Source organism: Eleutherodactylus coqui, chromosome 4 (assembly GCF_035609145.1).
Source record: "Eleutherodactylus coqui strain aEleCoq1 chromosome 4, aEleCoq1.hap1, whole genome shotgun sequence".
Taxonomy (NCBI): Eukaryota; Metazoa; Chordata; class Amphibia; order Anura; family Eleutherodactylidae; genus Eleutherodactylus; species Eleutherodactylus coqui.
In genome coordinates, this window is record NC_089840.1 from 274,970,367 (window position 1) to 275,042,455 (window position 72,089).

General features: G+C 45.5%; 1 protein-coding gene across 1 annotated transcript; it reads left to right on the forward strand.

Annotated features, from left to right (window-relative positions):
• Positions 1-41,056: 41,056 nt before the first annotated feature.
• On the forward strand, positions 41,057-48,844 carry LOC136624402 (zinc finger protein 271-like). Its single transcript, XM_066598378.1, has 5 exons — positions 41,057-41,223; positions 41,312-41,435; positions 41,518-41,582; positions 43,316-43,418; positions 47,028-48,844. The coding sequence occupies exons 1-5, from the start codon at positions 41,200-41,202 to the stop codon at positions 48,614-48,616; spliced, it is 1,905 nt and encodes a 634-aa protein (XP_066454475.1). The 5' UTR covers positions 41,057-41,199; the 3' UTR covers positions 48,617-48,844.
• The last annotated feature ends 23,245 nt before the right edge of the window (positions 48,845-72,089 follow it).

Genomic DNA, 72,089 nt, shown 5'->3' on the forward strand with positions numbered 1-72,089 from the left:
GAGGGCGGAGAAGCGGCATGGAGTGAGGGCGAGAAGCGGCATGGAGTGAGGGCGGAGAACCGGCATGGAGTGGGGGGCGGAGAAGCGGCATGGAGTGGGGGCGGAGAAGCGGCATGGAGTGGGGACGGGAAGCGGCATGGAGTGGGGTGGGGGAGCGGCATGGAGTGGGGGGGAGGAGATGGCATGGAGTGGAGGGGGGGAGAAGCGAAAGGGAGGAGGAAAAGAGGGGGAAGAGAAGTGGCATGTGGAGGGGGGAAAGAGAAGCAGCATAGAAAGAGGGGGGAAGAGAAGCGTCATGGAAAGACAGGGGAGAGAAGAGGCATGGAGAGACGGGACGGAGAGGAAGAGAGGGAGGAGAACAGAAGTGGCATGGAGAGAGAGAGGGGGGAGATTCACAATAACCACTTTTCCATAGATTTTATGTTTGCGTAGTGAACATCGGGTCAATCTAGTAACATAAAAATGGCTACATTTTTATATATATCCCAAAAGTAAAAAGTACATATATATGTAAATAAATTACATTATAGGTTTTTCATTTTAAATTAACTTGGTTTCCATGTCTATTATGACAGATTATTCTGAAAAAAAACCACAATAATAAAATAAAGTGGTAAGGGGGTTGATATGGAGGGGGAAAAAGTCAATGATGTTTGTGACCTGAGAGAGACAGTGTGTCTCCAAAACAAACAAAAAAGCAACAAAGGATGCCCAATTTCTATCTACACAACTGGAGACAGCAGAGATGATTCAACAGAAAGTGATACTTATTTACACTTCAAAAAAGGAAAACCAGTTTGAACCAAATGTATGATGTAACTGTTAGGTACACTGTTCAGACACAATCTTCTGCTTCAGTGTCTGGCAGAGATGGGCATCATCCAATTTTCCCTGTGCTTATATTTATTCTCGTTCAGCACTCCTAAGGTTAATGGTTTATGGGTCTTCTGTTCAGCTGATGCACCTTTTCTAATCATTGCTCTAAATAGCCACTTTGGGCCTTTCAGATCTTGCTGTAGTTTTCCTAGGAGACTTAAACATCCCCACTAATGACTTTATCTCCCCATCTGCCTCTCAGCTTCTTTCGCTCACCTCCTCCCTTGGTCTCTCTCAACTCACGGCCTCTCCCACTCACAGGGATGGAAACACTCTTGATCTGGTCTTCCTCAGTCTCTGCCCTGCTTCCAACTTCACTAACTCCCCTCTCCCGTTCTCAGATCTCCTTTCTTTCTGTCACGCTCCCTAACATCTCTCCAGATCCACCTACCTACTGTACCTACAGGAACCTTAAGGCCATTCACACCCAGGACTTTGCTGAATCCCTACAGTTCTCTCTGTCCCCTATCTCTCTCCTCTTCTGCCCCAACCTGGCTGCCGCTCACTACAACACCGCTCTCAAACATGCCCTGGATGAAGCGGCGCCCCCCCAAGACCCGAGCCATCCGATGTAGAACATGGCAACCGAGGCTCACGCCTCAAACATGCTTCCTCCACTACAAATTCATGCTCAGAACCTACAACCTCACCCTCCACCACGCCAAGCAAGTCTACTTCACCCCTCTTGTCTCCTCACTATCGCACAACCCTAAACGGCTCTTTGATACTTTTCACTCCCTTCTCGCCTCTAAACCGCAGTCCCCTGTGACGGATCTCAGTGCTGTAGAGTTGGCTGCTTACTTCAAAGAGAAAATTGATGACATCCGTCAGGAAATAACTTCCCAATCCCAGACTAGCCCTGACCCTAGTCTTGTCAGCACTGCATCTAGCTCCTGCTCACTGTCTGTACTCAAACCAACGACAGAGGAAGTCTCCAAATTGCTCTTCTCTGCTTGCCCCACCACCTGCGCTAGCAACCCTCTCCCCTCACATCTCCTCCACCTCCCCCCAGTGGTCATCTCCCATCTCACCACTATATTCAACCTCTCTCTGACCTCTGGCATCTTTCCCTCTTCTTTCAAACACGCCATCATATCCCCACTGCTAAAGAAGCTGACTCTTGATGTGACTGATGCTGCCAACTACCAACCCATCTCTAATCTCCCCTTCATCTCCAAACTACCAGAACGCCTAGTTTCCTCCCGTCTTGTAAGCTATCTATCAGAGAACTCTCTCCTAGACCCCCTACAGTCTAGCTTCCGACCCCAACACTCGACAGAAACTCCAATGACCTACTGATAGCCAAATCGAGGGGTGATTACTCCCTACTGATCCTCCTCGACCTCTCCACAGCATTTGACACTGTTGACCGTAAACTCCTCCTCAGTATGCTTCGCTCCATCGGCCTAAAGGACACTGCTCTCTCCTGTTTCTCCTCCTACCTATCTGACTGCTCTTTGTCTCCTTTGGTGGCTCTCCCTCCCCTTCTCTTCCCCTTGCTGTTGGGGGTCCCCCAGGGCTCCGTCCTCGGCCCCCTCCTTTTCTCTATTTACACAGCCCCTATTGGACAAATCATCAGGAGATTTGGCCTCCAATACCACCTGTATGCTGACGACAGCCAGCTATACCTCCTTCCCGTGACATCTGTACACCTTTCCTCCAAAACATCACCAACTGTCTGTCCGCTGTCTCTAACACTATGTCCTCTCTCTACCTAAAACTAAACCTCTCTAAAACTGACTTACTGGTATTTCCACCCTCCACTAACTGACCTCATCCTGACATCACAATCTCAGTGTGTGGCGCCACCAAAACTCCTAGACAACATGCTGCCTTGGGGTCATCATCGATTCTGATCTATCACTTACCCCCTACATCCAATGTCTCGCCCGAACATGTCAGCTGCACCTTAAGAACATCACAAGAATCCGCTCTTTTCTCACTGTAGACATGCTAAAAACGCTTATTGTTGCCTCATCCACTCTCAGCTCGATTATTGCAACTCATTGCTGATCGGCCTCCCCTGCACCAGACTCTACCCTCTCCAATCCATCCTGAATGCGGCAGCCAGGCTCATCTTCCTGTCCAGATGCTATATCGACGCCTCTGGCCTGTGCCGGTCACTGCACTGGCTGCCCATTAAATACAGAATTCAATTTAAACTCACTACCTTCATCCACAAAGCCCTCCACAGTGCAGCGCCCCCCTATATTGCCTTCCTCATCTCAATCCATCACCCAGTCTGGGCTCTCCGCTCTGCTAACAAAACCAGACTGAGCGCCCCTTTAATTTCAACTTCTCATTCCCGCCTCCAAGACTTCTCCAGAGCAGCACCAGTCCTCTGGAACGCACTACCAAAGGCTACCCGAGCAATCCAGGACTCGCAGAACTTCAGGTGTGCTCTAAAAACGCACCTCTTCAGGGAGGCATACCGCATACCCTAAACAAACCCCTCTGTACTCTGCCTGATAACATGCAGCCATCATAAACCGCTCCTGTAGTCATACCGATTCTGCAATCACACGGCCAAATGTCTGACCATTCTCTATGTGTATAGCATCCCTCACTCTCCAGCTCGCCATACCGTGCACATCTTCAGCCCTTCACCCTCTGTATCACCCCATTACTTGTAGTATGTAAGCTCGTTGGAGCAGGACCCGCACCCCTATTGTTTCCATCAACTGATTATGTAACTGTGGTTCCGTAATTTTTGTATTTTTTTGTCTTTCAGTATTCCCCCTGTCTATGTAAGCGCTGCTGAATATGTATTATTATTATATGTGACTTTAGTTTCCTTCACTTCATGTTCAGCTGCTGCTTTTGCAGTTACCTTGTTTCCTTGCTACCTGCTCGTGTTTTCCGTTTGTGTATCCATCTGTCTGTCACTCTCGTGAGTCTGCCTCTCTGTTCATCCCTGGCAGTTTGTACCTCCTTTGTTCCTTTATGTCCCGGTATTGTTCTGTCGTTTATTTTTATAAGGTTCTCTGTCCTGCCAGGGTCAGTCAGCAACTAAAAGAAGACCATGGGGTCGTTCTTATCGGGACGAGTGCTCCACTTATAGGCAGGGGTCTCCCCTCCTGGTTATTAGTTCAGGGCAAGATACCTTCCCTAGTTTCCATCTGCATGAGGGGTTCGTAAAACAGGTATCTTACCTTCCACGCTGGTGTCGGCTGTGAACAGTGCTGGACTGGATCATCACTTACCCGGTAGGTTGACACAGTGGTTCCACATCCATAGTCCTTACAGTAACTGTGTTTGGCTTTGTTAGCCCCCCTTTTCTGTTTTATCTGGAGACCTATTTGTTGTATAGAAAATTGTGTGAAATTACAATAAAGCAGAGTCAGCATTTGGAACACCTTGTCATGTGTGTAGCTTTTGTTGTTTTCTTAGAGGTCATACCAACTACACTTAATATGGCATCCACAGTATATTGAACAGCACTAATTGCACTAATAAAAATAACAATCTTTATGTGTATAGCACCAACTTGTTCCGTAGCACTTTCAAGCAAGGAAGAACATAGACAATACAACAATTACATGTGATATACAATCAGTTTGAAGTCAACGAGGTGGGGGTGATGCAGGAGGATGTAAGGCATGGGGAACACAGGAGGTATGGGAATTACATGTGTAAATCGCTTATTAGGAGGTAAACGGGGTAGGGCAATAAGGGGGTGTAGGGGTAGAGATTATATGCAATAAGCAGGGTGGAAGGTGTGCGGAGCCGTGGGGAGGGGCAGGGGGACTAGGTCAGGTTTGGTTTGCCTCCCTGAAGCGGTGTGTTTTTAAGGCGTGTCTAAAATTTGATGCATCGGGAATTATCCGGATGTCTTGAGATAGAGCAATTGAGGGGATGGGTGCTGTTCTGGTGAAGTCCTTTAGGTGAGCATGTGAGGTTTGTATTAGAGGAGTGCTTAGTTTGAGTGTGTTTGCGGTCAGGGTGTGCGGGCTGGGTGATGCATGGACAAGAGGAAAGCAATGTACAGTGTGGCACCATGGAGAGCTTTGTGGGTGATGGAGAGGAGTTTAAATTTAGTTCTGCAGTGGATGGTCAGCCAATCAGTGACTGGCATAGTGCAGAGGTGTCTGAAAAACGTCTGGACAGTAAAATCAGCCTAGCTGCCGTGTTTAGTATGAATTGGAGGGGGAAGAGTTTGGTACAGAGAAGGCCAATGAATAGCGAGTCGCAGTAGTCAAGTTGGAAGTGGATTTGGGCGACAACTTTAGAGTGTCTGTGGTCAGGAACGATCGAATTTTAGCAATATTTCTGAAGTGCATGTGGCATGTTTGGGCCAGAGATTGGATGTGGGGGGTAAAGGAGAGGTCATAGCCCAGTGTGACCGCAAAGCAGTGGGCATACTGTCTGGGGGTTATGATGGTGCCAGACACTGGAATGGAGATGTTGAGGGGAGGTCAGTTGGAAGGCAGAAAGATGAGAAGGTTAGTTTTAGAGAGGTTAAGTTTGAGAAAAAGGGAGGACATAGTGTAAGAGAAAGCAGACACACAGTTGGTGATATTTTGGAATGGTTCAGAGATCTCACGGGAGAAGGTGTATAGTTGGGTGTCGTCAGAGTTTAGATGGTATTGGCGGCCAAATTTTCAGATGGTTTGTCCAATTGGGGCTGTGTAGATAGAGAAGAGAAGGGGACCAAGGACTGAGCCCTGAGTACCCCGACAGTGAGAGGAAGCGGAGAGGAAATGGAGCCAGCAAAGGAGATACTGAAAGAGCTGTCAGAGAAGTAGGAGGAGAACCAGGAGAGCGCAGTGTCCTTTAGACCAATAGAGCCGAGAATAGTGAGAAGGTGGTCATGGTCGACAGTGTCAAATGCAGCAGAGAGGTCAAGGAGGATTAGTAGGGAGTAGTCGCCTCTAAACTTTGCTGTCATCAGGTCATTTGATACTTTTGTGAGGGCGATTTCAGTTGAGTGTAGAGGGTGGAAATTGGACTGGAGGAGGTCTAGGAGAGCTATCGAGGAGAAAGCATGTGAGGCGGGAGTAAGCAAGGTATTCTAGTAATCTGGAGATGAAGGGGAGGTTTAAGACAGGTCGGTAGTTGGCAGCGTCAGTCAGGTCAAGGGCTTGTTTTTTTAGCAGAGGGGATATGATAGAGTGTTTGAATGAGGAGGGAAAAGTGCCAGAGGTTAGGGAGAGGTTATAAATGGTGGTGAAGTGGGTAATGACAGCTGGGTAAAGGAACCGGAGGAGGTGAAAGGGTCACTAGCACAGGTGTTGGGGCAACTGGCAGAGAGCAGCCTGGACACTTCTTCCTGTGTCGTTGGTTCTAACATTGAGAGTGGATGGCTGATGGATGCAATGCAGAGGGGACTGGGATTGGGGCTAGCAGTACCGTTTTCTGAGATTTCTGTTGATTTTTTCTTTGAAATAGGTGGCTAGTTCTCTAGCACTAAGATCCGTCATGGGGTCCTGTTCTTTGGGGCTGAAGAGGGAGAGGAAGGTGCCGAAGAGTCGTTTAGAGTTGTGGGATAGTGAGGGGACAAGGGAGGTAAAATAAACTTGTTTGGCGTGGTGAAGGGCTGTGTTATAAGTTTTAAACATGACTTTGAAATGGAGGAAGTCTGTGGGCAGCTTTGATTTTCTTCACAGCCGTTCGGCGCACCTAGAGCACCGCCAGATGAAGCGCATTTGGCACGTGATTCAAGGTTGCCATGGTCTGTGGTTGACAGCACATCTGAGGGTGGTGTTGTAGCGTTCAGCTGCCAGGTTAGGGCAGGAGAAGAGAGAGAGCGGACAGGGAGGACTGGATGGTCTCGGAGAAATGATGGGCGTGGATGGTCTGATGGTTCGTAGAGGTGCAATAGATGGGAGGGTCATTGGTAATGCAAGGGTGCCTGATGGAGAAAGATAGGAGGTTGGGAGTAAAGTGGGAGGCAAAGCAGAGGCGAAGGAAGATTAAATCAAGAGTGTTGTCATCTCTGTGAGTGGTGGAGTCTGAGAGTCATGTTAGGCCAAGGGAGGAGGTGAGCGTTAAAAGTCAGGAGGCAGATGAGGAGCTAGGCATGAGGAGCTGGCCCTTAACAGGGCAGTGTTTCTCAACTCCTGTCCTTAGGATCCCAAACAGGTCAAGTTTTCTAGATATCCTCAGTATTGCACAGGTGATGTAATTATTGTTAGTGCCTCTGACATTGCCACAGGTGTTTTTACTATAGGAATAGCAGAGGGTAGGAATAACAGAGAAAGAAAGGTGCAGTACAGAGAATATACAGCCGTCCGTACCTGCTGATGGACCAGAGGAGAAACCATCTAATAAACCTCTCAGGGGAGGAGGGGACTGAGGGAAATACCAACATGTATCTATATGGGTGCCGACAGCAGCAGGAAACCCCGCACAGAGTGTTACCAGCAACCTGCATAGGAGCCGAGCAACCAGTCAGCCTCCACATCGTGGCTAACGTAGCGAAACACCGTCATGGCCAACAAGATGCAGTATATACATTATACACACATATACAGTCCCCCACATGTACATTACACACGCGCGGCTCCGCTCCTCCGTCTTGCACTCTCTCGGCTCCGCTCCCCTGTTACACACTCTCTCGGCTCCGCTCCCCTGTTACACACTCACTCGGCTCCGCTCCCCCGTCTCCCACACGCTCGGCTCTGCTCCCCCGTCTCACACATGCTCAGCTCTGCTCCATTCACTCTCTGAATACACCCTCACACAGCAGAGTCCTGCATCCACTGAGCGGAGAGACCTGGTCATGTGACCCCTTGTCTCCTCCCACACACTGATCACATGACGGTGACATCATCACAGGTCCTGTAAGCACAGCACAACCCCACGGCTCCTGTCCGGCTGCAGGTAATAATAATAATCTTTATATAACTCCAACTTAGTCTGAAAACAGAGCAGTACAGATACCAAAGACAAGGATACTAAAACCACGGTTACATAGTAATCAGCTGATGGAGACAGTGGGGGTGCGGGGCTCCAAGGAGCTTACATACTACAGATAATGGGGGGATACAGAAGGTAGAGGGGCTTTAGATCTGCACGGTGTGGCGAGGTGGAGAGTGAGGGATACTATACACACAGACAATGGTCAGACATAAGCCGTATAGTCGCCGAATCGGTGTGACTGCAGGGGCGGTTGGTTACAGCTAGTAGGGATTGCAGTCAGTAGGTCAGGGAGCATGTTATCAGGGGGGTACAGAGGGGTTTGTTTAGGGTATGCGGTATGCCCCCCTGAAGAGGTGCGTTTTTAGAGCACGCCTGACGTTTTGTGTGTCAGGGATTGCCCAGATAGCTTTTGGTAGTGCGATCCAGAGGACTGGTGCTGCTCTGGAGAAGTCTTGGAGGCGGGAGAGAGAGGTTTGGGTTAAAGGTGCACTCAGTCTGATTTCATTAGCGGAGCGGATGGCATGGACTGGATGGTGGATTGAGGTGAGCAATGCCATATAGGGTGGCGTGGTGCTGTGGAGGGCTTTGTGGATGTGGGTGGTGAGTTTGAATTGAATTCTATATTTGACGGGCAGCCAGTCCAGTGACTGTCACAGGGCAGAGGTGTCAGTTTAGCGGTTGGACAGGAAGATGAGCCTGGCTGTCGTATTCAGGATGGATTGGAGAGGGTAGAGTCTGGTGCAGGGGAGGCCGATCAGCAGCGAGTTGCAATAATCGAGCCGAGAGTGGATGAGGGCAACAGTGAGTGTTTTTAGCATGTGCATGGTGAGAAGAGAGCTGATTCTTGTGATGTTCTTGAGGTGCAGCTGACATGTTCGGACCCCAGATTAGATATAGGGGGTAAAGCAGAGATCAAGTCGAATATAACCCCAAGACAGCAGGCGTGTGGGGAGTTATGGTGCCACACACTGAGATGGAGACGTCAGGATGAGGTTGGTTAGCAGAAGGCGAAAACACCAGTAGGTCAGTTTTTTGAGAGGTTCAGTTTTAGGCTTCTTTCACATGAGCGCATATTGGCCAGCTGTTTTCATGGCCAGCCGATATGCGCTGTGATCTGATGCGTTGGATTCCAATGCACAAGATCACATGGGAGTATTTCTGAGGTAAAAACATCCAGCCAAGCCAATATAGCGCTGGCGTTTTTACGTCGGGCCCAAAAGATAGTCCTGGAACTATCTTTTGGGGTGGAATATGTTGGCCGCTGCATGGGCTCCTTTGGCAGCTGATGGCAGCGGCCGTAGGTGGGAGGGAGTTTAGCAGCATGGCTGCTAAACTTCCTCCCTCCGTTCTCCCCACCTGTGTAGGCTCAACTCTAGTTCCTCCCCGCTTGTTCTGTGCAATAGGAGGGGGCAGGGCAGAGCTAAGTGTCCGCCCCCTCCACGCCCCTTGTACATAGCCATAAATGGGAGGGGGCGGGGTGGGCCAGAGCTTAGATCTGCCACTGTCCCTCCCATTGCACAGAACAAGCGGGGAGAAACAAGATGTGAGCCTGCAATGGGGAGGGAGGGAAATGGGCGATGGCTTGGTGAGCTCGGTACATTTGCGCCGGCCTCACCAGGCCATATGAATGGGTGCACAAACCTTTGATTTGTGTGCCCGTTCATTAGACTTTTCACTCCCAACGTAGCGTATATCGGCTTGCCGTGGAAACGGCCGGCCCATATGTGTTCCTGTGAAAGAAGCCTTAGGTTGAGAGGACAAAGTGTTAGAGACAACGGACAGACAGAGGAATGTTGCTGAGATGTCACAGGCGGAGGTGTATAACTGGGTGTCATCAGCATAGAGATGGTTCTGATAGCCAAATCTCCTGATTGTTTGCCCATTAGGGGCAGTGTAGATGGATAAAACTGAGCCCTGGGGGACCCCAACAGCAAGGGGAAGAGGAGGGAAGATAGAGCCAGAAGGACAACAGCCGCACCTAAAGTAGTAGTTGCTTGAGTAGCTGCAGTGCTGGCGCAAACTAATGCCCAACTCGAGAATCAGCACACTCGACAAGCTGCTGCTCGACTAGCTCAGATGCTGGAGCAAAGGAACGGCCGACTCCAGAATCAGCGCAAGCGACAAGTAGCCGCTCGTATTGTAGAAGCTAATGAAGCAAAGCATGCTCGACATTCTTCAGACCGAGAGAGACATTCAATTTTGAGAAGAACCGCTTGGAAATTCTTGGAGGGGGGGAGCTTTTAGATACAATGCAAACAATAACTATGAGTGTCACCCTCAGCCTATTGGCGGAATGAACAAACCATGTTCATATTGCAATGCTCTAAAGTGGCCCCAGGAGACCCCTGGACTATGTTGCCATGGTGGAAAAGTTTTACTATCAACGCTTAGAACACTTTGTAAACACTACAGACTTTTATGTCAGGATCATCTTCCAGGATCTAAACATTTCCTGGAAAATGTGAGAAAGTACAACTTATGTTTTCAAATGACATGATTTGGCATGACAAAGGAATTGAGCAACGGCAGATTTCGGTCAACATTTTAAAGTCGAATTGCAAATTTATCAACATGTTGGTTCACTACTACTTGAATCAAATGAGAAACACAAGTTCCTGCAGATCTACTTTATGGGGGGCGAACAGCAGCAAGCCGAACAATGCTGCAAGAACATCCCAGCCACTAGGGAAGATACTGCCTTATCACTGCTGCGAATGCTGCACGAGAATAACAGCTATTTTCATAGTTTTATATCAGTGCTACAGCGAATGCCCTGTGATGCATTTAAAGGGGTGGTCTCGCGAAATCAAGTGGGGTTAAGCACTTCTGTATGGCCATATTAATGCACTTTGTAATATACATCGTGCATTAAATATGAGCCATACAGAAGTTATTCGCTTACCTGCTCCGTTGCTAGCATCCTCGTCTCCATGGTTCCGTCTAAATTCGCTGGCAGCTTGCTTTTTTAGACGCGCTTGCGCGGTCCGGTCTTCTCCTTTCAGCACGAGCCGCTTCAGTGTGCTCCCCGCTACAGCTCTTCTGCGCATGCGCAGACGAGCTGTCACTGCTCGGGAGCGCGCTGGAGCGGCCATTCTGTACCATCCTCTGTTAGAAATAGATATTAAGTATAAAGTAGATATATATTTTAAGCCCCCTCCAAAAGAATCATTGCAGCAGGGGTTGCTGTCATCCTACTGCTGTCAATGGGGCGCTGGCCCCATTGAAATCAATGGGATAGCAGTGACAGCTGTGACAGAGAAATCTTTTGTCCTCGCTGCAGACCCCTCATCACTGAACACTGTGACAGTGCTGTTACAGTGGAAAGAATTAGGTAGGAGAAGCAGCACTACCAATTAATTTAAATCAAGGCATATAGCAGCCGATGGTGCACGATCCTGGTTGGTGATCCAGACCCTAGGATCAGAAAAGCAGTAATCCGTATAGAGGTAGCCAGGCCAGCACTCAGGAGTTGTTTCTCTAAAATAAGAATCATCTTTATTCCTCAATACAATGACAGCGACGTTTCGATCCTCAGATCTTTGTCAAGCATAACAAGGACACAGACAGAGACAGAATATATAGCCACAGATAGAAAAAACACATCCAATCATGCACTGGGTCAGACACAATGTCCAACCCACAAGTGGTGACAGCAAATCCAAAGCAGGGCAGCACAGCTGATCCTCGTTCATTATAAATTAAATGTGCATAGAAAAAAGTATACTGCACCTGTGTGAGATCCTCAGGTTCCCCATGATGAGCACATGGAGCTGCTGCCTGGCGTCTCTCACTCATCAGAGCACAGGCTCCGCCTCTATCTCACTCCCAGGAGTGCCCATACCCAGAAGACCTGTAGGGGCAACTGCACATGTGCGGTGACATCATCTGCTTATGTCAGCCTAGGGGAGGTGTCTCTCCTCTCCCGGTTGCCAGGCAATGCGCAAACAGATTACCCAGCCCTGTGTAGTGTAAACTGTGCTTCCACGGGGCTGGAGGTTGCACATACTGCAAAGCTCAGTGAAGGACAGCAGCATGACGGTGTAACGTGCTAAAATGTCAGGTATCCGTCTATCAGGGTATAGATGTATCATCATAGCAGGGAGATTATGCATAAGAAGACTTATATACTTATATAACTTATAGTGCTGTTACAGTGTTCAGTGATGAGAGGACTCCTCACGGGGCTTAACAGATTTTGCATTAGGGCCCATATACGGAAAGTTCCCCTCTCCATCTATTATTTCACATGTTACCTATGGTGGTTTATGTTCTTTGTTCCACTATGTAAGCATAGCCCAGGAACTTAATGCTTTTTTTTCTATCCGCCTTCCAAACAAAGTCCCCTAATCCCCTGTCACTGCTGTCTTTACGCGCAGCACGCACCTTACCGGCACGCATTTAATGCACGCCTGTCCTATCTTTTGTAGGTACAAGTATTTTGAGCCTCTAAAAAATGGAAATGTGAGCACTTCATAGGAAACCAATGGTTCTAACAGATGTGATTTTTTTTTTGCGCACATAGGAAATGAGGAATCTTTTCCAGTGGTGTCAAATGTATGTAGGTGGGGTCACTATCATGGTGGCCGAGAAAATGTTTAGAGGCACCATGCTTCGTGAACCCCCATCTGGATATTCCAGCAATAGTGGTTTGCTCTAGTTCTCAGCAAGTAGGCAATCCAGCAAGTAGATGTAGGTCAAACCACAATTCATAAAGTCCCTAAGGGGTATTGATTTAATTGTCCTGTATCAATTTCCTTCCAGTTATGATAAATGTTAGAGCAACACTTACAACCCCCGTATCCCACACTTAAAGGAGTCCTTTAATGATGGATCCATGGCTGATCGAATACTGTGGAGAGCGCTCTGTTTGCAAGGGTGAGAAGGTTCCAAAATAGCAGCCTATGGTTTCTATGGAAGACTACTGATGGATGTTCTGGAATTTTAGTAATTAAGAGCGGATACCCCCATAGAGTTTCCCACTTTTTGCTCAAAATATTTTTCAATAGGGAATGTTGGATGTTGTATTGGGTTCTAAATAGAGATGAGCGAACATACTCGGTAAGGGCGATTTTGCAATCGAGCACCGCAATTTTCGAGTACTTCACTACTCGGGCGAAAAGTACTCGGGTGCGCGGCGGGGCGGGGAGAGGCGTGGCGACGCGGGGGGTAGCAGCGGGGAACAGGGGGGAGCCCTCTCTCTCTCCCTCTCCCCCCCACTCCCCGCTGCAAGCCCCCGCACCGCCACGGTGGTGCCCGAATTTTTTCGCCCGAGTACGGAAGTACTCGAAAATCGCGGTATTCGGGTGAAAAAGGGGCGTGGCACGTTCGCTCATCTCTAGTTCTAAACTATATTTTTTGTTTAATATTTTCAGCCTTGCTTGATCTTTGCAGACTTTCCACTCTCCCTGATATAACAAGTGGTTTCTCCAAATTTCCCACAAAATGACACTTTTTCTGACTCCTACAATCTCAGAATTACCCCCATCCATGACGTGTTTAGATCTTAGAGCCCCTTCCGGTTTTGGTTTTTGTTACCGGAGGTCTGGTTTATGCTGATGCGATTTTGGAGTTTCCTCTCAACTTTCTCTAGCAATGGTGGGAGTGTCTATGGGAGTGTTCTGCTACCTGTTACACTTGCTTAGCAATCTGGGAGGGCTTTTATTCCTGTCTTGGCTGTGGATCTGTGCTGAATGGTCGTTGGAATCTGAATTGGATCTTGGTCTCCTATTTTTTCCTTCCTTCTCCTTTCAAGGTACGTACTCTAGTTTTTGGTGGTAGTTGTATTCTTACTTGTTTACTTCTGTCCTAGATAGGATCAGGGAGTGGCCTAGGATCAGGGTTTGGGAGCGTCATTATAAGGCCGGGACCTCTGCTACAGGCAAATACACAGGGATGTAACTACAGGGGATGAAATTGCACCTGGGCCTAGGAGCCTTAGGGGGCCCCTAAGGCCTCTCTTCTCTATATAGGGAACCTAGAACTAGGTAAAAAGCATTATAGTTGGGGGCCCTGTTACAGATTTTGCATTAGGGCTCATATAGGGAAAGTTCCCCTCTCCCTCTATTATTTCACGTTACCTGTAGAGATGAGCGAACGTACTCGTCCGAGCTTGATGCTCGTTCGAGTATTAGCGTGTTCGAGATGCTCGTTATTCGAAACGAGCACCACACGATGTTCGAGTTACTTTTACTTTCATCTCTAAGACGTTAGCGCGCTTTTCTGGCCAATAGAAAGACAGGGAAGGCATTACTACTTCCCCCTGCGACGTTCAAGCCCTATACAACCCCCCTGCTGTGAGTGGCTGGCGAGATCAGGTGTCACTCGAGTATATAAATCGGCCCCTCCCGCGGCTCGCCACAGATGCGTTCTGACAGAGATCAGGGAAAGTGCTGTCTTGCTGGAGTTGCTGTAGGGAGAGTGTTAGGAGTATTTTAGGCTTCAAGAACCCCAACGGTCCTTCTTAGGGCCACATCTAACCGTGTGCAGTAGTGTGGAGGCTGCTTTTTGCAGTGTTGCACATTTTTTTTTTGTATATGGGCCGTGCAGAGCATTGCGCCCAGCAGTAATTATACATAGTCCAGGGCCAGTAGTGGTTGTGAGGCAGGGACAGAAGACATATTTCTTGAATATAGGCAGTGGGCCTTTCCAAAAACTTTTGGGAAAAAAATTCTATTTGGGCTGCCTGTGACCGTCCTCAGTGTACTGGGTCTCTGCTGAGGGTAGTTGTCCAAATTCATACGCAGCCAGCTAAGTGTTACAGCAGGCTTGCGCAAAATTATTTCCTGGCTCTGTGTTGGCTGTTACATCAGCGCTGTATTCCAGTCCACAGTGCAACACTCTGCAGTTATTTTACATACTCCAGGGCCAGTAGTGCTGCTGAGGCAGAGAGAGAAGACATATTTCTTGAATATAGGTAGTGGGCCTTTCCAAAAAACTTTTGGGAAAAAAATTCTATTTGGGCTGCCTGTGACCGTCCTCAGTGTACTGGGTCTCTGCTGAGGGTAGTTGTCCAAATGCATATGCAGCCAGCTAAGTGTTACAGCAGGCTTGCGCAAAATTCTTTCCTGGCTCTGCTGTGCGTTCCGTAAGCGAAGTCAGCCTCCAACCACAGGCCAATAAGCGGCACATTTAATTACAGCGTTCTGTTTCTGCACTACTGGTAATACACCATGCTGAGGGGTAGGGGTAGGCCTAGAGGACGTGGACTTGAACGCGGGCGAGGACGCGGAGGCCCAAGTCAGGGTGTGGGCACAGGCCGAGCTCCTGATCCAAGTGTATCGCAGCCGACTGCTGCGGGATTAGGAGAGAGGCATGCTTCTGGCATCCCCACATTCATCTCACAATTAATGGGTCCACGCGGTAGACCTTTATTAGAAAATGAGCAGTGTGAGCAGGTCCTGTCGTGGATGGCAGAAAGTGCATCCAGCAATCTATCGAACACCCAGAGTTCTGCGCCATCCACTGCTGCAACTCTGAATCCTCTGGCTGCTGCTCCTCCTTCCTCCCAGCCTCCTCACTCCATTACAATGACACATTCTGAGGAGCAGGCAAACTCCCAGGAACTGTTCTCGGGCCCCTGCCCAGAATGGGCAGCAATGGTTCCGAATCCTCTCCCACTAGAGGAGTTTGTCGTGACCGATGCCCAACCTTTTGAAAGTTCCCGGGGTCCGGGGGATGAGGCTGGGGACTTCCGGCAACTGTCTCAAGAGCTTTCAGTGGGTGAGGAGGACGATGACGATGAGACACAGTTGTCTATCAGTGAGGTAGTAGTAAGGGCAGTAAGTCCGAGGGAGGAGCGCACAGAGGATTCAGAGGAAGAGCAGCAGGACGATGAGGTGACTGACCCCACCTGGTTTCTACGCCTACTGAGAACAGGTCTTCAGAGGGGGAGGCAAGGGCAGCAGCAGGGCAGGTTGGAAGAGGCAGTGCGGTGGCCAGGGGTAGAGGCAGGGCCAGACCGAATAATCCACCAACTGTTTTCCAAAGCGCCCCCTCGCGCCATGCCACCCTGCAGAGGCCGAGGTGCTTAAAGGTCTGGCAGTTTTTCACTGAGAGTGCAGACGACCGAAGAACAGTGGTGTGCAACCTGTGTCACGCCAAGATCAGCTGGGGAGCCACCACCACCAGCCTCACCAGCATGCGCAGACATATGATGGCCAAGCACCCCACAAGGTGGGACGAAGGCCGTTCACCGCCTCCAGTTTGCACCGCTGCCTCTCCCCCTGTGCCCCAACCTGCCACTGAGATCCAACCCCCCTCTAAGGACACAGGAACTACCGTCTCCTGGCCTGCACCCACACCCTCACCTCCGCTGTCCTCGGCCCCATCCACCAATGTCTGTCAGCGCACCGTCCAGCCGTCGCTAGCGCAAGTGTTGGAGCGCAAGTACGCCGCCACGCACCCGCACGCTCAAGCGTTAAACGTGCACATAGCCAAATTTATCAGCCTGGAGATGCTGCCGTATAGGGTTGTGGAAACGGAGGCTTTCAAAAGTATGATGGCGGCGGCGGTCCCGCGCTACTCAGTTCCCAGTCGCCACTACTTTTCCCGATGTGCCGTCCCAGCCCTGCACGACCACGTCTCCTGCAACATTGTATGCGCCCTCACCAACGCGGTTACTGCCAAGGTCCACTTAACAACGGACCCGCGGACAAGCACAGGCGGGCAGGGCCACTATATCTCCCTGATGGCACATTGGGTGAATTTAGTGGAGGCTGGGACAGAGTCAGAGCCTGGGACCGCTCACGTCCTACCCACCCCCAGAATTGCAGGCCCCAGCTCGGTGGTGGTATCTGCGGCGGTGTATGCTTCCTCCACTAAACCACCCTCCTCCTCCTCCTCCTCCTCCGCAACCTCTGTCTCGCAATCAAGATGTGTCAGCAGCAGCACGTCGGCAGCAGTCGGTGTCGCGCGGCGTGGCAGCACAGCGGTAGGCAAGCGTCAGCAGGCCGTGCTGAAACTACTCAGCTTAGGAGATAAGAGGCACACGGCCCACGAACTGCTGCAGGGTCTGACAGAGCAGACCGACCGCTGGCTTGCACCGCTGAGCCTCCAACCGGGGCATGGTCGTGTGTGACAACGGCCGTAACCTGGTGGCGGCTCTGCAGCTCGGCAGCCTCACGCACGTGCCATGCCTGGCCCACGTCTTTAATTTGGTGGTTCAGCGCTTTCTGAAAAGCTACCCACGCTTGTCAAACCTGCTCGGAAAGGTGCGCCGGCTCTGCGCACATTTCTGCAAGTCCCACACGGACGCTGCCACCCTGCGCACCCTGCAACATCGGTTTCATCTACCAGTGCACCGACTGCTGTGCGACGTGCCCACACGGTGGAACTCTACGCTCTACATGTTGGCCAGGCTCTATGAGCAGCGTAGAGCTATAGTGGAATACCAACTCCAACATGGGCGGCGTAGTGGGAGTCAGCCTCCTCAATTCTTTACAGAAGAGTGGGCCTGGTTGGCAGACATCTGCCAGGTCCTTGGAAACTTTGAGGGGTCTACCCAGATGGTGAGCGGCGATGCTGCAATCATTAGCGTCACCATTCCTCTGCTATGCCTCTTGAGAAGTTCCCTACAAAGCATAAAGGCAGACGCTTTGCGCTCGGAAACAGAGTCGGGGGGAAGACAGTATGTCGCTGGATAGTCAGAGCACCCTCCTGTCTATATCTCAGCGCGTTGAGGAGGAGGAGGAGGAGCATGAGGAGGAGGAGGGGGAAGAGACAGCTTGGCCCACTGCTGAGGGTACCCATGCTGCTTGCCTGTCATCCTTTCAGCGTGTATGGCCTGAGGAGGAGGAGGATCCTGAAAGTGATCTTCCTAGTGAGGACAGCCATGTGTTGCGTACAGGTACTCTGGCACACATGGCGGACTTCATGTTAGGATGCCTTTCTCATGACCCTCGCGTTACACGCATTCTGGCCACTACGGATTACTGGGTGTACACATTGCTCGACCCACGGTATAAAGAGAACTTTTCCACTCTGATACCCGAAGAGGAAAGGGGTTCGAGAGTGATGCTATACCACAGGACCCTGGCGGACAAGTTGATGGTAAAAGTCCCATCCGACAGCGCTAGTGGCAGAAGGCGCAGTTCCGAGGGCCAGGTAGCAGGGGAGGCGCGGAGATCAGGCAGCATGTACAGCACAGGCAGGGGAACACTCTCTAAGGCCTTTGACAGCTTTCTGGCTCCCCAGCAAGACTGTGTCACCGCTCCCCAGTCAAGGCTGAGTTGGCGGGTGCACTGTAAAAGGATGGTGAAGGAGTACGTAGCCGATCGCACAACCATCCTCCATCACGCCTCTGCCCCCTACAACTACTGGGTGTCGAAGCTGGACACATGGCCTGAACTCGCGCTGTATGCCCTGGAGGTGCTTGCTTGTCCTGCGGCTAGCGTCTTGTCAGAGAGGGTGTTTAGTGCAGCTGGGGGAATCATCACAGATAAGCGTACCCGCCTGTCAACCGACAGTGCCGACAGGCGTACACTCATCAAGATGAACAAAGCCTGGATTTCCCCAGACTTCTCTTCTCCACCAGCGGACAGCAGCTATACCTAAGCAATACGTAGGCTGCACCCGTGGATGGAAGCATCGTTCTCTATTACCATCAAAAACGGGGACATTTTTGCTTCATCAATCTGTGTATAATATTCATCCTCCTCCTCCTGCTCCTCCTCCTGAAACCTCACGTAATCACGCTGAACGGGCAATTTTTCTTAGGGCCACAAGGCTCAGTCATATAATTTTTCTAAACAATTTTTATACGTTTCAATGCTCATTAAAGCGTTGAAACTTCCACGTGAACCAATTTTTATTTAAACTGGGCTGCCTCCAGGCCTAGTTACCAATTAAGCCACATTAACCAAAGCGATTAATGGGTTTCACCTGCCCTCTTGGTTGGGCATGGGCAATTTTTCTGAGGTACATTAGTACTGTTGGTACACTAATTTTTTGGGGCCCTCGCCTACAGTGTAATCCAATTAATTTTTTGCCCACCTGTATTACAGCTGACGTTACATCAGCTGTGCTGGGCACTGCAATGGGATATATTTATGTACCGCCGGTGGGTTCCAGGGAGCCACCCATGCTGTCAGTCCACACGGAGTTGTAACTACATGTGTCCACTTCTAAAGAACCCCAGTCTGACTGGGGCATGCAGTGTGGGCCGAAGCCCACCTGCATTAAACATCACATTACCTCAGCTGTGCTGGGCACTGCAATGGGATATATTTATGTACCGCCGGTGGCTTCCTGGCACCCACCCATGCCGTCGGTCCACACGGAGTTGTAACTACATGTGTCCACTTCTAAAGAACCCTAGTCTGACTGGGGCATGCAGTGTGGGCCGAAGCCCACCTGCATTAAACATGACATTACATCAGCTGTGCTGGGCACTGCAATGGGATATATTTATGTACCGCCGGTGGGTTCCAGGGAGCCACCCATGCTGTGGGTCCACATGGAGTTGTAACTACATGTGTCCACTTCTAAAGAACCCCAGTCTGACTGGGGCATGCAGTGTGGGCCGAAGCCCACCTGCATTAAACATGACATTACCTCAGCTGTGATGGGCACTGCAATGGGATTTATTTATGTACCACCGGTGGCTTCCTGGCACCCACCCATGCTGTCGGTCCACACGGAGTTGTAACTACATGTGTCCACTTCTAAAGAACCCCAGTCTGACTGGGGCATGCAGTGTGGGCCGAAGCCCACCTGCATTAAGCATGACATTACATCAGCTGTGATGGGCACTGCAATGGGATATATTTATGTACCGCCGGTGGGTTCCAGGGAGCCACCCATGCTGTCGGTCCACACGGAGTTGTAACTACATGTGTCCACTTCTAAAGAACCCCAGTCTGACTGGGGCATGCAGTGTGGGCCGAAGCCCACCTGCATTAAACATGACATTACCTCAGCTGTGATGGGCAATGCAATGGGATATATTTATGTACCGCCGGTGGGTTCCAGGGAGCCACCCATGCTGTCGGTCCACACGGAGTTGTAACTACATGTTTCCACTTCTAAAGAACCCCAGTCTGACTGGTGCAAGCAGTGTGTGCCGAAGCCCACCTGCATTAAACATCACATTACCTCAGCTGTGCTGGGCACTGCAATGGGATATATTTATGTACCGCCGGTGGCTTCCTGGCACCCACCCATGCTGTGGGTCCACACGGAGTTGTAACTACATGTGTCCACTTCTAAAGAACCCCAATCTGACTGGGGCATGCAGTGTGGGCCGAAGCCCACCTGCATTAAACATCACATTACCTCAGCTGTGCTGGGCAATGCAATGGGATATATTTATGTACCGCCGGTGGCTTCCTGGCACCCACCCATGCTGTCGGTCCACACGGAGTTGTAACTACATGTGTCCACTTCTAAAGAACCCCAGTCTGACTGGGGCATGCAGTGTGGGCCGAAGCCCACCTGCATTAAACATCACATTACCTCAGCTGTGATGGGCAATGCAATGGGATATATTTATGTACCGCCGGTGGCTTCCTGGCACCCACCCATGCTGTTGGTCCACAGGGACTTCACAATAGGGAGTTGTACCTGCCTGTGTCTATGAATTAAAAAGCCCGGTCAGGTTGGGGCATGCAGTGTGGGCCGAAGCCCACCTGCATTTCATCTGACGTTAGCTCTGCTGTCCAGGGCACTGAGATGGGATACATTTATGTACAGCCGGTGGGTTCCAGGGAGCCACCCATGCTGTGGGTGCACACGGAATTCCCATTGCGGAGTTGTACCTGCCTGTGACTATTTATAAAAAAACGCGGTCTGACTGGGGCATGCAGACACCTTGACAGAATGAATAGTGTGTGGCACATAGGTTCCCCATTGCTATGCCCACGTGTGCAGCTCCTGATGGCGGTGGCACAGGATTCTATTTCTCATTGCTTCTGTAGAGCATTGTGGGCTATTGCCCCGCCCCTTTTAAAGAGGGTCGCTGCCTAGCCGTGCCAACCCTCTGCAGTGTGTGCCTGCGGTTCCTCCTCATGGCAGACGCACCTATAAATAGACATGAGGGTGGTGTGGCATGAGGGCAGCTGAAGGCTGCGCAGGGACAGGGACAATTTGGTGTGCGCTGTGGACACTGGGTCGTGCGGGGGGGGGGGGGTTGGGCAGCATGTAACCCAGGAGAAGTGGCAGCGGAGTGTCATGCAGGCAGTATTTGTGCTTTGTTGGAGGTAGTGTGGTGCTTAGCTAAGGTATGCCTTGCTAATGAGGGCTTTTCAGAAGTAAAAATTGTTGGGAGGGGTGGGGGGCACTCTTGCCACTATTGTGGCTTAATAGTGGGACCTGGGAACTTGAGATGCAGCCCAACATGTAGCCCCTCGCCTGCCCTATCCGTTGCTGTGTCGTTCCCATCACTTTCTTGAATTGCCCAGATTTTCACAAATGGAAACCTTAGCGAGCATCGGCGATATACAAAAATACTCGGGTCGCCCATTGACTTCAATGGGGTTCGTTATTCGAAACGAACCCTCGAGCATCGCGAAATTTTCGTCCCGAGTAACGAGCACCCGAGCATTTTGGTGCTCGCTCATCTCTAGTTACCTGTGGTGGCTTATGTTCTTTGTTCCATTGTGTAAACAGAGCCCAAGAACTTAATGTTTTTTTTTCTACCCGGCCTCCAAACAAATTAAGAACAGTTATGCAATGCATTATGTGTACCTGAAAAATAGTACCAATAAAAGCTACACATATAGCCATTGTTAGGGAATAAAACACCCTGTCAGTATGTCATCTGGCGTCCATACTGTAAAGAGTACTCATGATTGTTTAAGTTCTACCGATCGGTAGGAGAAGAGACAATATGCACAGCTGCATTGAGTGTACAATTCATCTACTTCTTTTTTTTTTTTTGACGTTACAAGAGGTCTTTTATAGATCTATCATATAATTAAAATGACGTTGATTCTGAGCCAAACATTATATAGGTGTTTACATCATTCAATAATGCCACATGTTCGATCAAAGTCTATTCATAATACCTAAAACTTTCCATTCTTAGCAATTCTGTTATTTTCCTTAATACGTGGCAAAACATATAACATTTCATAATGATTCATCATTATTTATCAATACAGGTTTGTCTTTATGACTTTATTTTAAGGTAAATTTATTGGTTATATCAGCTGTATCCTGGTACGTGTTTGTTCTTATCAATTTTATGTCTGGACTTTGAACCATCGCCTGACTAGTCCCAGGTATGGTTTATTGCGGGTGAAGTCAAGCTAACATTCTACCAAGGCCTAAACCGTATACAAGAAATGATTTCTCTGAAACAGTAGAATCTAAAATAATATCACAAAAACTGGGGTCCTGGGTAATTTCCCCCACAATCCCCCATTTTTATAATAGTCCATGCGAGGAGATGTTGCGGTACTTCAAGGAGGGTGAAGCCCTCCAAGCCGGACTTTTCCCAATTTTCTCTTCTTGCTTTGGGCCGGGTTCCCACCGATACGGCTCCTCGATATGACTGTTTAAAAATTCATTGAAGATACTGGTAAAATCGTAAATCCTTCATTATTTTCTTTGCGATCTTCAAGATGGTTCTCTTTTTAATTCGTGTATATTCGTCTTTTGCATTACTTGATTCCTCAGATATGAACAAACAAACACAAGCATTAGTTCTTATGTAAACGTGACATTTCTATGTTACAGAATAATACAAGACCTAAAAATGTTCAAAGTTTTTCAGCAGAATTTGAGAAAGGCAAATTTTGAATAGCCTTTTTCCTTTCTTCCGTCTAATGCCTGGTTCCTTGTGACAGGCAGTGACCAAGAAAGATTACCTTCTACTTACAGAACTAAAGCTTGTCTTTTAAAGCTTTACATCTATTATCTGCTAGCAAATAGAGCAGTGAGATTAATGCCTGCTGCCAAATGTAGAGATTATTAGTACATAGTAACAAATCATCCCCATATTGTAGCAAGACCACCCCTTGTGGCCAGGGCCAGGCCTGCAGCAAAGTTTGTAGGGCCTGTGTGTACATATTTGGAGAATTCTGCGCTCCTTGTGGCAGAACTGTTCAAGTCTACTGTTTTCCCCTGAAAGTGAATGCAAAGAGATTTTGTGAATCGGGGTGCAATCCAACTGACATAAAGGCTGACATAAATTGCTAAGGTCAATCACTGTAAAATAGGTGGCGCTAGCGGGTACTTGTGCCTTGAGGTTTTCCTTTAAAACCCCTGTCTTCTGCATTATTATGACAGCTCTAGGGTTTGTAACCCGTTCAGATATTTCATTTAATTGTATTCCTTTTTCTGCCTGCAACAGATTCTTATCTTCAGTCTGCCGCCATTCAGGCTTGCATTCCTGTAATTTCTTGCAAATGGAGGGTTTAGGACCTTCCACAGAAGATAATGCTAACACAGAAGTCCCAATGTTACCATCAGTTATTCCGCTATACCCAAGGTCCGCCCACCAATTATATAATTTTGCCGCAAAGGTCTCACCCTTTTCCTGCATCACAGTGGACAGGGAAAGGGAAGATTCCCATAGCCTTTTACTAGCCCACTTTTGGAGACCCTCACAGTATTCTTTTTCCCGGACTGTATACTTTTTAAATCCACTGCTTCTCACAGCAGCTTCCCTTAGATTTGACTCTGCTATATACTTTATTAGTAATCACAGGGTAAAGTCCTTTAGGCATAGGGGCCAAAGGTCCTTCACCTGCTACTTCCTGCTACAGAGGCGCTGAGAAAGAAAAAATTTAGTGCTGTACTTTTAAAACAGTCTGCCTGCAACACAGGCAACACAAACGTCTCTTCTATCATGGATTTTTACAGTTTACAGCCCACATGTCCAGTAAGGACCCTTTTCTTCTGTGAGTACCCTCTTATTAGAATCATAGGGTGGTGGATTTTGTATTTTAAGAGCGTAATACTTTATACCTTTGTACTCTTTTCATTGATAACTTATATCTTTGCTTGTTTTACTTATCCTGCTGTTTAATAACCCATACATGTTTATAGCTGCAATCCATCCCCCCTGGCAATTCCTGAATTCTTCCCAAAAGGAAGATTTAAGAATTCCAGCTTCTCCTAAGCCTGCTGCTCTTAGCAACTGAATACATCTACATTTTCCTACTGCCCTTTGTCCTTTTTCTATTTTCCTAGCGGTCTTCCATTACCGCTATTTGGGTGTGTGTTTTCCGCTTTATTTTGCCTGTACGTCCTCCCGCTTTCTATTCCTCTGGCCTTTAATTCCCACCCATTACCTAAGAAGGGTGTTTCCCCGACCAAGATATATATAAATATATATATGGTCTATATAAAATAGCCTTTTTGCTATTTTATTTTCCCAAGGCGCAGTTTAAAGGGGATCTTGTAACAAAGCACTTTTTAAAACTCTTCCTGTCTACAGGATTCCTGTAATCATACACACCCAAGTTAAGAGGACAAAGTACAGCAGTAGCTTAGCAGCTCTAGTATATGCTGAGGGGAATCGTTATAAAATATAAAACATGCGACGCAACATTCTCACCCGCCAAACTGACATACCAGATCCCTTTTTCAGGTTCTTTGCAAATCAGGCTTTTAAAAGAGATACAAACACTTACCCACTTGGCTCCGGACGGAAAGAGGAGAATTTTCAGAAAAGCACAGATTGTATGGCAAGATTAAAAAAAAATCTTACCTTTTTACAGCGCTGTTTTTAAATCTGTGGTTTCCTGGTATCCTCACTCCTCACTGCTAGGTCCGGGGTCCAAGGGGGAAAGATCTCTGCCTTGATAAGGACGGTTTCGGCACCAATTTGTGAGGGAATAAAACAAATCCCGTCAGTATGTCATCTGGAGTCCAAATTGTAAAGAGTACTCATGATTGTTTAAGTTATACCGATCGGTAGGAAGAGACAGACCCGTACATATGCATTTGCTCATGTACAATTCATCTACTTGGATTTATTGACGTTACAAGAGGTCTTTTATAGACCTATCATATAATTAAAGTGACGTTGATTCTGAGCCAAACATTACATAGGTGTTTACATCATTAATATTCTTCCACATGATTGATCAAAGTCTATTCATAATACCTAAAACTTTCCATGCTTTAATAATTCTGTAATTTTCCTTAATATGTGTCTAAACATCATAATGATTTAGCATTTTCACTTATCAATACAGCTTTGTCTTTATGACTTTATTTTAAGGTAAATTTATTGGTTATATCAGCTGTAGCTTGGTAATAATTGGTTTCTTATCAATTTTATGTCTGGACTTTGAACCATCGCCTGACTAGTCCCGGGTATGGTTTATTGCTGGTGAAGTCAAGCTAACATTCTACCAAGGCCTAAATCTTATACAAGAAATGATTTCTCTGAAACAGCAGAATCTGGAATAATAACACAAAAACTGGGGTCCTGGGTAATTTCCCCCACATAGATTAAAACCAAAACATAAAGTAAATATGAAGTTATTTATCGTAAAAAGGTAACCCGAAATTTAAAACCCCAAAATGTTGTGCGCCTATGTGCGCAAAAAAATACACTCCACGGATGTACAAAATGCGCGTGACCGAAGCCCCGTGCATTTTTATACATGTGAGCAAAAAAGTGTGTGGAGTAGCTGTGCTTGTAGAAGCGCAGCTGCTTCATGAAGGTCCCCCCATCACTGAACACTGTGACAGCACTGTCAAAGTGTTCAGTGATGAGGGAACTCCTTGCAGGGATGAAAGAATCCCCTGCTACAGCTGTGACAGCTTTGGCAGAGGAGCGCGATGCCATCCAATTGCTTTCAATTGGTCCGGCGCTGCTGCTGCCCCATAGAAGGCAATGGGATGAAGGCAACCCCTGATGCAATTAATTTTCAGGATGGGGGGGGGGTGCTTGAAATGTAAGCCCTACCCTAAAAATAATCCCTAGCTGTGAAAAAAATAAATAAATGAACCCACCTAGAAGCTATGTCTGGCTCTTCCCCCCATCCCTAGCAATTTTCATCTGCCTTCTGGTGGCCAGGGATTGAAAAATCTCCGCCTCCATAAAGTTCTGCTTCTGATAGGTTGAGCGCTGTGTCCAATCAGAGGCAGCACTCAGCCATTCATTGAATGACAGCTGAGCAGTGCTTCTGATTGGTCAGAGCGCTCAGCCAATCAGAGGCAGCGCTCAGCGATTCATTGAATTCACAGCTAGGGATGATTTTCGAGATAGGGCTTATATTTTAAGCCCCCTCCAAAAGAATCATTGCAGCAGGGGTTGCTGTCATCCTACTGCTGTCAATGGGGCGCTGGCCCCATTGAAATCAATGGGATAGCAGTGACAGCTGTGACAGGGAAATCTTTTGTCCTCGCTGCAGACCCCTCATCACTGAACACTATGACAGTGCTGTTACAGTGTTCAGTGATGAGAGGACTCCTCACGGGGCTTAACAGATTTTGCATTAGGGCCCATATACGGAAAGTTCCCCTCTCCATCTGTTATTTCACGTTACCTATGGTGGTTTATGTTCTTTGTTCCACTATGTAAACATAGCCCAGGAACTTAATGCTTTTTTTTTCTATCCGCCCTCCAAACAAAGTCCCCTAATCCCCTGTCACTGCTGTCTTTACGCGCAGCACGCACCTTATCGGCACGCATTTAAAGCACGCCTGTCCTATCTTTTGTAGGTACGAGTATTTTGAGCCTCTGAAAAATGGAAATGTGAGCACTTCATAGGAAACCAATGGTTCTAACAGATGTGATTTTTTTTGCGCACATAGGAAATGAGGAATCTTTTCCAGTGGTGTCAAACGTATGTAGGTGGGGTCACTATCATGGTGGCCGAGAAAATGTTTAGAGGCACCATGCTTCATGAACCCCATCTGGATATTCCAGCAATAGTGGTTTGCTCTAGTTCTCAGCAAGTAGGCAATCCAGCAAGTAGATGTAGGTCAAACCACAATTCATAAAGTCCCTAAGGGGTATTGATTTAATTGTCCTGTATCAATTTCCTTCCAGTTATGATAAATGTTAGAGCAACACTTACAACCCCTGTATCCCACACTTAAAGGAGTCCTTTAACCCCTTGAGTGGCGGGTTTCCTACCACCCTGTCGTGCCCACCAGGGCAGGTTTTTTAAAATGGTCTAATCATTGAATTTCAACAAATTTTGCAGTTGCGTCTGAAGAGCCCTAACTTTTTCATTTTTCCATTGACATGACCATATAAGGGCTTGTTTTTTGTGGGACAAGTTGTGATTTTTTTAAACAGGGGGGGAGGAAAAAAAGAAATGGGGAAAAAAGAAAAAAAAGGGGCCATGTCATTAAGGGGTTAAATAATGTATTAACTTCCTTCTCTGGGTCATTACGACGCATGGATACCACATGTGTGATTGTATTTTTGATTTTTTACAACGAGTGTTTTTATTTTTTTAATAATTTTTTACCTTTTTTTTTTTTTTATTTTTGTTTATTTTTATTTTTTTTTGTCCCTTTAGGGGACTTCCACAGGGACCCATCAGGACCCCCTGATCACATTCCGGGGGTCCGAGGGTGACAGCCCTTTACATGCTGCAGTGACAGCCCTTTACATGCTACAGTCACATAGACTGCCGCATGTAAAGGGTTAACACAGCAGAGATCGGAGGTTTTCTCTGATCTCTGCTGTAAGAGCTGGTACCTAGCTGTCCTCTGACAGCCAAGCACCAGCTCTCCCTGCCACAGAGACCATCGGCTTGCTTCTGACAAGCCGATGGTCTCTATGGCAACCTGTAAACAAAGCAGGAGATTGCCGGCATATTGGCAATATCTTCTGCTGGTTTTTCAAAGCCCTTGCTTTGTTCTCTCCGGGTCTGTGCAGGCAGAGCACACTGCCACAGCTTGTGGCATTGTGCTCTGCAGCTCCCATAGTGAAACATAGCCCGGAAATCTTCCAGGCTATGTCGCTATGAGTAGTGGAGCTCGTCCCGGAAAATTTCCGGGCGTGCCACTCAAGGGGTTAATGATGGATCCATGGCTGATCGAATACTGTGGAGAGCGCTCTGTTTGCAATGGTGAGGAGAAGGTTCCAAAATAGCAGCCTATGGTTTCTATGGAAGACTACCGATGGATGTTCTGGAATTTTAGTAATTAAGAGCGGATACCGCCATAGAGTTTCCCACTTTTTGCTCAAAATATTTTTCAATAGGGAATGTTGGATGTTGTATTGGGTTCTAAATAGAGATGAGCGAACGTACTCGGTAAGGGCGATTTCGCAATCAAGCACCGCGATTTTCGAGTACTTCACTACTCGGGCGAAAAGTACTCGGGTGCGCCGGGGGGCGGGGAGAGGCGTGGCGGCGGGGGGGGGGGGGGGGGGTAGCAGCGGGGAACAGGGGGGAGCCCTCTCCCTCTCCCCCCACTCCATGCTGCAACTCCCCGCACCGCCACGGCGACCCCCGAATTTTTTCGCCCTAGTACAGAAGCACTCGAAAATCGCGGTATTCGGGTGAAAAAGGGGCGTGGCCGAGCACGTTCGCTCATCTCTAGTTCTAAACTATATTTTTTGTTGAATATTTTCAGCCTTACTTGATCTTTGCAGACTTTCCACTCTCCCTGATATAACAAGTGGTTTCTCCAAATTTCCCACAAAATGACACTTTTTCTGATTCCTACAGTCTCAGAATTATCCCCATCCATGACGTGTTTAGGACTTAGAGCCCCTTCCGGTTTTAATTTTTGTTACCGGAGGTCTGGTTTATGCTGATGCGATTTTGGAGTTTCCTCTCAACTTTCTCTAGCAATGGTGGGAGCGTCTATGGGAGTGTTCTGCTACCTGTTACACTTGCTTAGCAATCTGGGAGGGCTTTTATTCCTGTCTTGGCTGTGGATCTGTGCTGAATGGTTGTTGGAATCAGAATTGGATCTTGGTCTCCTATTTTTTCCTTCTCCTTTCAAGGTACGTACTCTAGTTTTTGGTGGTAGTTGTATTCTTACTTGTTTACTTCTGTCCTAGATAGGAACAGGGAGTGGCCTAGGATCAGGGTTTGGGAGCTTCCTTATAAGGCCGGGACCTCTGCTACAGGCAGGTACACAGGGGTGTAACTACAGGGGATGAAATTGCACCTGGGCGCAGGAGCCTTAGGGGGCCCCTAAGGCCTCTCTTCTCTATATAGGGAACCTAGAACTAGGTAAAAAGCATTATAGTTGGGGGCCCTGTCACAGATTTTGCATTAGGGCCCATATAGGGAAAGTTCCCCTCTCCCTCTATTATTTCACGTTACCTGTGGTGGCTTATGTTCTTTGTTCCATTGTGTAAACATAGCCCAAGAACTTAATGTTTTTTTTTTCTACCCGGCCTCCAAACAAATTAAGAACAGTTATGCAATGCATTATGTGTACCTGAAAAATAGTACCAATAAAAGCTACACATATAGCCATGTTGATGATAAAATAATGTTATAGCTTTTGAAAAGTGAAAATAATGCCCCCCCCCCAAAAAAAAAGTTGATCCCTACTGTATCTTATTGGCTCTATACAGACTGTTGTTTTTCACATCTTGATTTCCCTTCATCATTGAAGCTCCAAGATGATCTGCATTTATTATTAATTCTCGTGATCCCATGTGAGAGGACTTGGGAAGTCAACTGTGTAAGGTTTAGATTTAACCCCTTGAGTGGCAGGTTTCCTACCACCCTGTCGTGCCCACCAGGGCAGGTTTTTTAAAATGGTCTAATCATTGAATTTCAACTAGTTTTGCAGTTGCGTCTCAAGAGCCATAACTTTTTCATTTTTCCATTGACATGGCCATGTGAGGGCTTGTTTTTTGCGGGACAAGTTGTGATTTTTTAAACAGGGGGGAGGAAAAAAAGAAATGGGGAAAAAAGAAAAAAGGGGCCATGTCATTAAGGGGTTAAATAATGTATTAACTTCCTTCTCTGGGTCATTACGACGCACATGGATACCACATGTGTGATTGTATTTTTGATTTTTTTACAAAGTAAAGGGAGACAAGTGTTTTTTAAATTTTTTAAATAATTTTTTTACTTTTTTTTTTTTTAATTTTTTTTAAATTTTTTTTTTATTTTGTCCCTTTAGGGGACTTCCACAGGGACCCATCAGGACCCCCTGATCACATTCCAGGGGTCCGATGGTGACAGCCCTTTACATGCTGCAGTGACAGCCCTTTACATGCTGCAGTCACATAGACTGCAGCATGTAAAGGGTTAACACAGCAGAGATCGGAGGTTTTCTCTGATCTCTGCTGTAAGAGCAGGTACCTAGCTGTCCTCTGTCAGCTAACAACCAGCTCTCCCTGCCACAGAGACCATCGGCTTGCTTCTGACAAGCCGATGGTCTCTATGGCAACCTGTAAACAAAGCAGGAGGTTGCCGACATGTCGGCAATATCTTCTGCTGGTTTTTCAAAGCCCTTGCACTGCTCTGTGTGGGTCTGTGCAGGCAGAGCACACTGTCACAGCTTGTGGCATTGTGCTCTGCAGCTCCCACAGTGATACATAGCCCGGAAATCTTCCGGGCTATGTTGCTATGAGCAGTGGAGCTCGTCACGGAACTTTTCCGGGCGTGCCACTCAAGGGGTTAATGCTTTATACGCAGTGTTCAGTAGTGAGGGGACTCCATTAGGGGATGAAGAAATTACAAAAATTACAGAAATTACAAGAGTTGCATGTGGTATTCCATTATTTGGAAGGAACGGAGGTGAGGTTGATACAAAAGGTACAGGGAGAGGAGGTGGAGCAAGGGGGAACACAGCAATGTGACGATAATATGTGATATACAGTTTTTTCGGACACAAACGGGGTAGGGTATCACCGTGGCAATGACGTCCTTCGAACTAAATATACTGTCACCGAGAAGAACTCACTGACTAAGTAGTAAAACTTAACCTTTAATATTTAAATATATAAAATGGGGAGACAAACCTATAACATAAATGTCTAAAATAAATGTTGCATTCCTCTGGATGCTCAGGAATTTAGGTATTGTGTGAGGGTTTGATAATATGCAAGGTCCCTTATAATACTTCAGGGTACCTGCTTATGATGGATTACAGACCCAAGACACCTTTCTTATTGCATCCAGAGCACAAATGCCACAAGCATACCGTATCTCTGTCTAAATGTGGTGTTAGAGTAAGGATGATACTACACATATATATTCCCAATAATTACTGCAAGAGCCAGGGCAAACGACTTTTACTGATGGTAGCTGTTATGCTGTGTGGAATATCACCAATATCAGTATATATTGAGCCCCTTATATCTGATAGAAGAAGACCCTTGTCAGATTGAGAGTTTATTGTGTCAATATGTCTTCAATATAGGTACTTAATTACACATGACATCTAATGCAATACCATTGGGATCCATATAGAAAGAAGGTACGACAAACACATTGCTCCACTGGACAAGTCACCATCCCCTGCCATTAAAGCGGGGAATTCCAAAAAGCCAGTTTATTAGAGCAAGACGTAACTGTTCCAGCGAAAATGAATTTAATATTCAATCACGTGAGATGAAAAAGCGATTCAGTAATAGAGGCTATCCAGAACATGTTATCAATAGGGCTGAAACATCTGCCAGGAATTTGAACAGGGATTGTCTACTGGAACCCAGAGAGAAACCTACAGACAAAACGATACATGTAATCGGGTCATTTGACGGTAGATCCCAAGATGTAAGGAACATTCTTGGTAAATATTGGGTTATTCTTAAAAAAGACACTGACCTGAAAGGGTTCATATCGGAGATACCTCACATAACATACAGACGAGGTACAAATCTTAGAGACAGACTGGTGCATAGTCACCTGACATCTCTAGGTCCCGCACCAACATGGCTTCCTAAAGAGCCACCCAAGGGCTCTTACCCATGTTGGTGGGCTCTTAACCAGTCCAGGGTGTGTGTGCAACTTTCACCACCTTATATAAGATCCAGAATGGGACTTAAGCACTAAGTACTGGATTTTATCTACAGCGCATGCGTTGGGTATCATGCATGCTAGCTAGGTCGGTAGTTGGATAGTGTAACCTATGTGGACTAAGTATTCAATATGGTCCAGAGCGCGTGCGCAATCCTCACCGTGATATAGGAGATCCGTATCAGTTGTAAAGCACTAAGTGTTGGACTTTGCTTATTGCGCATGCATTTTGAATATTCCACTGCGCACGCGCTAACACTCATTAGTTGGGCACTATCTGAAGGTCCGGATCGCAATGCCGTGACGTCACCATGTCGGTTTGCCGTAATCCTGCGCTACCCTAACCTTTGGAGTGTAGACACGCCCATACGACGTGGCGTCATGATGTCATAGTATCGCGAGAATCTAGGAAGAGGGAGTACCGCATCAGACCACCTGATTGGGGGAAATAGGACGATCCCATGTAAGTGAGGGGTGGAGCTACGGATATTTAAGTCTGACATTTGTCTCCAATTACCATCTCTGATCATATCATTGCAGCCCGCAGGGCTGCAGGTTTTGTCCTGTTGCTTTGGGCTGCTGCACTTAGTAACATCCGTATTGTTGCCCTATGAATGTGGGCTGGGATATCGTGCTGTTTAGCACTTAAGTCTAGTTACCAATGGCTGAGGCTGCATCATTAATCAGCCATTAGGTTTTACCAATCCTGATGATATAGCCACTATCTTTGGCTATTGAAACGCGTTGATTGGGTTCATTAGACAGTGATTGGATTCACTATATATTAAATCCTATCGAACATAGGCTTAATCAGTAAAGTGTTTTGTCTATCATAAAACACTATTCTATTAAGTGCAGGCATTTTGAGTAGGGCATAGTGGACATAGACGATGCAATATAGTAGTCCATTCTAGCCTTGACTATCTTGGTGCTAGAGAGTCTCTACGTCTCAATAGAGTACCTTCTTTCTATATGGATCCCAATGGTATTTCATTAGATGTCATCTTTAATTAACTCCTTAACGACCGGGCCATAGTCTTTTTACGTCCTCCCGAAGTGGGCTTTATTCTCTGAGGACGTAAAAACATGCGTCCTACAGAGAATAAAGCCCCTCGGGCTATGGACGTGACAGCTCCATGCTGTCGGTGTCCGCAGGTGGCCGACAGCATGGAGCTGTCATCCCGGGCTGCGGGGACCCCCCCCCCCCCCCCCGGTATTGCGATCGGCGCTATCCAATGGATAGCGCCGATCGCAAAAAAGTAAATAAAACAGTGAAAAAATACAGATATTCAGCTGCCCTGATGGATCGGATCCACCAGGGCAGCTGAAAATACTCACACGGCTTGTCGGCGGTGTCCCCCGGAGATCTGGTCCTCCCGGACCCGCCGGCGGCCTTCTGCGCATGCGCGCCAGACGATTACGTCAGACGCATGCGCAGAAGCCCGGGATCCCCCGGCAAATTCAAAGCCTCCTGGCTCCCGGCTCCCGAAGGTAGCGGCGATCGCGAAAAAGTTTAAAAAGTAAAAAAAAAGTGCTAGTTTCACCTCCCCTCATGGATCGGATCCATGAGGGGAGGTGAAAATACTCATCTAAGTCCTCCCCGAGGTCCTGATGGTTCCGGGACCCGAAGTCCCCCTCTGCGCATGAGCGCCAGATGATTGACATCGGGCGCGTGCACAGAAGGGCTCGAGCCCCGGGAAATTCAAAATCCCTCTGCTCCCGGCTGCCATGTGTAGCCAAGAGCAGAGTGATGTCACTGGGTACATGATCACTGTCATCCAATGGATGACAGTGATCATGTAAAGTTAAAAAAAAGTGTGAAAAAGTTAAAAAAAAAAGTAAAAAATGTTTTAAAAAAGTTTAAAAAGGGTACGTTTCATCTCAGGGGAGATGAAAGTACGCACATAAGGCCCCCAGATTTGTCCGCTGACATTACCCCAGCTTCTGCGCACACGCCCGTCGCCAAAATGGCGGACGCATGCGCAAAAGCTGTGGATTGCCAGGATAATTGAAAATCTCCCTGCTCCTGGCTACAAAACTGAGCCAAGAGCCTGGAGATTTCACGAGGGGCCGCGGTGAGCGGTTCCTGGTCACATGTTCGCCGTTATACAATGGATAATGGCGATCACGTAAAAGTTTTTTTTAAAATTTGAAGGTTCATCTCCCCTCACTGATGCGATCGGTGAGAGGAAATGAAACTTTTTACCGGAGGCCTCCGTATTTGCACCCCGACGCGATCCTCATCCGTGAACTTACCCGGATTCTGCACATGCGACCGCCGTCAAAACACCGGACACATGTGCAGGAGTCGGGGAGCCCAGAAAAACTCAAAATCTCCTTGCTCCCAGCGACCAACGGTCGCCGAGAGCCTGGAGCAGTGACGGGTGGCCTCATTGTGCGGTCGCCGGTCACGTGATAAAAAGGTAGAGATCTACCTTAGGTCGGTCTCACATGACCGGATAGGAATTACGGATCCCGTATGTGTCTGATCCGCGGTAATACGCTGATCAATCGCATTGGATTACACAATTCCGCTCACATTAGTGGGTCGGAATTGTGTAATCCACTCGCAGAAAAGAGAACGCAGCAGGTTCTATTTTACCGCGGATATCCGCAACATAGAGCCCATTGTGTTCCATGGTCGCGGACATACCCGCTGCCCATACGCACTACGTTGTATACGGGCTGCGGGTACCCGCGTCATCGCTAAGCGACGGTGCGGGAAATACAAACAAAAAAAAGGTACTGCGCATGACCGCCTGTGTGAGTAGGCAGTTATGCGCAGTACATTACGCGGCTGTACGCAGGGTCACAGCCGGCTCACAGCCGGGATCAGCTGCGGGCCTCCGCAAGCGGATTCCACCTACGTCCGTGTGAGCCCGGCGTTATTCAGACCGCTACCTATAATACGTAATTTACAAGAAGCCCCGGGAAAGCTCGCCTTCCTGCAGTTCCAGGAGCAGCTTGTTGAGCGCCTTCTATGTGAAACCGCAGCACCTCATCAGGCTTATGGAGACTAACAGAGCGCCACTTTTTACACCCCATACCCGCCACTGAGGTCAAGAAATACCCCCAAAAAGCATGAGAGGAGGGGGGATACCGGTTTTATTGCCCCATGGGCCCATTCCAACCAGCCTCCGTAATTACCCCTGTCTTCGGAAATACCACACAGTTCACATTATTACTTTTATCTAAGATTTGCGACCGCCAAAAAGGGCGCGGAGTGTGTGGGCCGGGGGTGCCGGGGGGAATTTTTAGGGAGTCAATTTTTATTCCGCACAAATAAGCAATGGGGCCTGGGATTTATTCAGGTGTGCCCTGAAATCCAACGGGTGTTCCCTCCTTTATAGGCCTTGCCATGGGTCCTGTAAGTAAACTAGGGCCACAATGGGTATGTTTCTGAACTCGGGACAAACGGGGGTATCCATTTGGGAGTGAACATCTTCATTCCTGTGTACACTGTACAAAAAAACTGTTTTTAAATGTAAAAAATTGCCAAAAAAAATTGAAAATCGTAACTTTTTCCTTCTGCTTTGCTTAGATTCATTCAAATACTGTGGGGTCAAAATACGCAGTACACTCCTAGATGAATCTGTTAAGGGGTCTAGTTTTCAAAATGGGGTCATTTGTGGGGGTTCTTTATAGTTTTGGCCGCTCAATGGCTCAATAAGTGGGCAATGGGGCCTGGAATTTATTCACTTGTACCCTGAAATCCGACGGGTATTCCTTTCATTGTAGGCCTAGCCATGTGTCCTGTAAGTCTATTAGGGCCACAATGGGTATGTTTCTGAACACGGGACAAACAGGGGTATCCGTTTTGGGGTGAAAGTCTTCATTTATATGTGTGCTGTACAAAAAAAACTGTTTTTAAATTGACGCAAAAGCCCAAAAAATGAAAATCGTAATTTTTTCTTACTGCTTGTCTTAGATCTATTCAAAAATTGTACGGTTAAAATACACAGTACACCCCTAGATATATTCGTTAAGGGGTCTAGTTTTCAAAACGGCGTAATTTGTGGGGGTTCTCTATGGTTTCGGGCGCTCAAGAACTCTACAAGTGGGCAATGGGGCCTAAAAGGACTTTAAGCAAAATCTATGTTCTGAAAGCCACCGATTACTCCTTTCATTTTGCGCACCGTTGTGCATGCGGACATAAGATTAGGGCCACAATGGGTATATTTCTGAAAACAGCACAAATAGGGGTATCCATTTTGGGGTGCAAGTCTTCATTCACATGTGTGCTGTACAAAAAAAGCTGTTTTTAAAATGACAGAATTGCCAAAAAAACAAAAATCCAAATTTTTTCCTTTTGCTTTGCTTGAATTTATTCAAAAACTGTGGGGTCAAAATATGCAGTACACCCCTAGATAAATTCGTTAAGGAGTCTAGTTTTCAAAATGGGGTCATTTGTGGGGGTTCTCTATGGTTTTGGGCGCCCAAGCACTCTACAAGTGGGCAATGGGACCTAAAAGGACTTCAAGCAAAATCTATGTTCTGAAAGCCACCGACTACTCCTTTCATTTTGGGTCCTGTTGTGCATCCAGACATAAGATTAGGGCCACAATGGGTATGTCTCTGAACAAGGGACAAACAGGGGTATCCATTTTTGGGTGCAAGTCTTCATTCATGTGTGTGTTGTACAAAAAAAGCTGTTTTTAAAATGACAGAATTGCCAAAAAAATGAAAATCCTAATTTTTTCCTTTTGCTTGGCTTAAATTCATTCAAAAACTGTGGGGTCAAAATATGCAGTACACCCCTAGATAAATTCCTTAAGGGGTCCAGTTTTTAAAATGGGGTCATTTGTGGGGGTTTTCTATGGTTTTGGGCGCTCAAGAACTCTACATGTGTGCTATGGGGCCTAAAAAGACTTCAAGCAAAATTTCTGTTCTGAAAGACACTGACTACTCCTTTCGTTTTGGGCCCCGTTGTGGACTCAGATATAATATTAGGGCCACAATGGGTATATTTCTGAACACGGGAGAAACAGGGGTATCCATTTTGGGGTGTAAATCCTCATTTTCATGTAAACTATAGGGAAAAAAATGTCTTTAAAATGATAGATTTGCAAAAATATGAAATTTTACTTTTTCTCCTCTAAATTGAATTAATTCTTGAAAAAAAACTGTGGAGTCAAAATATTCATGACACCCCTCAGTGAATACACTAAGGGGTGTAGTTTTTAAAATGGGGTCATTTGTGGGGGGTATCTATTATTCTGACACTCATGAGCCTTTCCAATCTTGGCTTGGTGTAGGAAAACAAAGTGTTCCTCAAAATGCTAAAAAGTAATGTTAAATTTGTATGTCTCCTAAATGGTTAAAAAAAAAGGAAAGTTTTTCCAATGTGCGCCCAAAATAAAGTAAACGGGTGGAAATATAAATCTTAGCAAAAATTTCTATTTTATGTTTGCACATATTTAAGATATTGCAGTTGGAAATGTGAAAAAATGACGATTTTTTCAAAATGTTCCCAATTTTGGCGCTTTTAATAAATAAACACAAATTCTATCGGTCTATTTTTTCCGCCTAAATGAAGTACAACATGTGGCCAAAAAACGATGTCAGAATTGCTTGGATATGCAAAACCTTTCTGGTGTTTTTCCATGTTAAAGTGACACATGTCAGATTTGCAAAATTTGGCCTGGTCATTAAGGCGCAAACAGGCTTGGTCACTAAGGGGTTAAGTACCTATATTGAAGACATATTGACACAATAAACTCTCAATCTGACAAGGGTCTTCTTCTATCACATATAAGGGGCTCAATATATACTGATATTGGTGATATTCCACACAGCATAACAGCTACCATCAGTAAAAGTCGTTTGCCCTGGCTCTTGCAGTAATTATTGGGAATAGTGTAGTATCATCCTTACTCTAACACCACATTTAGACAGAGATACGGTATGCTTGTGGCATTTGTGCTCTGGATGGAATAAGAAAGGTGTCTTGGGTCTGTAATCCATCATAAGCAGGTACCCTGAAGTATTATAAGGGACCTTGCATATTATCAAACCCTCACACAATACGCAAATTCCTGAGCATCCAGAGGAATGCGACATTTATTTTAGACATTTTTTTTATATGTTTGTCTCCCCATTTTATATATTTAAATATTAAAGGTTAAGTTTTACTACTTAGTCAGTGAGTTCTTCCCGGTGACAGCAAACGGGGTAGGGGTAATATAGGAGGTCTGGAACAGGAAGTTTACATGAAAGCCAAAAGAGGATAGCCATAGGAATAGACAGAGGGCATATTATGGGGATGGGGGGCTAGATCATTGGTATGCTTCTATGAAGAGGTGTGTCTTTACGGTACATCAGAAGCTCTGTGTGTCAGGGATTGTCCGGATGTTGTGGGGTAGAGCATTCCAGAGGATCGGTGCTGCTGTAGAGGAATCTTGGAGGCGAGCATGTGAAGTTAGAAATAGAGAGGTGCTTAGTCTGAGTGTGTTAGCAGAACGGAGTGAGTTATGTATGGACAGGAGGGAAGCGATGTACAGTGGAGCGCATCATGGAGAGATATAACACAGTAGCATATTAGATATTTAATGGGGTTTTATCACAAAAAATTTTTTTAGAGTTGCTGGACCCCCCCTTAAATTAATAAAGCATTCTCACCTCTCCTCAGCCCTGAATGGAAGTTAGTTTACTGCTGCTTCCAATCAGAGGTTGAACTCCTTGCATCAGTGCTAATATTCTGGGTGGTATGATGCCAGGAGTTTGGGACAGTGTTGCTGCAGACTCTGATTGGCTGCAGCAGTCACCTGACTTTCTCCAAGCCGTACAACCCCAGGCCAGTGCTGGGGCAATGGTAGCCATTTACCTGCATCCCAGGGGGGCTGACGATTGGTGAAAATAATCTATTTTACGTGGGGTGCAGAAGTTAGTAATTTTTTTTTGTAACCACCCCCCTTAACCCCTTGAGTGGCGGGTTTTCTATGACCCTGTCGTACCCACCAGGGCAGGTTTTTTAAATAGTCTAATCATTGATTTTCATCTAATTTTGCAGTTGCGTTCCAAGAGCCATAACTTTTTCATTTTTCCATTGACCAGGCCATATGAGGGCTTGTTTTTTGCGGGACAAGTTGTACTTTTTCATGGCATCTTTTTTGGGTATATATAATGTATTGCATAACTTTTGTAAAAACATTTGTAGGGAGATTGGGGGAAAAAAAAGAAATTCTGCCATTTGTTTTTTGGACTTCATTTTTACGGCGTTCAACATGCAGAATAACTAATGTGTTATCATTATTCTCTGAGTCAGCACGATTCTGGCAATACCAAGTTTATACAGTTTTTGTATGTTTCGGGGAGGAAAAAAAGTAATGGGGGAAAAAAGAAAAAAGGGGCCATGTTATTAAGGGGTTAAATAATGTACCAACTTCCTTCTCTGGGTCATTACGATGCACGGATACCACATGTGTGATTTTATTTTTAATTTTTTACAAAGTAAAGGGAGACAAGTGTTTTTATTTTTTTTTATAACTTTTTTACTTTTGTTTTTTTTATTTTTGTCCCTTTAGGGGACTTCCACAGGGACCCATCAGGACCCCCTGATCACTTTCCGGGGGTTCGATGGTGACAGCCCTTTACATGCTGCAGTGACAGCCCTTTACATGCTGTAGTCATATAGACTGCAGCATGTAAAGGGTTAACACAACAGAGATCAGAGGTTTTCTCTATTCTCTGCTGTAAGAGCTGGTTCCTGGCTGTCCTCTGACAGCTATGCATCAGCTCTCCCTGCACAGAGACCGTCGGCTTGCTTCTGACAAGCCGATGGTCTATATAGCAACCTGTAAACAAAGCAGGACATTTGAAGCAGGAGATTGCCGGCAGATCGGCAATATCTTCCTGCTTCTTAATGTCTTGCTTTGTTCTCTGTGGGACTGTGCAGGCAGAGCACAATGTCACAGCTTGAAATCTTCCAAGCTATATCACTATCGGCAGTGGAGCTCGTCCCTGAAAATTTCCGGGCGTGCCACTCAAGGGGTTAAAGGCAAGTTTCAGCTGAGAATATTACAGACACATTTCCTCGTCTGTGATACGGACGTGTGTTCCAGTCCAACCACGAGTTTTACTGACCAGAATTCAAAGCATCATAGGTCCCAATAATCCTCTTAGTTCGGGCCAATAAACCTTGCGGTAAAAATCCCATTATTGTGTTTATCATCTTTAGGGTACACGCACAACGACGTTTTTTTTAATCATTTTCAGATCCATTAATTTTATAGGGGAAGATTCACATATACTTTTTGGTTTATACTGATGAATAGTCCAAGAAAAATAAATTTCAGCATGTCCGGTTCTTGTCCGAATCTCAGCTGAGAGCAGAACCTGTCACTGTGTGGTGTCCCGCACATCGGATGCACATGGATGGGATGGCCAAGTGTTAACTGATCACTGTTGCCCCCGAGAATCTCGGGCACAACTTTTTAAATGTCTGTGCTTATGCATCCTTAGACCGTACTTATATTGGCGCATGCAAGACTGATCCAATACTGAACTTTCTATATGCATTCTTACCTGTGAGTGCGATGTGTGCTTTGTGAAAAAAAGGCATCGCTGCACATGAGATTTTCACGTGTGTTAAAATAGCATGTTGTTCAAATAGTAAAATAGAAAAACAGAACATTTACGGTGCACTCGCATAAACACCGTACAGCATGCGATTGTGGTGCAAATGTTTTTTGTTCCAAAGAAAATAATAAGCAGTATCACCCAAAAATAGGACATTCTGCGATCAGTTCAAGAGAAAAATCGCTCATGTAAATTAACCTTTGTAAAATAATGGGCTCTTTTCATGTGCAATTTGTGTGCATCCCGCAACGCACAGAAATCATACTAAAAATCGCCCGTCTAAAAACACGCATATTCATTGCTGTCTTTGAATCAACTAGAATACAGAGATTTGCAGGGGGTTACATTGTCTTGTCTTCTTCCCTTTCAGGATCCTCGGCTGATATCTTCTATATCAGATAATATTCCTGATTGACCCGACAAGGATGGAGAGGAAGAGGGACAAGATGGCGGAGAGTATATTCACCCTCACCCTAGAGATACTCTTCCAGCTTACAGGAGAGGTGAGAGATTCTTGGGATGACGTCACACTCCATCATTCTTATCTATGTCAGTCTCTGGTCACATCTACGGCAGAGGATTTACTGCTAATTCATCATAAATGCCGGGAAAATAATAGAGCCGGTTGTTCTGGTAGAATGACAGAAACCCAACAGATCTACTATAAGGCAATTGGAGGTTGTTGGGGGTCATTATTGTCTGTCATCTAACAGAACCAAAACTCTGATCATTTTGTTCTTCTGCTCCGGTGACTGAGTAGAACAACAGAGATGATGAACACAGATGTGAGGAGAATCTTAATAATTGTTGGACATTACTGGAGACATGAAGGACTCCGGGAATGTCTACAGGGATATTTATGGATGTATCTCCCCATAAACAGGATTACACGGTAGTGAAGAAGACTTCTAGTGACGACTGTCAGGCCCCGGTATCGGATAGATTGGGAAGACCCCTTAGTCCAATCACAGGGCCTCCACCTCACCCCCTGATACTGGAGGAGATCGATGAACAGAAGATCCTAGAACTCACCAACAAGATGATTAAGCTGCTGACTAGAGAGGTGACGCTGCTGGGAATGCTGGGACATTATTCAGTAACGCTATGGGGTTTAAGGTGTCTGGGTGATGACAGTATCATTGTGTTGTCAGGTTCCTATAAGGTGTCAGGACGTCACTGTCTATTTCTCCATGGAGGAGTGGGAGTATTTAGAAGGACACCAGGATCTGTACAAGGACGTCATGATGGAGGACCACCAGTCTCCCCCATTACCAGGTAATAGACAGGACTAAATCCACACGGCCTTTATTATTGGTATGTAGAGAATGAAGTCAGTGGCTGTCTGTGTTTTCTGCAGGTAGAACCAGTAAGAGAACAGCAGCGGAGAGATGTCCCTATCCTCTTCTTCCACAGGATGATCAGGTAGATGGAGAGAAGGTCTCATGAAATCTCCTCTCTGGTCAGTAGGATGGCTGACAAGGTCTTGTGTTCAGTCTAATTATATATTGCACGGAAAATTTTATGAAGTCAAGGTTACTTTGGAGTAACTGAGGAATAAAATGTGTATACACATAGAGGAGCATTAGATTTTTCTCAGGCTGTGTGTACCGATGTCACTCTGCAGAATATGCCACCCTCACACTCTCCTCATTTAGGACCTAAAGAATACTTGCGCCAAATTTTACGATTGTACGACAACAGGAAACTACATTACATAGGGATGCACTTACCTTTGCAATTAGCATTGAATAATTGACTTGTGACCCCTTTACTTTCCCTATTTAGGAACTAAAGAATGCTCCTGTCAAAGTTCATGTTTGTATGACACCAGGAAGTTAGAGAATTAGATTTGCTACATTACACAGGGGTGCCAATACTTTTCCACTTAGCATTGCATTTTCAAGTTGTGACCCCTTTACTTTTTCTATTTAGGACCTAAAGAATGGTCATGCCTAATTTCTTGTTTGTTCGACATCATGAAGTTAGAGAATTGGATTTGGTACATTGTACAGGGGTGCCAGTATTTTTGCAATAAGCATTGTAGTTTCAAATTTTAACCCCTATACTTTTACTATATAGGACCTAAAGAATGCTCCTGCCAAATTTCATGTTTGTACGACATCGGAAAGTTAGAGAATTAGATTTGGTACATTACACAGGGGTGCCAGTATTTTTGCAATAAGCATTGTAGTTTTTGAGTTTTGACCCCTATACTTTTACGATATAGGACCTAAAGAATGCTCCTGCCAAATTTCATGATTGTACGACATCGGAAAGTTAGAGAATTAGATTTGGTACATTGCACAGGTGTGCAAATACATTTGCACTTAGCATTGAATTTTTGAGTTGTGATTCCTTTACGTTTCCTATTTAGGACCTAAAGAATGGTCATGCTGAATTTCATGTTTATGCGACATCGGGAAGTAAGAGAATTACTTAGTCAGTGAGGGCTTTCCCTTTATATGTATACTAACTTATAGGCTCGGCCATGCCCAATTTAATTTGATATAGGTGTTTACATGTTGTTTGCACGGAAAATTTAATGAAGTCAAGGTTAGTTTAGAGTAACCGAGGAATAAAATATGTATACATATAGAGGAGCGTTAGATTCTCCTCAGGCTGCAAGTACCAATGTCCCTCTGCAGAATGTGCCACCACTTCCACTCTCCCCATATAGGACCTAAAGAATGCTTGAGCCAAATTTCACGCTTGTACGACACCGAGAAGTTACATTACATAGGGGTGCACTTACCATGACCCCTTTGATTTTCCTAGAAGTTAGAGAACTGGTCAGTGAGTGAGTGAGGGCTTTCACACACACACACACACACACACACACACACATATATATATATATATATATATATATATATATATATATATAATTGTGTAATGAGAAAGCTGGAGATGGCGGGATTACAGCCAACCACAGACATTAGATCTCTGCATCTTTTCTAGTTCTGGAGACTTCTGGTTGGAATAAAGAAGCAACAGGTTGGAGTTATACAGGAGACCTGCAGCTATTTGGCCCAGATCACTACTGCTGTCATGTCATTCCGGCTCCTCATACTAATTAATGACCTTTTCTGGCCATATAAAACCTTCCACATGACTTCTCCAACTGTGTGATGACTTTTACAATATTTATTTCATAGCTGGTGAAACTGGAGGAAGATCTGATCCCTATTGATGCTACAGAGACACATGTGAGGGGGGATGAACCGTGTAAGGAGGAGATCCCTACAGATGACCCCCCAGGTGAGACTACATGTAGGGAAGAGTCTGTGTTGTCAGGGTTTTCTGCTGAATGTTGCCTTATTTAGCCAAAAACAATGTTAAGAATTTTTTTCATAATACGCTACTCAAACAAAAATGAGGGGACCTTTTAAGTCACATTAGGAGTAAAACTATCAGTCCCGCACACAATAGCAGTGTTTTTTAAATCCATATTAACCTCTTGAGGACGCGGCCCTTTTTTTCCATTTTTGTTTTTTCTTCCCCCTTTTTAAAACAATCATAACTCTATTATTTATCCATCTGAGGGCTTGATGTTTTGCAGGACGAGTCATATTTTTCAATGGCACTATTTAATCTACCATGTAATGTGCTAAAAACTTCTGACAGCCATAACATTTTTGTTTTTCCGTGAACATAATTATGCAAGAACTCATTTTGTGCGAGACGTCCTGGAGTTTCTGTTAGTACTGTTTTAGAATACATACGACTTTTTGATTGGTTTTTATTACATTTTGTCTTGGATTATATTTCTTAATTCTGTGGGTCAGTAGGACCACAGTGATACCAAATTTATACAGTTCATTAATATGTAGTAATGCTTAAAAGTTAAATACATTTTAAGAAAAAATGATTTTCTGACGCTAGATTTTACCTGCATTATTTTTTTCATTTTTCCATTGATAGGACTGTGTGAGGGCTCGATTTTTGTGGGGTGACCTGTAGTTTGCATTGGTACCATTTTAGGGAACATATAAAACTTTTTGATAGCTTTTCATTAATTTTTTTTTTCTGATGGAGACCTAAGTAGACCTTTATGGATGTAGTAATACCAATTTGTAGATTTTTTTTATTTTACTTTAGATTTTTACAATCCTAATAAAAAACCACTGTTTATTTCTCCACTTTTGCATTGGGAGACACAGTTGAAAACCATGGGTATAGCTACTACCACTATAGGCCTTAGTCACACGGGCGTTTTTAGCAGCGATTTGCGCATGCGTCCGGCGATTTTATAAAACCATTGCTTTGCAATGGTATCGGACACATGAGCGCTTTTTATGCGCTCGTCCGATAAATTATAGAACAGAAATCGCAGATCGCACCTATCTGCGATTTGCGATTCCTGTTCTCTTCTCTATATGCGCTCAATGGGGCCGGCGGCAGCAGCGCCGACCCCATTGAGAACATATAGAAGACAAATCATTCTTCTCTGCCACAGCTGTAACAGCTGTGACAGAGAAGAACGATGTTTGCCCATTGAATTCAGTGGAGCCGGCAATACAGCCGCTCCATTGAAAGCAATGGGCTGCCGGCGTGCGCGGGGTGAATTGTCGGGAAGGGCTTAAATATATAAGCCCTTCCCTGCAATTCATCCTAAAATGTGTTAAAATAAAAAAAAATTGTATACTCACCTTTCCGCTGCAGCCGGAGTCCAGCCGCGGCCGCTGTCAGTTCTCCTGAACTGCTTCTCGGCACTATTCAGCCGGCAGGGCTTTAAAATCCCCGCCGGCGGAATGATCTGCCTCTGATTGGTCACAGCCCTGACCAATCAGAGGCAGGTTTCAATCACACACCCATTCATGAATTCATGAATGGGTGAGTGACTGCTGCCTCTCAGCGCTGAGCCAATCAGGGGCAGGTCTGACTCACATCCATTCATGAATTCATGAATGGGTGTGAGTGAGACATGCCTCTGATTGGCTCAGCACTGAGCCAATCAGGCGGCAGGTCTGACTCACACCCCCTTCACACCCACTGCAGGACGGCCGCGCGGAGCTCCGGCTGCCGGGAGAAGGTAAGTATATAAATATTTTTTATTTTTACACATTTTAGGATGAATTGCAGGGAAGGGCTTATATATTTAAGCCCTTCCCGACAATTCTTCCCGGGCTCGCCCGCAGCGCAACGCTTTAAATGAAGCCGGCTCTATTGCCGTCTCCATTGAATGCAATGCGCTGGACAGCTCCGGCCCGTTTCTAATGAAGCGCGGCTAGGAGCAGATTTTCGGGTGATTTTCGGGCGACTTGCGCGCACCGGTCACGCGATTTACGGATGCGCATCCGTCATGCGATCCGCAAATCGCGTGAAAAAACGCCCGTGTGACTAAGGCCTTAGGGTGTACACTAAGCAAAAAAAAAGTTAGTTTCTCCTCCCAGCTATACACCTCCTGCAGAAGCCAGCTAATCAGTTTTAGCTCAGAGTCTCGGAGCTCTACGGTCAATGGTAGTTAGGTGAGTATTTTCTTCACTGAGGTAAGTATTCTCTCCTCCCTCTTTTCCTTCCTCTTTCTTTTTACCACCACCACTGCAGCCAACTTTCTTTACTCCACTTCCAACCCCCCCACCCCCCCACCAAAACCAGTCAACCTATACCAAGCGCCCTAGCAGATGCTCCTTGGGGTGGCTTATTCCTGGGGAGTATGAAGATTTCCCTATGAGAGACAGTTGACTAGCCAATACTGTTTCTAAAGCTATTTGTGGTAAGAGTTCTCATCTACCAGAAAACAAAGCCAGCCACGTGTGGTTCTGCACAGAAGAAGAGGCTCCAGATTTGTTTCTTTTGCTGCTCCAAAACAAAACACTCTCCTACAAATTGCGCCCGTCCTGGTGTCCCTGGCCACTATACTCCAAGCCCGCCTATACTAAATCTTCTGTGTGTATGGCTGTCCCCAACCAAGGCAATCAGAGTGGGGTGATGACTTTTTTTATTCAAGGAGACCTAACTCACTCATGGCTCAGACATCTATGTTCAGAAGGTTATCTCTTCGAGCTATGCCATATAGTTTTCTATAAACCCAAAGATTGCTTCTTCAGTTCCAAAATTCCGATCTCTCCTTCATAGTGCAATGCTTTGGCTTATGTGATACACACTTTCTCCTCTAAGGTTGTAATTGTCCCTGTTTCGCCATAAACAGTGCAGGGGGTTATATTCCAATCTCTTCACAAGGTGGACGGCACTGTCCGACCTGTTCTGCATCTGAAGAGATTAAATCAATATGTCAAGGTTCAACAGTTCAGCGTGGAGTTGTTGAGATCTGTCATTGCGCCCATGGGAGTTTCTGTCATCCATTGATATTAAGCAATTCACCTAGTGATTAGTGAAAAGTTTACAAAGTAATAGAGGATGCACTTACTTGGATGAGGAGTTTGCAGGCACCAGTGATCCTCTAGGTTCGCTTTTAATGTAAGAGGCTTTATATCTATTAGTTCCATGATTGAAAAAGGAGGTGAATCTGTTTATAAACACTCCAAAACACGTTGCACTTCTCTGTAATCCCTGTACTGTTTGTCCAGTGCAGGACAACCTGAATAATGTGTGATACTTTCTTCTTAAAGCTTCTGTGCTCTGTAACCTTACTAGCTGTATGAGCCGTGGATAAGATCAGCAGCTGAGAGCTCCAGCTGTATGTACTAGTTAAACGTCCACGCATGGGAAAACACAACAAATAAGCTTATTGGCTAAAATAATTGGTCCATTAGGATGGCTGTCAGTAGATTAGGCGCTCCACGAATTATTGCGGCTTCTGTGAATGGGAAAACCCTTTAACAATTTATATGCAAATGTCATAAACTATTAGTATAATTGTAATGTTATATTCAAAAATATTAAAATTCATTTTATTCTTGCCAGATTACAAAACTAGAAACTCCAAAGGACATCTGATATCAACAGATTATGAAGTGGAAGATCCTGGTATCATACAAGATACAAATGAAAAGCCGGCTATTATACCAAATATGCCCTCAGCCCTTCACAGCAAAAATCTATCTTCTGATCCTTCTAAACATGTTTCATCTTCTGATTCATTAAAGAATGTTAAACAAAATAAAATTCACGGAACAGATGTTGAACAACAAAGAGTTCACACAGGGGAGAAGCCATATTCATGTTCTGAATGTGGGAAATGTTTTAACCTGAAATCAAGTCTTGTTAAACATCAGAGAATTCACACGAGGGAAAAGCCATATTCATGTTCAGAATGTGGGAAATGTTTTAACCAAAAATCAAGTCTAGTTAAACATCAGAGAATTCACACAGGGGAGATGCCACATTCTTGTTCTGAATGTGGGAAATGTTTTAACCAAAAATCAAATCTTGTGTTACATCAGAGAATTCACACAGGGGAGAAGCCACATTCTTGTTCTGAATGTGGGAAATGTTTTACCCAAAAATCAAGTCTTGTTTTACATCAGAGAATTCACACAGGGGAGAAGCCATATTCATGTTCTGAATGTGGGAAATGTTTTAACCTCAAATCAAATCTTGTGTTACATCAGAGAATTCACACGAGGGAAAAGCCCCATTCTTGTTCTGAATGTGGGAAATGTTTTTCCCGAAAATCAAATCTTGTGACACATCAGAGACATCACACAGTGGAGAAGCCATATTCATGTTCTGAATGTGGGAAATGTTTTAACCTGAAATCAAGTCTTGTTAAACATCAGAGAATTCACACAGGGGAAAAGCCATATTCATGTTCAGAATGTGGGAAATGTTTTAACCTGAAATCAAGTCTTGTTAAACATCAGAGAATTCACACAGGGGAGATGCCACATTCTTGTTCTGAATGTGGGAAAGGTTTTAACCAAAAATCAAGTCTTGTTAAACATCAGAGAATTCACACAGGAGAGAAGCCACATTCTTGTTCTGAATGTGGGAAATGTTTTAACCAAAAATCAAGTCTTGTGAGACATCAGAGAATTCACACGAGGGAAAAGCCCTATTCTTGTTCTGAATGTGGAAAATGTTTTTACCGAAAAACAAGTCTTGTGTTACATCAGAGAAATCACACAGTGGAGAAGCCATATTCATGTTCTGAATGTGGGAAATGTTTTATCCGAAAATCAAGACTTGTGTTACATCAGATAATTCACACAGGAGAGAAGCCACATTCTTGTTCTGAATGTGGGAAATGTTTTAACCAAAAATCAATTCTTGTGAGACATCAGATAATTCACACAGGAGAGAAGCCATATTCATGTTCTGAATGTGGGAAATGTTTTAACCTAAAATCACATCTTGTGTTACATCAGAGAATTCATACAAGGGAAAAGCCCCATTCTTGTTCTGAATGTGGGAAATGTTTTAACCAAAAATCAATTCTTGTGAGACATCAGATAATTCACACAGGGGAGAAGCCATATTTGTGTTCTGAATGTGGGAAATGTTTTAACCGAAAATCACATCTTGTGTCACATCAGAGAACTCACACAGGGTAGAGAAGATATTTTTATGTTCTGAATATGGGAAATCTTTTCACACATAAATATGTTCTTATTAAACATTAGAAAAAACACACAGAGGAGAAGCCACATTCATGTTAGGAATATGGGAACTGTTTTAAACATAAATCACATCTTGCTGTACATCAGACATGTATCTTCCTGATTGTGGAAAATGTTTTAAGCCGAAACCAACTCTCATTAAAAATCAGAAAATTCACACAAGGGAAGAAGCCATTTTTATGTTCAGAATATGGGGGAAAAATCCATTTACATGTTTTGATTGTGGTAAATGTTTTATGCATCATTTACATGTTTAGATTGTGGTGAATGTTTTATGCATAAATCAACTGTCGTTACTCATCTGAGAATTCACACAGGGGAGAAGCCATTTTCACGTTGAGAATGTGAGAAATGTTTTGTATTCAAAAGATTTTTATTGAAACTTTAAGGGTAATAGACAAAACACGAATACAATAAGATATCAAAGATTTAACATATAAGTTGTGATGAAATAAATTGTTTAACTTGTCCTATTGTCTTTTGCCTAATAACAATTGACTCATATTTTCATGTAAACTTAGGAGTAATTTTGTTGGTGACATTTGCCACCTCTCCGTATATACCTCTCAAGTCTGAATATACCTGAAGCCCTGCTTATGATAATCACCTATGGTGTAACAGCTGGCGCCTGAACAGGGACCAAGTGACCAGAACCTCTGATCCGACTTACTCTCGAACGGACAGAATGCACAGACCCATAATCAGGACCATGCTGGCTGGTAAGAAACTGTTATTCTTATCCCTCATTGTGTCTCTGTGCTTTTGTCTGTTCAAAGTTAGGTAAGTGTGTTCATTTAAATTGAGTGGTTCATTTAAGGTCTAAATTTGGTTCATTTTATATGACAAAGAACCCTGTCAAACAAGCTGTCTCGTTGTCTGGGTTTGAATGAATGTGTAACCCAATGTGTTTGAAGGCCATAATAGTGTCAATAGGTTGAATAATTGTCCTAGTGTGGATATTCTATGATCTAAGTTCCCTAATCTACTGGTAATATGTTCCCGATCCCTGACGAGGGACCGATTGTTTAGGTGGGTCCTGCCCTGTGAAGCCTGAGTTTTTAGGGTCACGCAGAGGGAACAATTACACTGTAGGACAAGTGTCTGACTTGTGACAAAAATCACTTGCCATAGTAAACATACCCTTCACAGTTAGGATAAATTAAAACATGTAAGCTTTATTGGGTATTTTAAAATAAGAAGACACTCGTGGGCGACAAACAAATAGTTTCTAAAATCCCTCGGGGAGGGGTACAGTGAGTGTATACACACAAAACGACACGTGTACGATAGCAAGAATGTGGGTTGAGAATGTGTGTTTTAACTCGAAACAAAGAACTATGTTTCGGGATTGGACAGTACTCCGTAAAATTTTCTGATAGCTCTATAGAATGTTTCTCTGTCACGAATTCAATATGAGAGCTACGTAGGCTATCTGTTAGTATGGTGTACTTCACAACCGATAAAGATAAAAAGATTTCCTCATTGGAGTAAAACCTTTGATCGAGATGATACTCAATTGTATTGCACTCTAATAAACTTAGTTAGGAAATGTTGTTTTAATGTATAGGTTTGAAATTCTTGACTCAGCGCTGAGCCAATCAGGGGCAGGTCTCACTCACACCCCCTTCACACCCACTGCAGGCCGGCCGCGCTGAACTCCGTCTGCCGGGACAAGGTGAGTATATATATATATATATTTTTTTTACACATTTCTGGAAGAATTGCAGGAAAGGGCTTATATATTTAAGCCCTTCCCAACAATTCATCCCGCGCTCGCCCGTAGCGCATTGCTTTCAATGGAGTCGTCTGTATTGCCGGCTCCATTGAATGCAATGCGCTGGACAGCTCCGGCCCGTTTCTAATGAAACGCGGCTAGGAGCAGATTTTCGGGCGATTTTTGGGCCCCGGTCACGCGATTTGTGGATGCGCATCCGTCATGCGATCCGCAAATCGCGCGAAAAAACGCCCGTGTGACTAAGGCCTAAAGGCCCATTTACACCAGACAATGATTGCTTAAAAAAAAAAAAAAGGCGCTAATTGCCAATCGTTTTAGCGATCATCGGTGCATGTAAATCTGCGCCCATCGTCTGCTTTTCGGGCAAAGCTGGCTGATCATTAATTCAGTCCAACCTAAAAATCGTTGTTCACTTTTATCAGTAGTTCTCCATGGGGGAGTGCTGATAGCATTGTTTCCCCTTGGAGAACAAAGGATCTGAACTCAGATAATAGCCCCAGGCTATTAACTGTGTTCAGGGAAGGCTTCATTTGCACACCTAATTAGTATTTAGGTAGCTGAGTAGCTACATAAATACCAATGATCACATACCAATGATTTATGCAAAATGATCGCTCAAAGCTGTCACTCAAACTGTTGTTTGAGCGATCTTTGAGCGATCATCTGCCCATATAAACCAGCCTTAAAGGGGTTGTCCCGCGAAAGCAAATGGGGGTATACACTTCTGTATGGCCATACTAATGCACTTTGTAAGGTACATCGTGCATTAAATATGAGCCATACAGAAGTTATTCACTTACCTGCTCCGTTGCTAGCGTCCTCGTCTCCATGGTGCCGTCTAATTTTCAGCGTCTAATCTCTCGATTAGACGCGCTTGCGCAGTCCGGTCTTCTGCTGTGTTGAATGGGGCGCTCGTGCCGGAGAGCTGCTCCTCGCAGCTCCGCCCCGTCACGCGTGCCGATTCCAGCCAATCAGGAGGCTGGAATCGGCAATGGACCGCACAGAAGACCTGCGGTCCACTGAGGGTGAAGATCCCGGCGGCCATCTTCACAAGGTAAGTAAGAAGTCACCGGAGCGCGGGGATTCGGGTAAGTACTATCAGGTTTTTTTTTTCTATCCCTGCATCGGGTTTGTCTCGCGCCGAACGGGGGGGCTATTGAAAATTTTTAAAAAACCTGTTTCGGCGCGGGACAACCCCTTTAAGTGTTCACATAGTACCATTGCAACATATGATTAACAGGCTGCAGGATTGGATACAGACAACATGCACCCGCACATACAATAGATCCAACGTGCCCCGACTACTTGCTCATTAAAGTAGATAAAGGTTTTTATTGAAAATTGACAGTGAAATTTGTTATACAGTTCTATTAATTGTCTAGATAAGTTTTCTTTGTTCTATGGGAGATGAAGTAAGTTCTAAAGTGTGGGGCACTGTGCTATAATGTGCTTGCTTGTCTGTGAAAAGATTTGTGAAGTGAAAATGTGTTATATTTTGCTGCACAAGAGAATGGGGATGTAATATTTGTCTATTCTGATCATAAATAATGTGGATCTGTTATTTTTGTGAATTTGTGTGTGGGGGTGTGAAGGACCCTTGTGCAAATTATATTGTGTTATATGGTATGTATACTGTTCGATTGCTGAATATGAAGTGTGAAAGAAATGCTCTAACAGAGGACAAGCACACCAGGGGTGGAGCTAGGTAATGTACGGAGAGGGCAGGGAAGAAAAGTATGAAACAACTCTGTCCCTCCCTGACACAGACCAGCCTAGAAGAGAGTGTATTTCTATTTCAGTAAATGTGTGTAAATCTATATATATAAAGCTGAAAGCCCTCACTGACTTACTGACTGACTGACTCACTGACTCACTGACTGACTCACTGACTGACTGACTGACTCACTGACTGACTCACTGACTGACTCGCCAAAAGTTCTCCAACTTCCCGATATCGTAGAAACATGAATTTTGGCATGAGCATAGATTATCTCCAAAATAGGAAAATAAATTGGGTCCCAACTCGATTATTCAATTCTAGCGCAAAAGAATTGGCGTCGAAATTTAATGTACATAATCTAAATCTGTCACTTCCCAATGCCTTAGAAACTTAAAATTTGGCACGAGCATTGAATATGTCATAAATAGGAAAAGCTAATGGGTCCCAACTCGATTATTCAATTCTATGCGCAAAAGAATTAGCGTCCAAATTTTACGTACGGAATCTAATTTTCTCACTTTCCGGTGTCATAGAAACATGAAATTTGGCACGAGCATTGATTATGTCATAAATAGGAAAAGCTAATGGGTCCCAACTCGATTATTCAATTCTAGCGCAAAAGAATTAGCGTCCAAATTTTACGTACGGAATCTAATTTTCTCACTTTCCGGTGTCATAGAAACGGGAAATTTGGCACGAGTATTGATTATGTCATAAATAGGAAAAGCTAATGGGTCCCAACTCCATTATTCAATTCTAGCGCAAAAGAATTAGCGTCCAAATTTTACGTACGGAATGTAATTTCTTCCCTTCCCAATGTCATAAAAACGGGAAATTTGGCACAAGCATTGATTATGTCATAAATAGGAAAAGCTAATGGGTCCCAACTCCATTATTCAATTCTAGCGCAAAAGAATTGGCATCCAAATTTTACATGCGGAAGGTAATTTTTTCACTTTCCGGTGTCATAGAAACAGGAAATTTGGCACGAGCATTGATTATGTCATAAATAGGAAAAGTTCATAGGTCCCAACTCGATTATTCAATTCTAGCGCAAAAGAATTGGCGCCGAAATTTTACGCACGGAATGTAATTTTTTCCCTTTTCGGTGTCATAGAAACAGGAAATTTGGCACGAGCATTGATTATGTCATAAATAGGAAAAGCTAATGGGTCCCAACTCGATTATTCAATTCTAAGCACAAAAGAATTAGTGTCCAAATTTTACGTATGTAATCTAATTCTCTCACTTCCTGATGTCATTTTATATAAAGGAAACATCGCATGGTTACCTCCACGTGGTGTTTCCTGGGTAACGCAGAGAACTATGCAAAATGGTGAACATATTTTTTTTCCTCAGTATCTCTAAAGTAACCACGACTTCATAAGCTTTTCCGTATGAACACCAGATAAACACCAGTACCAAATTAACTCGGGCGAAGCCGGGTATATCAGCTAGTCTATATATATAGACACACACACACACAAAGGGCATTCATTAAAGCTTGAAAAATAATTTTATTTCTTTAGACTTGTTTTACTTGCAGGCTACTGTGACTGAGACTGGTTGTGTAAGGCACAGTGGTCCTGTTTTTAGGCGCACTATTCGTTACTCTCTCCCATTTTGCCATCTTTGCCTTGGTGTTAGGGCCTCTTTAGATAAATCCTGTACACGTGCATGGTTTGGAGGAGTTACATAATTTTTTTATGGTAAAGGGTCGGTACTGTTAGGTTGTGCTGGCTCAGATCTGTTGTGCTACATTGGTTTCTAGCAGCACAGCCTCACAGGTGTGGAATGATTGAGCTGGCTGGGTGTGGTGTTCTCCTGCTAGCCAATCACCACCAGTCTGGTTGCAGATAAATACCCTCCCTCTGCAAGAGGAAGCTGGTATCCCTTCACTTTAGGGTTTGTTGGTTTTGCATGCCTGTACTTGTGTTATGTGTTTGAACATGGGCTAGTCCAGTGTTTGGTAGGTGGTCATACATTAGGTGTGAATAGCCTTGTTCTGTTTATATGGTGTGAACAGTGTCACGTTCTGTATGCCTGAACAGGGGGCTAGACATGAGGAGTGAACAGTCCTGTTCTATATGGTAGTGTGTTTGGCTTGCGAACCCTAGTGTGTTGCTGTGTGAATGGTGTCCTGTGCTACCCGTTTTGTGTCTTGCTAGAGTAGGGACTGCAAGACTCAAGAAGCCTTGTCGTGGCCTTGCAGCTTAAGTTTATTGGCCAATGTACGAACTAATCCCTCGCTTTTATATTCAGCTTTACCATCTGCTTTAGTGTGCGAGGGTGAGTGAGTTTGTGAATTCATTGTGTTTGTTTTGCCTGGTTGAGACTATCACCCTGTCAGGTAGAGCAGGGCTGCGGTTCCAGCGTGAGGCTGCCTCTATAGAGGCGATCACTCTGCTTGTTAGGTAGGGCCTTGCCATCTTTTTTTCTGCAGCATAGGGTCAGTTGTTCAAAAACTTGTGTCTTTGGGTCACGTTCATGTGGGCCCAGTCCTTAGCTGCCCACACGAACATAACACTAATGCTCTTCTATATGTATATATAAGAAGGGGCTGCAACCTCAAGTCTGTGGGTAAATTTGAATAAAAAGGGCTGTTACCTTTGACAGTAAAAGTGAGGACAGTGTGGGGGGGGGGGGGGGTAGCACATTCTGCAGAGGGACATCGGTACATTTAGTCTGTGGAGAATCTAATGCTCCTCTATATGTATAGATATTTTATTGCTTGTTTCCTTTGAAGTAACCACAAAATATTTTCCGTGCGAAAAACAGGTAAAGCGCACGGCTTGATAGGCGCTCTGCATAGACAGCCCTAGGGCCTTTCAGAAGGCCCCCGGCTGCCTAACAACCGCACAGTGTCCCGCGATCTGACCGGACAGGCTTCTATCAGGCTTGATAGAAGCCTGTCCGGTCCCTGCACAGTATGATGCAATGCCATAGGATTACATCATACTGTGCAGGACAGATAGTTCGTATCTTGCGAAATTCGTAAGTCGAATGCTCGCAAGTAGGGGACTATCTGTATTGTTTTTTGACTAAAATGTAAAGGTATTGAATGGAGTCCTCAAAAAAGACTGTGACAACAAGTTCGTAAAACATTAAGGAGTACTAGTGAGTAGTTCTCTCTGATAGTTAAACACTCAGAAATTGCTGGATTTGCACACACAGTCCCATTGCAGCAAAAACAATTCCATGCATAGACATTCTTTTAAATACTTCAGACGTAAGGGTTTTTGTGGTATTTAATTGAAAATGTAGTAACAAAACACAAGGTATAGGAAGTACCACTTCCAGTTGCTGCTTGGTATCAGGATCCGTGTTTGGTATTAAATCTGTCTATTCCTAATGGAACACTAGGAAAAAGCCAAACTCTGCTCCACAAACAAAACCCGGTGGCCTGTTATCCCTCGGCAACCAACTGTTCCTGTCTCCAAAACAGATTTCCCCTTAAAATGACTGTAATGGTGGAACAAACAAAAGATTTTGGTGTATAGGAGTTTCAGCCAGTGCAGGACTTGGTTGCAGGCCGTACTCCTGTGAATCAAAGAAAAGCACTGGAAGTTGTCTTGACAGTATGGTTGGCAGCAGTTCACAATAAATCTGTCCTTGAACTCCCACCAAGCGTCCACATTAATTGTGGACATGAAGCTTATAAAAGGCTCCCACAAGGTAAAACAGGCCTGTGCACCCTTGCTTAGCTTACACCTGCCATATTTATAATTTTACTTGATGGCCCTCCATATATGGATATTCCTAAATATGCTCTTTTTAGAAGAGCAGCAGACAGCATGCCTAGACCAAATAGTAACCCTCATGTGGTATCTATGAGAACAGAAAATACCATTTTCAGTACAATATTTATCTACCCAATGATCATGCACATGTGGAATAAATTGGTGGAGGCCACAGATTATCTAGGCAACCAGATATTTGCTGTTCTAGGGTTGGTTAATCAGACAAATCAAATACAATCCCAGATAATTGTGGTCACCCACCAACACACAATAGTACTAGATTATCTCACTGCTGCCCAGGGTGGACTGTGTCAAATAATAGGCGTTACATGTTGCCATTACATAGATCTTAAGGGTAAAATGCAGATCAGAGCCAGTATCCAGATAATCCAGGAAATGGGAGATAAATGCCTAGAAAAGCTATGAGGAAAAAAAAGACTTCTGGTGGAATGACACTTTCTCAATTTTTAATCCAGGTAACTGGTTAAAATCTATTTAAGGGTGGTTCATGGGTATACAACTGGCTATTTTTCAAATACTGCTGTTATGTTTTGCTGTATATGGTATTATTAGATTGATTATATGATGTGTACCTTATCTGTGCAATGTAAGTAAAAAGAAGAATGTTTGGAAACTCACTAGATCAATATATCTTCGCTATATTCAACCGATGTACAGTAACCCCCAACAAGATTATGTGTCTGAGTAAAATGCTGTGTTCCATCCCTGAATGTCTTATAAAACTCCTCAGGTAGGAAAGGAAATGGTAGCAGATAAGGGTAGGTAATCGAGGCAAGGACATATCTACCACTAGGGTTAGTTCTATGGCAGAGGGATAATTAGATCCCAGTGAATAGGGGCAGGCCCTTAGTATAATAAAGGACAGTACAGAATTGGTCACAAAAGGGGGGAAAATGTGAGGGAAATTATATCTTGTATGATTTAGTTTGTATTTCAGTCTAATTTTGGCTATGTCAGTAAGTAGAATGTTCTGCAGAGCAGGATATTCTGCCGAGTCATTTCCTTGCACCATGTCAAAAAGTAGTAAAAAGTAAAAAAAAGAGAAAAAATCTCTTTTTCCACGCTTGTAAAGATTTCTTTATCCAGAATTGGAATAAAAAAATGGTCTACCAAACGTGTTCCCAGTGAGGGATCTTCCGTTTTAATATTAATAAAGTTTATGTAAAAAGTAAATATAGGAAAAGTAACTTGACAGGCGAGTCTGATGAATACATCTACACAATAAAGTTTAGAACAACTCTTGCAATGCATTTCATATAAAGTGTGCCTTTCGCAAGCAGAATGATGGTACAAAATCTACACATATTAAAGGAATTAGCTGTTTTTCAAATGAGTTCCCCAGTAGTGTGGTGTAGAGCAGTGCCAGCGCGTCTTCTGATGCTGATTGTGATGTGTGTGACAAGAAGGCCACCATTTTGAATGCAAAAAAGCATTCCACCAACTAATAGTAATGTACTGCGCATGCGTAGGTGGTGCAGGATGTCAGAAATGACGTCATTGCGCTCCCACGCTCAGTCATGTAACCTGGAAATTCAAGAAGCTTTAATACCATTTTACAAAACCCTTGTAAACATCAGGCCTGGTCATATTCAACAAACTTTGTCTACAGTTGATAATACAATGTAATATAATAAATCACGGTTGCATCTCACAACCAGCAGCACACACTCTGCCGCACAATCAATCCAAAAATAATAGGTCAGCACGCAAAGCTTCCACAAAAAAACTTGTCTATATTTTATTCATTACAATTTAAAAGATTTTACAATACGACAGAGATGAGTCTATAATGTGCAGCAGACAGGCGGAAGCAACTTCATAAAATTAAATATATGCTCAAAAAATGCATGTATGCAAAATTATATATCAACAAACATTTAATCATGTAAAATGACACATCAAGCATACAAAAGCATTGGATCTCCTGACCCCCTGAGGAAGCTTGGGACGAAACATGTGTCAGGTGTAGGTGGTAAGGTGGGCTTTATACATTACTAGCTTACCTGTCGCGCGTTGCTGCGAAGACATACATACATTCATTCGTTTTTATATATCTAGATAACAACCAATCGCAGCGCAGCTTTCATGTAACCTGAGTAGTATAAGGAGTATCAACCAATCACAGCACAGCTTTCATGTTGCCTCAGCAGTATAATATATAGCAACCAATCACAGCACAGCTTTCATGTTACCTCAGCAGTATAAGAAATAGCAACCAATCACAGCACAGTTTTCATTTTACCTCAGTATTCTCAATATCCAGCAATTGTCTTGCGAAACGTTTGGCGGATGCATCATTTTGTAGTTGAACACATATCCCGTTGCTCGTAATGCCTTTTGCTTTCGTGCTTGAAATGGAAATCAAACGATTATTGTCTGGGGGGCATAACTGTCGATGATGCTCGCACGCACGCCACCTATCGTGGGATAGATGTACTATGCCAGTAATCTTCCCAGGAGTGTACTCAACTTCCCAAAGTTTCATGGCGATTGGATGAATGGTGTAGTAATGCATAAAGGACAGACAGACAGACATACATTCATTTTTATATATATAGATGACATCAGAAAGTGAGAGAATTAGATTCCATACGTAAAATTTGGACGCTAATTCTTTTGCACTTAGAATTTAATAATCTAGTTGGGACCCATTAGCTTTTCCTATTTATGACATGATCAATGCTTGTGCCAAATTTCACGTTTTAATGACATTGGGAAGTGAGAGATTAGATTCCGTACGTAAAATTTGGACGCTAATTCTTTTGCGCTTAGAATTGAATAATTGAGTTGGGACCCATTACCTTTTCCTATTTATGACATAATCAATGCTCGCGCCAAATTTCAAGTTTCTATGACACTGGGAAGCAAGAAAATTAGATTCCATACATAAAATTTGGATGCTAATTCTTTGGCACTTAGAATTGAATAATCGAGTTGGGACCTATTAGCTTTTCCTATTTATGACATAATCAATGCTCATGCCAAATTTCAAGTTTCTACGACATCGGGAAGTGAGAAAATTAGTGGCAATGATGGAAATCGAACGATCTATGTGTGTGGGGGGGGGGGGGCGTAACTGTCGACGACGCTCGCACGCGCGCCATTTATCATAGGATAGTTGTACTATGCCTATAATCTTCCCAGGAGTGTACTCAACGACTTCCCAAAGTTTCATGGCGTTTGGATGAATGGTGTAGTAGCGCATAAAGGACAAACAGACACACAGACAGACATACATTCAATTTTATATATATAGATGTACTGCTGTTTAGATGTATAAATTCAATGCTTTGTATGCTTGATATGTCATTGTATACGATTAAATGTTTGTTGGTATATAGGAGGATGATTTTGGTGTCATTCAATTCCTTAGATGCTGACCAGAGCCATAAAATCTAAAAATTTGTGGTGTGTACATTCAGTGACCCATGTTAAATATAGCAGCGCTTTCAGCCAGCAGAGCCGTTATGCAGATTCAACTATTGCTAAGCGACGTTCATAGTCTGGCGAGTATGTCTATAGTGGCGTGTTATGGGGAGAGAAGCAGCATAGACAGGGGGAGAAGTGGCATGGGGAGGGGGGAGAGAAGTGACATGGAGTGGGGATTAAGCGGCATGGAGTTCAGGGTGAGATAAGCAGCAATGAGGGGGGTGAGAAGTGGAATGGAGGTGGGGAGAAAAGCGGCATGGAGTGAGGGCGGAGAAGCGGCATGGAGTGGGGGCGGAGAAGCGGCATGGAGTGGGGGCGGAGAAGCGGCATAAGGTGGGGGCGGGAAGCGGCATAGAGTGGGGGCGGGAAGCGGCATAGAGTGGGGGCGGGAAAGCGGCATAGAGTGGGGCGGGAAGCGGCATAGAGTGGGGGCGGGAAGCGGCATGGAGTGGAGGGGGGGAAGCGGCATGGTGTGGAGGGGGGGGAAGCGGCATGGAGTGGTGGGGGGGGGAGCGGTATGGAGTGGAGGGGGGAAGCGGCATGGAGTGGGGGAGGAAGCGGCATGGAGTAGGGGGGAAGCGGCATGGAGTAGGGGGAGAAGCGGCATGGAGAGGGGGCGGAGAAGCGGCATGGAGTGGGGGCGGGAAGCGGCATGGAGTGGGGGCGGAGAAGCGGCATGGAGTGGGGGGGAGGAGATGGCATGGAGTGGAGGGGGGAGAAGCGAAAGGGAGGAGGAAAAGAGGGGTAAGAGAAGTGGCATGTGGAGGGGGGAAAGAGAAGCAGCATAGAAAGAGGGGGGGAGAGAAGCGTCATGGAAAGACAGGGGAGAGAAGAGGCATGGAGAGACGGGATGGAGAGGAAGAGAGGGAGGAGAACAGAAGTGGCATGGAGAGAGAGAGGGGGGAGATTCACAATAACCACTTTTCCATAGATTTTATGTTTGCGTAGTGAACATCGGGTCAATCTAGTAACATAAAAATGGCTACATTTTTATATATATCCCAAAAGTAAAAAGTACATATATATGTAAATAAATTACATTATAGGTTTTTCATTTTAAATTAACTTGGTTTCCATGTCTATTATGACAGATTATTCTGAAAAAACACAATAATAAAATAAAGTGGTAAGGGGGTTGATATGTAGGGGGAAAAAGTCAATGATGTTTGTGACCTGAGAGAGACAGTGTATCTCCAAAACAAACAAAAAAACAACAAAGGATGCCCGATTTCTATCTACACAACTGGAGACAGCAGAGATGATTCAACAGAAAGTGATACTTATTTACACTTCAAAAAAGGAAAACCAGTTTGAACCAAATGTATAATGTAACTGTTAGGTACACTGTTCAGACACAATCTTCTGCTTCAGTGTCTGGCAGAGATGGGCATCATCCAATTTTCCCTGTGCTTATATTTATTCTCTTTCAGCACTCCTAAGGTTAATGGTTTATGGGTCTTCTGTTCAGCTGATGCACCTTTTCTAATCACTGCTCTAAATAGCCACTTTGGGCCTTTCAGATCTTGCTGTAGTTTTCCTAGGAGACTTAAACATCCCCACTAATGACCCTATCTCCCCATCTGCCTCTCAGCTTCTTTCGCTCACCTCCTCCCTTGGTCTCTCTCAACTCACGGCCTCTCCCACTCACAGGGATGGAAACACTCTTGATCTGGTCTTCCTCAGTCTCTGCCCTGCTGCCAACTTCACTAACTCCCCTCTCCCGTTCTCAGATCTCCTTTCTTTCTGTCACGCTCCCTAACATCTCTCCAGATCCACCTACCTACTGTACCTACAGGAACCTTAAGGCCATTCACACCCAGGACTTTGCTGAATCCCTACAGTTCTCTCTGTCCCCTATCTCTCTCCTCTTCTGCCCCAACCTGGTTGCCGCTCACTACAACACCGCTCTCAAACATGCCCTGGATGAAGCGGCGCCCCCCCAAGACCCGAGCCATCCGATGTAGAACATGGCAACCGAGGCTCACGCCTCAAACATGCTTCCTCCACTACAAATTCATGCTCAGAACCTACAACCTCACCCTCCACCACGCCAAGCAAGTCTACTTCACCCCTCTTGTCTCCTCACTATCGCACAACCCTAAACGGCTCTTTGATACTTTTCACTCCCTTCTCGCCTCTAAACCGCAGTCCCCTGTGATGGATCTCAGTGCTGTAGAGTTGGCTGCTTACTTCAAAGAGAAAATTGATGACATCCGTCAGGAAATAACTTCCCAATCCCAGACTAGCCCTGACCCTAGTCTTGTCAGCACTGCATCTAGCTCCTGCTCACTGTCTGTACTCAAACCAACGACAGAGGAAGTCTCCAAATTGCTCTTCTCTGCTTGCCCCACCACCTGCGCTAGCAACCCTCTCCCCTCACATCTCCTCCACCTCCCCCCAGTGGTCATCTCCCATCTCACCACTATATTCAACCTCTCTCTGACCTCTGGCATCTTTCCCTCTTCTTTCAAACACGCCATCATATCCCCACTGCTAAAGAAGCTGACTCTTGATGTGACTGATGCTGCCAACTACCAACCCATCTCTAATCTCCCCTTCATCTCCAAACTACCAGAACGCCTAGTTTCCTCCCGTCTTGTAAGCTATCTATCAGAGAACTCTCTCCTAGACCCCCTACAGTCTAGCTTCCGACCCCAACACTCGACAGAAACTCCAATGACCTACTGATAGCCAAATCGAGGGGTGATTACTCCCTACTGATCCTCCTCGACCTCTCCACAGCATTTGACACTGTTGACCGTAAACTCCTCCTCAGTATGCTTCGCTCCATCGGCCTAAAGGACACTGCTCTCTCCTGTTTCTCCTCCTACCTATCTGACTGCTCTTTCAGTCTCCTTTGGTGGCTCTCCCTCCCCTTCTCTTCCCCTTGCTGTTGGGGGTCCCCCAGGGCTCCGTCCTCGGCCCCCTCCTTTTCTCTATTTACACAGCCCGTATTGGACAAATCATCAGGACATTTGGCCTCCAATACCACCTGTATGCTGACGACAGCCAGCTATACCTCCTTCCCGTGACATCTGTACACCTTTCCTCCAAAACATCACCAACTGTCTGTCCGCTGTCTCTAACACTATGTCCTCTCGCTACCTAAAACTAAACCTCTCTAAAACTGACTTACTGGTATTTCCACCCTCCACTAACTGACCTCATCCTGACATCACAATCTCAGTGTGTGGCGCCACCAAAACTCCTAGACAACATGCTGCTTTGGGGTCATCATCGATTCTGATCTATCACTTACCCCCTACATCCAATGTCTCGCCCGAACATGTCAGCTGCACCTTAAGAACATCACAAGAATCCGCTCTTTTCTCACTGTAGACATGCTAAAAACGCTTATTGTTGCCTCATCCACTCTCAGCTCGATTATTGCAACTCATTGCTGATCGGCCTCCCCTGCACCAGACTCTACCCTCTCCAATCCATCCTGAATGCGGCAGCCAGGCTCATCTTCCTGTCCAGACGCTATATGGACACCTCTGGCCTGTGCCGGTCACTGCACTGGCTGCCCATTAAATACAGAATTCAATTTAAACTCACTACCTTCATCCACAAAGCCCTCCACAGTGCAGCGCCCCCCTATATTGCCTTCCTCATCTCAATCCATCACCCAGTCTGGGCTCTCCGCTCTGCTAACAAAACCAGACTAAGCGCCCCTTTAATTCGAACTTCTCATTCCCGCTTCCAAGACTTCTCCAGAGCAGCAGCAGTCCTCTGGAACGCACTACCAAAAGCTACCCGAGCAATCCAGGACTCACAGAACTTCAGGCATGCTCTAAAAACGCACCTCTTCAGGGAGGCATACCGCATACCCTTAACAAACCCCTCTATACTCTGCCTGATAACATGCAGCCATCATAAACCGCTCCTGTAGTCATACCGATTCTGCAATCACACGGCCAAATGTCTGACCATTCTCTATGTGTATAGCATCCCTCACTCTCCACCTCGCCATACCGTGCACATCTCCAGCCCTTCACGCTCTGTATCATCCCATTACTTGTAGTATGTAAACTCGTTGGAGCAGGACCCTCACCCCTACTGTTTCCATCAACTGATTATGTAACTGTGGTTCTGTTATTTTTGTATTTTTTTGTCTTTCAGTATTCCCCCTGTCTATGTAAGCGCTGCAGAATATGTATTATTATTATATGTGACTTTAGTTTCCTTCACTTCATGTTCAGCTGCTGCTTTTGCAGTTACCTTGTTTCCTTGCTACCTGCTCGTGTTTTCCGTTTGTGTATCCATCTGTCTGTCACTCTCGTGAGTCTGCCTCTCTGTTCATCCCTGGCAGTTTGTACCTCCTTTGTTCCTGTATCCTGGTATTGTTCTGTCGTTTATTTTTATAAGGTTCTCTGTCCTGCAAGGGTCAGTCAGCAACTAAAAGAAGACCATGGGGTCGTTCTTATCGGGACGAGTGTTCCGCTTATAGGCAGGGGTCTCCCCTCCTGGTTATTAGTTCAGGGCAAGATACCTTCCCTAGTTTCCATCTGCATGAGGGGTTCGTAAAACAGGTATCTTACCTTCCACGCTGGTGTCGGCTGTGAACAGTGCTGGACTGGATCATCACTTACCCGGTAGGTTAACACAGTGGTTCCACGTCCATAGTCCTTACAGTAACTGTGTTTGGCTTTGTTAGCCCCCCTTTTCTGTTTTATCTGGAGACTTATTTGTTGTATAGAAAATTGTGTGAAATTACAATAAAGCAGAGTCAGCATTTGGAACACCTTGTCATGTGTGTAGCTTTTGTTGTTTTCTTAGAGGTCATACCAACTACACTTAATATGGCACCCACAGTATATTGAACAGCACTAATTGCACTAATAAAAATAACAATCTTCATGTGTATAGCACCAACTTGTTCCGTAGCACTTTCAAGCAAGGAAGAACATAGACAATACAACAATTACATGTGATATACAATCAGTTTGAAGTCAACGAGGTGGGGATGATACAGGAGGATGTAAGGCATGGGGAACACAGGAGGTATGGGAATTACATGTGTAAATCGCTTATTAGGAGGTAAACGGGGTAGGGCAATAAGGGGGTGTAGGGGTAGAAATCATATGCAATAAGCAGGGTGGAAGGTGTGCGGAGCCGTGGGGAGGGGCAGGGGGATTAGGTCAGGTTTGGTTTGCCTCCCTGTAGCGGTGTGTTTTTAAGGCGCGTCTGAAATTTGATGCATCAGGAATTGTCCGGATGCCTTGAGATAGAGCAATTAAGGGGATGGGTGCTGTTCTGGTAAAGTCCTTTAGGTGAGCATGTGAGGTTTGTATTAGAGGGGTGTTTAGTTTGAGTGTGTTTGCGGACAGGGTGTGCGGGCTGGGTGGTGCATGGACAAAAGGGAAGCAATGTACAGTGTGGCACCATGGAGAGCTTTGTGGGTGATGGAGAGGAGTTTAAATTTAGTTCTGCAGTGGATAGTCAGCCAATCAGTGACTGGCATAGTGCAAAGGTGTCTGAAAAATGTCTGGACAGTAAAATCAGCCTAGCTGCCATGTTTAGTTTGAATTGGAGGGGGAAGAGTTTGGTACAGGGAAGGCCAATGAATAGCGAGTTGCAGTAGTCAAGTTGGGAGTGGATTTGGGCGACAACTTTAGAGTGTCTGTAGTCAGGAACGATCGAATTTTAGCAATATTTCTGAAGTGCATGTGGCATGTTTGGGCCAGAGATTGGATGTGGGGGGTAAAGGAGAGGTTATAGCCCAGTGTGACCGCAAAGCAGTGGGCATACTGTCTGGGGGTTATGATGGTGCCAGACACTGGAATGGAGATGTTGAGGGGAGGTCAGTTGGAAGGCAGAAAGAGATGAGAAGGTTAGTTTTAGAGAGGTTAAGTTTGAGAAAAAGGGAGGACATAGTGTAAGAGAAAGCAGACACACAGTTGGTGATATTTTGGAATGGTTCAGAGATCTCACGGGAGAAGGTGTATAGTTGGGTGTCGTCAGAGTTTAGATGGTATTGGCGGCCAAATTTTCAGATGGATTGTCCAATTGGGGCTGTGTAGATAGAGAAGAGAAGGGGACCAAGGACTGAGCCCTGAGTACCCCGACAGTGGGAGGAAGCGGAGAGGAAATGGAGCCAGCAAAGGAGATACTGAAAGAGCTGTCAGAGAACTAGGAGGAGAACCAGGAGAGCGCAGTGTCCTTTAGACCAATAGAGCCGAGAATAGTGAGAAGGTGGTCATGGTCGACAGTGTCAAATGCAGCAGAGAGGTCAAGGAGGATTAGTAGGGAGTAGTCGCCTCTAAACTTTGCTGTCATCAGGTCATTTGATACTTTTGTGAGGGCGATTTCAGTTGAGTGTGGAGGGTGGAAATTGGACTGGAGGAGGTCTAGGAGAGAGCTATCGGGGAGAAAGCATGTGAGGCAGGAGTAAGCAAGGTATTCTAGTAATCTGGAGATGAAGGGGAGGTTTAAGACAGGTCGGTAGTTGGCAGTGCAGTCAGGTCAAGGGCTTGTTTTTTTAGCAGAGGGGATATGATAGAGTGTTTGAATGAGGAGGGAAAAGTGCCAGAGGTTAGGGAGAGGTTATAAATGGTGGTGAAGTGGGTAATGACAGCTGGGGAAAGGAACCGGAGGAGGTGAAAGGGTCACTAGCACAGGTGTTGGGGCAACTGGCAGAGAGCAGCCTGGAGATTTCTTCCTGTGTTGTTGGTTCTAACATTGAGAGTGGATGGCTGATGGATGCAATGCAGAGGGGACTGGGATTGGGGCTAGCAGTACCGTTTTCTGAGATTTCTGTTGATTTTTTTCTTTGAAATAGGTGTCTAGTTCTCTAGCACTAAGATCCGTCATGGGGGCCTGTTCTTTGGGGCTGAAGAGGGAGAGGAAGGTGCTGAAGAGTCGTTTAGAGTTGTGGGATAGTGAGGGGACAAGGGAGGTAAAATAAACTTGTTTGGCGTGGTGAAGGGCTGTGTTATAAGTTTTAAACATGACTTTGAAATGGAGGAAGTCTGTGGGCAGCTTTGATTTTCTTCACAGCCGTTCGGCGCACCTAGAGCACTGCCAGATGAAGCGCATTTGGCACGTGATTCAAGGTTGCCATGGTCTGTGGTTGACAGCACATCTGAGGGTGGTGTTGTAGCGTTCAGCTGCCAGGTTAGGGCAGGAGAAGAGAGAGAGCGGACAGGGAGGACTGGATGGTCTCGGAGAAATGATGGGCGTGGATGGTCTGAAGGTTCGTAGAGGTGCAATAGATGGGAGGGTCATTGGTAATGCAAGAGTGCCTGATGGAGAAAGATAGGAGGTTGGGAGTAAAGTGGGAGGCAAAGCAGAGGCGAAGGAAGATTAAATCGAGAGTGTTGTCATCTCTGTGAGTGGTGGAGTCTGAGAGTCATGTTAGGCCAAGGGAGGAGGTGAGCGTTAAAAGTCAGGAGGCAGATGAAGAGCTGGGCATGAGGGTCTGGCCCTTAACAGGGAGGTGTTTCTCAACTCCAGTCCTTAGGATCCCAAACAGGTCAAGTTTTCTAGATATCCTCAGTATTGCACAGGTGATGTAATTATTGTTAGTGCCTCTGACATTGCCACAGGTGTTTTTACTATAGGAATAGCAGAGGGTAGGAATAACAGAGAAAGAAAGGTGCAGTACAGAGAATATATAGCCGTCCGTACCTGCTGATGGACCAGAGGAGAAACCATCTAATAAACCTCTCAGAGGAGGAGGGGGACTGAGGGAAATACCAACATGCATCTATATGGGTGCCGACAGCAGCAGGAAACCCCTTACAGAGTGTCAGCAGCAACCTGCATAGGAGCCGAGCGACCAGTCAGCCTTCAGATCATGGCTAACGTACCGAAACACCGTCATGGCCAACAAGCTGCAGTATATACATTATACACACATATATAGTCCCCCACATGTACATTACACAAACGCTCGGCTCCGCTCCTCCGTCGCCCACGCGCGCGGCTCCGCTCCTCCGTCGCCCACGCGCGCGGCTCCGCTCCTCCGACGCCCACGCGCGCGGCTCCGCTCCTCCGTCTCGCACTCGCTCGGCTCCGCTCCTCCGTCTCGCACTCGCTCGGCTCCGCTCCTCCGTCTCGCACTCGCTCGGCTCCGCTCCTCCGCCTCGCACTCGCTCGGCTCCGCTCCTCCGTCTCGCACTCGCTCGGCTCCGCTCCTTCGTCTCGCACTCGCTCGGCTCCGCTCCCCTGTTACACACTCTCTTGGCTCCGATCCCCTGACACACACTCACTTGGCTTTGCTCCTTCATCTCACACACACTCGGCTCCGCTCTTCCGTCTCCCACACACTCGGCTCCGCTCCTCCGTCTCACACACACTCGGCTCCGCTCCTCCGTCTCGCACACTCTCGGCTCTACACCCGTGACTTACACTCACTTGGCGCAACTCATTCGTCTCACACACGCTCGGCTCTGCTCCATCCACTCTCTGAATACATCCTCACACAGCAGAGTCCTGCATCCACTGAGCGGAGAGACCTGGTCATGTGACCCCTTGTCTTCTCCCACACACTGATCACATGACAGTGACATCATCACAGGTCCTGTAAGCACAGAACAACCCCAGGGCTCCTGTCCGGCTGCAGGTGGAGGTATGTGGGGGTCACAGCTTCCCCTTGTGGAGACCCTGGGTAGGTGCAGGAGATTAGCGGCCATGTAACGCTCCTCTGGGGAGTCTGGGATGTACATAGGAGATGGTACAAGGCCTCTATAGCATCATAAATCCCCGTGGTTAGCCCCTTCTTGCTCTGGGGCTTACATGTACACACTGGGTGATGTTCTCATCCAGCTGGCCTCCCGCTGCAGCAGGCAGGATCGGTGAGAACATCAATGCCAGCAGTTAACCCCTTACATGACACAATCAATGTTGATTGCGGCATTTGAAAGCCCCCCATGGGAGAACCATGTAAACGTGGAGGGTGAGTGGGTTGCCATGGCATATGGTGACCCATGCTGTGGGTGCACACAGACTTCCCATAGCGGAGTTGTACCTGCCTGTGACTATGAAAAAAGGCCAGCCTGACTAGGGCATGCAGTGTGGGCCAAAGCCAACCTGTATTTGATCTCACGTTAGCTCAGCTATCGGGGGCACTGCAATGGGATTTATTTATGTACCGTCGGTGGCTTCCTGGGACCCACCCATGCTGTGGGTCCACACAGACTTCCCATAGCGGAGTTGTACCTGCCTGTGACTATTACAAAAATCCAGTCTGACTCGGGCATGCAGTGTAGGCCGAAGCCAACCTGTATTTGATCTCACGTTAGCTTAGCTATCCGGGGCACTGCAATGGGATTTATTTATGTACTGTCGGTGGCTTCCTGGGACCCACCCATGCTGTGGGTGCACACAGACTTCCCATAGCGGAGTTGTACCTGCCTGTGACTATTAAAAAAAACCAGTTTGACTCGGGCATGCAGTGTGGGCCGAAGCCAACCTGTATTTGATCTCACAATAGATCAGCTATCGGGGGCACTGCAATGGGATTTATTTATGTACCGTCGGTGGGTTCCAGGTAGCCACCCATGCTGTGGGTGCACACAGACTTCCCATAGCGGAGTTGTTCCTGCCTGTGACTATGAAAAAAGGCCAGCCTGACTAGGGCATGCAGTGTGGGCCTAAGCCAACCTGTACTTTATCTCACGTTAGCTCAGCTATCCGGGGCACTGCAATGGGATTTAATTATGTACCATCGGTGGGTTTCAGGGAGCCACCCATGCTTTGTGTGCACACAGACTTCCCATAGCGGAGTTGTACCCACCTGTGACTATGAAAAAAGGCCAGACTAACTAGGGCATGCAGTGTGGGCCGAAGCCAACCTGTACTTTATCTCACGTTAGCTCAGCTATCTGGGGCACTGCATTGGGACAAACAAGAGGAGCGATACAGTGCTAATGAGACGTTCACAGCTATGCTGGCATTGGAGTCCGTTCTAGGCCCGCGATTGCTGAGGGTTTGTGCAGAGGCCTATGTCCTGGGTGCTGTGAAAGTCCACTTTCTCCCTACAATTGCTGAAGCGGTTGGCCGAAGCCTATGTCCGGGGGGGACTGCAACTGCACCAGGTTGGGGCTGTGCAACTTTTTCCTGGCTAATCCAGTCATTGGAGCGGTGAAAGGAAAGGTAACTGATTTACTGAGCCCATCGCAGATGAACTAGCATCGAAGTCCGCTTCATGCCCGCATTTGCTGAGGATATAGGCTGAGGTATACGTCCGGGGGGAAGTGCAAGTACACCAGGTTGGGGCTGTGGAGCTTTTTCCTGCTAATCCAGTCATTGGAGCGGTGAAAGGAAAGCTAACTGATTTAATGAGCCCGTCGCAGATGAACTAGCATCGAAGTCCGCTTCATGCCTAAGATTGCTGAAGCTGTGGGCCGAGGCCTATGTTGTCGGCGCGGTGCAAGTCTGCCATGTTTGGCCGCTCTGATTTATTTATTGTTCATGTCTTGGGTTGCCTAGGACCCACCTATGCTGTTAGTGCACACTTAGTTCCTATCGCAGTGTTTGACCTGTCTTGCACAAAGACACTGACTGACTTGGGTAGGGTGCAGAGTGCAGATGGCTTTCCCCTTGCGGTGTTGATTGAGCTATGCGACACCTAGACAGAATGAATACTGTGTGGGCATATGGATTCCCCATAGCTATGTAACTCATACCCACGTTTGCAGCTCCTGACGGAGATGGCACAAGATTGGAATGAAGATCAAACGTCAATTTCTCATTGATTCTCTACAGCATTGTGGGCTATCGCCCCGTCCCTTTTAAAGAGGTTCGCTGCCTGGCCCTGCCAACCCTCTGCAGTGTGTGCCTCCGGTTCCTCCTCATGGCAGACGCACTTATAAATAGACATGAGGGTGGTGTGGCTATGCAGCCAGCGTGTGGCATGAGGGCAGCTGAAGGCTGCGCAGGAAAACATTTGTGTGCGCTGCGGACGCAGGGTCGTGCGGGGGGTTGGGCAGCATGTAACCCAAGAGAAGTGGCAGTGGTGTGTCCCGCAGGCTGTGCTTGCGCTTGGTTGGAGGTAGTGTGGTGCTTAGCTAAGGTGTGCCTTGCATAAATGAAAACCTTAGTGAGCATCGGTGATATACAAAAATGCTCGAGTCGCCCATTGACTTCATTGGGGTTTGTTACTCGAAACGAACCCTCGAGCATCGCAGAAAGCATTTTGGTGCTCTCTTATCTCTATTATTCAACCTATTTGGAACAATATAAGACATCATCGGTGTAATAGGCTAGTCCACAGCATCCTACCTCCATAAGCAGAAAATGAGATCATAATATCACTGCAAAAACACAACAAAAGACAGCAAAAACAATATATACCGTGTTTCCCCGAAAATAAGACAGTGTCTTATATTAATTTTTGTTCAAAAAGGTTTAACTTTTTCACAAGTATAGCTGCCTGGATACTTTTTAAATTGATTTTTTTAATTAACTGTTAGCAGGGCTTAATTTAGGAGTGGGGCTTATATTTCAAGCATCCTCAAAAAGCCTGAAAAATCATTTTGCATCCTCAAAAATTTTGGAAAATCATGCTATGTCCTATTTTCAGGGGATGTCTTATTTTCAGGGAAACAGGGTATATATATATTTATTTTTCTTCCTTTCTTTTTCCTTCCCTTTCCTTTCTTCCCCTCTCCCTTTTTCTTCCTTCTCCTTCATTTCTTTCTCCTTCCTTTTCTTTCCCCTTTCCTTCTACTTCCCTTTACTTCTTTAATATACATATACCATAGATCAGTTCTATAGTCCATTCCTGTAGGATACCTTTTGTCTAATTTGAGGATTCAGAATGCCTCTCTTTTTAGAACCTTCTTCTTCATATTGCCTCCTCTGTTTATACCTGTCACTGCTTCTATGCTTTAGAACATGATTGAATCAAGATTACCATTATGGCAAACCAAAAGGTGTTTGACTACACAGAACTTTATTATTGATATCTCTACAATGTTCCATGATCCTGGTTTTTTATTTCTTCGTGGTACAGCCTGCATAAACTTTGGCGCAACATAAATAGTATCACAGTTAATTAAAGAATTAATTTTATATTCCGTTTTTCTATCTGTTCCAAAATTGCATTTTGTTTTGATGGCAAACTTACATGCTCCGCACCTGACTCCCCAACATCAGAAGAAGCCGTTTTGCGACAGCAAGCATCGTGAGCGACTGGTCTTTTCTAAATGACTATGTGATAGTTTATTTGCTAGATTTGTGTTACGCCCTGGCACACGTTGTACACCCCCTTCCAAAATAGATTTTAATGTCATATCCTGTTTTAAGATGGGAAGGTATGCAAAAAATATATTTTTTAATTTAACTGAACTAGTCTATGAATCTGCAATTGTTTATTATCCTGCTTATCCCTTAACAGATCGGTTCTATCCACCGATTGGACCCTTTTCCTTGACCTTTCCAGCATCCATTTTTGTACCCTTTTTCCTCCAATCTTTCACATATTTCACTTTCTGAGACTGTGTAATCTTTTCTCTTAGTGCAGAAAAGTTTGGCTCTCGCTAGCTTCCCCACTAGTATTGCTTTGATTGTTTGCATGGAATGGCAACTATTGGCACGTAATATGGTATTATTACCTGAATTGGGTTTTCTATAAAGAGATATTATTATATTCCCCGTCTCTCCCTTCACTCTCATTTACTTTCAGGACACCATGGACCTACTGAACAAAGTGTCAACCATAAGTCCGCTCCCAGATGGTCCCATCCTGGCCACTATAGATTTGGTGTCCTTATACTCCAATATCCCAGACAAAAATGGACTGCCTGCCTGCCTGCC

Coding starts and splice junctions, on each gene's coding strand:
- LOC136624402 (XM_066598378.1), top strand. CDS start 41,200: ATGATTAAGCTGCTGACTAGAGAG. Junction 41,224..41,311: donor TTAAGCTGCTGACTAGAGAG/GTGACGCTGCTG, acceptor TTGTGTTGTCAG/GTTCCTATAAGGTGTCAGGA. Junction 41,436..41,517: donor CCAGTCTCCCCCATTACCAG/GTAATAGACAGG, acceptor TGTTTTCTGCAG/GTAGAACCAGTAAGAGAACA.